The 72,089-nt window shown below is 41.6% G+C and overlaps 1 long non-coding RNA gene across 3 annotated transcripts; it reads left to right on the top strand.

Annotated features, from left to right (window-relative positions):
* The first annotated feature begins 30,784 nt into the window (after positions 1 to 30,784).
* Positions 30,785 to 55,422, top strand: LOC149982866 (uncharacterized). Of its 3 annotated transcripts, none has more exons than XR_016496951.1 (3): positions 30,785 to 31,068; positions 48,151 to 48,333; positions 48,436 to 55,422. It is a non-coding gene; the product is annotated as an uncharacterized LOC149982866 (long non-coding RNA). The 3 variants fall into 3 exon arrangements; XR_016496952.1 differs by lacking the exon at positions 30,785 to 31,068 and adding an exon at positions 47,089 to 47,375; XR_016496950.1 differs by lacking the exon at positions 30,785 to 31,068 and adding an exon at positions 47,382 to 47,731 and having other exon boundaries at positions 48,436 to 48,604.
* Positions 55,423 to 72,089: the final 16,667 nt, after the last annotated feature.

Here is a 72,089-nt window from a genome sequence, read left to right as displayed (position 1 = left end):
CTCTATTGGCACGTGAGAGCGATAAATTATAAATGTAATCAAAACTGTGGCCCCTACAAACTTATTCAGTTTGAAAGGTAGCATGTCTAATGGCCACTTTATGTAGTATTGCTCGTATCTGACGCTGAGATATTGAGCTAGGTCAAGGCAAAAAGATAGCATTAAGAAAAACTAATGACCCTGTTCAAAATCCGGTATGTGGGTCACGGTAACAGCCGGACGGTCATGACGAGAGGCAGGGAGTGTGTTGTGTACCTCAAATCAAGGTGATTTGCAAATGTCATCAACATTGGTGATATACTGCCTTAGATATGATGGTAGGGAAATTTTAATTTAACATTGAGCTTCAAACAATATCTACTACTGTCCCGCCGATAAGCAGTCAATGGTAAAAGATGCTTATCTCAATACAATACGTTATTTATCCTCTTGCTCTTTTGCACCCCAGTATCTCTACATGCAAATCACCATCTATCACTCTAGTGTTACTGCTAAATTGTTATTATTTCGCTTCTATGGCCTATTTATTGCCTTACCCCTCTACACTTCTACATTTTGCACATACTGTACATACAGTTAGGTTGGAGTCATTAAAACTTGTTTTTCAACCACTCCACAAATGTCTTGTTAACAAACTATAGTTTTGGCAAGTCGGTTAGGATATCTACTTTGTTCATGAAACAAGTAATTTTTCCAATTACAGACAGCTTATTTCCCTGTATCACAATTCCAGTGGGTCAGAAGTTTACATACACTAAGTTGACTGTGCCTTTAAACAGCTTGAAAAATTCCAGAAAATGATGTCATGGCTTTAGAAGCTTCTGATAGGCAAATTGACATAATTTGAGACAATTGGAGGTGTACCTGTGGATGTATTTCAAGGCCTCCCTTCAAACTCAGTGCCTATTTGCTTGACATCATGGGAAAATCAAAAGAAATCAGCCAAGACCTCCACAAATTATAGACCTCCACAAGTCTGGCTCATCCTTGGGAGCAATTTCCAAATGACCGAAGGTACCACGTTCATCTGTACAAACAATAGTATGCAAGTATAAACAGCAAGGGACCACACAGCCATCATACCACTCAGGAAGGTGAAACGTTCTGTCTCCTAGAGACAAATGTACTTTGGTTGGAAAAATGCAAATCAAGCCCAGAACAGCAAAGGACCCTGTGAAGATGCTGGAGGAAACAAAAGGATACAAAATAATCTATATCCACAGTAAAACGAGTCCTATATCGACATAACCTGAAAGGCCGCTCAGCAAGGAGGAAGCCTCTGCTCCCAAACCGCCATTAAAAAAAAGCCAAACTACGGTTTGCAACTGCACATGGGGACAAAGATCGTACTTTTTGGAGAAATGTCCTCTGGTCTGATGAAACAAAAATAGAACTGTTTGGCCATGATGACCATCGTTATCATTGGAGGAAAAAGGGGGAGGCTTGCAAGCCGAAGAACACCATCCCAACCATGAAGCACAGGGGTGGCAGCATCATGTTGTGGGGATGCCTTGCTGCAGGAGGGATTGGTGCACTCCACAAGTACCTCATGGCTTCATGAGGTAGGAAAATTATGTGGATATATTGAAGCAACATCTCAAGACATCAGGAAGTTAAAGCTTGGTCACAAATCGGTCTTCCAAATGGACAATGACCCCATGCATACTTTAAGGACAAGAAAGTCAAGGTATAGGAGTGGCCATCACAAAGCCCTGACCTCAATCCTATAGAAAATGTGTGGGTAGAACTGAAAAAGCGTGTGCGAGCAAGGAGGCCTACAAACCTGACTCAGTTACACCAGCTCTGTCAGGAGGAATGGGCAAAAATTCAGCCAACTTATTGTGGGAAGCTTGTGGTAGGCTACCCAAAACTTTTGACCCAAGTTAAACAATTTAAAGGAAATGCTACCAAACACTAATTGAGTGTATGTAAACTCCTGACCCGCAGGGAATGTGATGAAATAAATAAAAGCTCAAATAAATAATTTTCTCTACTATTATTCTGACATTTCACATTCTTAAAATAAAGTGGTGATCCTAACTAACCTAAGACAGGGAATTTTTTAATGTCATGAATTGTGAAAAAGTGAGTTTAAATGTATTCTGCTAAGGTGTATGTAAACTTCCGACTTCAACTGTCGTTTTTCTATTGTCTTGACTGTACCTTTGTTTGTGTAACTCTGTTGTTATTTTTGTTACTTTGCTTTATCTTGGCCAGGTCGTAGTTGTTAATGAGAACTTGTTCTCAACTGGCCTACCTGGTTAAGTAAAAATTAAATACAAAAATATACATTGCATTCCATGGGAAAATATGAGTGTCACAGGCTTGACGCTTATGTCAATATATTGCCTTCAATTGAAAAAGTTGTGTTAATACATTGCACTCAATGGTAAACGATGAGTGCCACAGGCTTGAAGCTTATGTCAATACATTTCCTGTCAATGGGAAAAGAAGAGTCTCAGCCAATTGACGCTTACGCCAGTACATTCAGTCAATGGGAATAGATTAGACTGACAACAAACATCTCTCTCTCCTCCCTCCTTCTCTTTGCCACACACTTTCTCCACACATTCTCTTTATCCCCCCTCCTCTCTCTCCCCCCCTTCTTTCGCCCCCTCCACCCTCTCTCCTTCCCTATACTCATTGCTGGGTGAGAAAATGGGGTGGAGGGAGAGAAAGAAGGGGGAGAGTGAGGGAAGAGGGAGAGGTTGAAGGGGGGAGGGGAGAGGGAGTCAGAGAGGTGGGAGAGGGGAGAGAGAGCGGAGGGAAATAGGAGGGTGAAAGACATGAGAGAGAGGGAGAGAGGTGGAACGGGTGAAGGGATGAAAGCAGGGAGAGCAAGAGAGCTGAGGGGACATAAAGAGGAGGTAGAGAGAAAGAGACACAGGTAGGCAAAAATAAGTAGAGGGAGATCGAGAGAAGAGAGACGGGGAGAGGAGTAGCGAGAGAGACATGTTTGTCTGTGAGTCATCTTTCCATCTTTTCCCATTGACTGCAATGTATTAACATAAGCTTCAAGTCGTTGAAGCTCATCTTTTCCCATTATCAGAGTCAGCTGGGTGCATTGCCATTTGACATAAGCTTCAATTATATGATGCTTAACTTTTTTGCGAAAGTATGACAGGATGACATTTTCCTGTGATATCATGTTGTGATTATAGAGGATCACTGTCTCTACACAGGGTGTTTTGGCCTATATTACTTTTCATTAGTACAAAGCTTTAATTCCCAATGCCTGTCCAGCCACTTGTCTCTGAACCACAGTAAGAATTCCAGGGTCAATAGAAATTACTTTGTTTCCATACATGATGGCAACAATCTGAGTATCATTGGACAATGTACACTTGGCCAATTCGGCAAGAAATGAAGGGTATACATTTGTTCTCTATCCGACAATGTCCGGTTAATGTAAAGCAATACAAAGTACAAGGTAATTTCCAATTTTGTATCATTATTTGTGTTAAATTGGTCTAAACACCTGGCTGTTCATTTAGTAACACTAGTTATGTAAATCAGTGTTTTACTGCCTTCACCCTCATCTCATAAGAAGAGGAAACGCAGGCTGAATTTTGTAGGTTTAAAAGAGCCTTTAAGGCCACATGAAAAACACTAGTGGTTAGAGTGTTGGACTGGTAACTGGAAGGTTGCAAGTTCAAACCCATGAGCTGACAAGGTTCAAATCTGTCGTTCTGCCCCTAAAAAGGCAGTTAACCCACTGTTCCTAGGCCGTCATTGAAATAAGAATTTGTTCTTAACTGACTTGCCTAGTTAAATAAAGGTTAAATAAAATAAAATGGCGGTTCTGGCCCTGGCTCCAAACCCTCTGTCACACAGGCACTACCTTAAACAGGAACCCATGTCCTGTAGTCAAAAGTACTGCACTATATATGGAATAGGTTGCCCATGGGACTCAAACAGGGAACAACTCAAACACCGTAAGTGTTGTAAGCAGATGAACAGTACAGTAGTACGCAGTACAATGCATGTGTGTAACAGGGCATCATAGCATATAGTACAGAGGTGGTTGCTGTATTCTTTCACTATAAAGCACTTGCTTTCATACTGTGTAAACTTGTGCGGTTTGAGTGTACTGCCTAAGCACGCTATTACAATGATGGAGCTCAATGTATTATTTATAAGGTGACTCCCCAGATGTAAAGTGCCCACATTGGATATGAAAAGCTATATGTTTCCTGAAAATGGGCTTTGTACTGAAAATGTATCCATCCATGGGTGGTAAGAGGTATACAGACCAATTTCTGTACGGATTAGCTCTCCCTTCTCACTCATCCACTGATTGTACACAATATTAAGAACAAGTGACATCAATAAGGGATCATACAGTAGCTTTCACCTGGATTCACCTGGTCAGTCTATGTCATGGAAAGTGTTGTTAATGTTTTGTACACTCTAGATCACCTGTACTCCACACACAGAGAAGCGTACAAAGCTCTCCCTCACCCTCCATTTGGTAAATCCGACCACAACTCTATCCTCCTGATTCCTGCTTACAAGCAAAAAATTAAAGCAGGAAGCACCAGTGACTCGATCTATAAAAAAAAATGGTCAGATGAAGCAGATGCTAAACTACAGGACTGTTTTGCTATCACAGACTGGAACATGTTCCGGGATTCTTCCGATGACATTGATATAAGTGCATTGAGGACGTCGTCCCCATAGTGACTGTACGTACATACCCCAACCAGAAGCCATGGATTACAGGCAACATTCGCACTGAGCTAAAGGATAGAGCTGCCGCTTTCAAGGTGCGGGACTCTAACCCGGAAGCTTACAAGAAATCCCTATGCCCTGTGACGAACCATCAAACAGGCTAGTGTCAATACAGGGCTAAGATTAAATCATACTACACCGACTCCGACGCTCGTCGGATGTGGCAGGGCTTGCAAACTATTACAGACTACAAAGGGGAGCACAGCCGGGAGCTGCCCAGTGACATAAGCCTACCAGACGAGCTAAATCACTTCTATGCTCGCTTCGAGGCAAGCAGCACTGAGGCATACATGAGAAGATCGGCTGTTCCGGATGACTCTGTGATCACGCTCTCCGTAGCCGACGTGAGTAAGACGTTTAAACAGGTCAACATACACAAGGCTGAGGGGCCAGACGGATTACCAGGACCTGTGCTCCGGGCATGTGCTGACCAACTGGCAGGTATCTTCACTGACAGTTTCAACATGTCCCTGATTGAGTCTGTAATACCAACATGCTTCAAGCAGACCATCCAAGTCCCTGTGCCCAATAACACAAAAGGCAATCTGCCAAAATGACTACAGACCCGTGCTTTGAAAGACTGGTAATGGCTCACATCAACACCATTATCCCAGAAATCATAGACCCAATCCAATTTGCATACCGCCCAAACAGATTCACAGATGATGTAATCTCTATTGCACTCCACACTGCCCTTTCCCACCTGGACAAAGGAACACCTATGTGAGAATGCTATTCATTGACTACAGTTCAGCGTTCAACACCATAGTACCCTCAAAGCTCATCGCTAAGGAACCTGGGACTAAACACCTCCCTCTGCAAATGGATCCTAGACTTCCTGACGGGTCACCCCCAGGTGGTGAGGGTAGGTAGCAACACATCTGCCACACTGATCCTCAACACTGACGCTCCCCAGGGGTACGTGCTCAGTCCCCTCCTGTACTCCCTGTTCACCCACGACTGCATGGCCAGGCACAAGTCCAACACCATCATTAATGTTTGCAGATGACACAACAGTGGTAGGCCTGATCACTGATAACGACGAGACAGCCTATAGGGAGGAGGTCCGAGACCTGGTCGGGTGGTGCCAGAATAACAACCTATCCCTCAACGTAACCAAGACTAAGGAGATTGTGGACTACAGGAAAAAGAGCACCGAGCACGTCCCCATTCTCATCGACAGGGCTGTAGTGGAGCAGGTTGAGAGCTTCAAATTCCTTGGTGTCCACATCAACAACAAATTAGAATGGTCAAAACACACCAAGACAGTCGTGAGGAGGGCACGACAAAGCCTATTCCCCCTCAGGAAACTAAACAGATTTAGCATGGGTCCTGAGATCCTCAAAAGATTCTACAGCTGCAACATCAAGAGCATCCTTCCCGGTTGCATCACTGCCTGGTACGGCAATTGCTCAGCCTCTGACCGCAAGGCACTTCAGAGGGTAGCACGTACGACCCAATACGTCACTGGGGAAAAGCTGCCTGCCATCCAGGACCTCTACACCAGGCGGTCAGAAGAAGGCCCTAAAAATTGTCAAAGACCCCAGCCACCCCAGTCAGAGACTGTTCTCTCTACTACCGCATGGCAAGCGGTACCAGAGTGCCAAGTCTAAGACAAAAACAATTTGCATTGTGTGTCCCCCCCAACCCCTCTTCTACACTGCTGCTACTCTCTGTTTATCTTATATGCATAGTCACTTTAACCATACATCCATGTATATACTACCTCAATTGGACCGACCAACCAGTGCTCCCGCACATTGGCTAACTGGGCTATCTGCATTGTGTCCCACCTCCCGGCAAACCCTCCTTTTACAAAATATAGGCATAGTCACTTTAACCATACCTACATACTACCTTAATAAGCCTGACTAACCGGTGCCTGTATATAGCCTTGCTACTCTTATTTTCAAATGTATTTTTACTGTTTTATTTCTTTACTTACCTACACACACACACACACATACCTTATTTTCACACTATTGGTTAGAGCCTGTAAGTAAGCATTTCACCTGTTGTATTCGGCGCATGTGACGAACTTTCATTTGATTTGACTCACACATACTGTATAAAGTAATCACATCTTTCATGTGTTCCAAATACCACCCCTTTCCCTTTAAAGTACACTACTTTTGATCAGAGCCCTATGGACTACATTATTAATTATGTCGGGAATAGGGTGCAAAGAGGCTCAAATGCACTGATATGTGAACCTCGCCTCAAAGCTTTCAATATTTGTAATTTCCCTCAGTCGGTCTTGGCTTCTGTATTGTCTCTGTTTCAAATGCACAATCAGTTTTACATTCTGGTCTCTCCTTTCTCCTGCCTGTTCTCTTTTCATGACACACTCAAATGATCTTTCGAGCAGGTTGGGATCAAATGTCAGACTCGCACTGTTCGCCGCCTTGCCGTTACCTTTTGTAGCTGCACTATGATCTACTGTATATGCAGAGCTATTAGCAACCATTACCACACTAATCCAATCTGCCCCTTTATCACAGATAGAAAGACTAATTACATCTTTCTTTTATCGGTAGAATACAAAGCAATTTTAAGGGGCATTATCTTCTTTATGGTTAATCAGCAGGCAGGATTTATAATGGATGAAATGCCTTGCATGGCACATTTATCGGATAGCTACCTATGGATAAATCTGCTTAATTTCCTCGCAGATTAAAGTTAATATTTTTGGACCATAATAGTGTATCCCACTCACTTTCTCAAATGATTTGTCACAGCATTCATACCGGAGGCATCCTAATGGCTGTGAATACTCTGCTATGCGCTACAAATCAAGAGTGGCTCTACCCTCTTTTAAAGATCTTTCTCTATCTCTCTAAAGATCCTCCTTTCTCTTTCCTTCCCTCCCTGTCCCTTTGCTGCAAGACGATCAAGACATTTTATAGTGGGGTGTCACCATCTGGGAAATCACATATAGCAGCTGAAAGGCTCTTAAATCATCTTCAAGCTGACATGGTGTAAAATGCCTCATTAATGGCTTAATGAATCACAATATACAGCCCTTGCCATCCCTCTATCTGGGGCAGGGCTATATGTGGATGTCACTTTTATTGATCTGGCTGCTGCGTTTTGATATACGGGCACAATCTAATTGCACTCAGTGAAGGTTTTTATGGTGTTTGCTGGGAGAGGCATTTATTAGGGGGTGCTTGGGTCGCCGGTTGGTCATGTCACTTTCAGGAGGTCTCAGGCTTGAAAGTGTACCTCCATCCTTAAATTATGGCAGGAGAGGGAGAATGGAGGAGGAGCGAGAATAAAATAAGCAGTATCTATAGGTTTAGCTCTGGCCACCAAAACAACATAACTAACAAATATGCAGTACAGTGTGGTATGGATACATTGAGTTAAAGCTAGCAGACACATTATTTTCAGATAAAAAATTTATCTTAATCAACATTTTATTTTGTAGAATTGTTAGCGGAAACTTATCTTACTTAGCCTATACTGAGGAATATCAATTCCTTCTGAAGACAAAACATAAATAAGTAAAATATAAGTTATAGTACGCCTGTAATCTACAACTATTGGAAAGAACCATCCATGTTATTAATGATGTAAAACGCTATACACCCTAGGACTTAAGTCCTTTTGGATGCTACTATAAAGGGGCACAAGACACAAAGTGGTGATTATGAGGTTCTGGGGAAATATGGCCTTTCTGGTTCCTCTTCCTTCATGTCTGCTGTCACTCACTCGTTCTATCCGCGGTAACAGTAGACTGTAATGGCTTTTACTTATATTATATCCTTTACACTTTACTACCACAGCTCAGGGAGTTGTGGCAGAAATGTATTGAAAAGGAATTAGACAACCTACTTTAGTTACAGGATTTGTTTGTCATCAACCGCATAATGTTTATGTTATAGCTCTGGGTTATGGGAGGGTTTCCCCCATACACACACATGCAAGCAAACACACAAACAAACACTGGAAGCCAATAAGTTGGACCCTAATCCGTGGCTTTCCCATCTGACCCGATATGCATAAATAAATGTTCAGTTCCAAATAGACCAGAGGACTATCAGACCCGTTCTGAAACAGGCCGGTGGAAAAACGGACCCAAACAGACCTGTGCAAGGTTGGACCGGAGAGACCCATACTGATCTGAGAGTAGAAAAAGAAATTGAAAGATTCATCAGGGCATTGCATGTATATAGGCCTAGACGTTCACTGTATGATATTCATATTTAAAGAATAAATATAAAAAAAGAGAAGCTAGGTGCCATGTTCCAGACACCAGCATGCGTTCTTTATTCTTGTCAGGCTACCACTACACACATTGGAGTAAAGGAGGAGGCTAATTTGTACATTTTCTATCAGAATATTGTTATAAAGATAAACATTAGATTAAAGGAGTAACTTTGGTTGGCCTAAAAAAAAAATCTTCCTCACCTCAAGTTCAACTGTCGGAGTCAGTTGGAGCTCCATGTGAACTGCTATAACAGGCCTGCAGTAGCTAAGCTTAATAATAGCCATACCACTCCAAACCTTCACAAAAGTTTGTTAATAATTATTAGGGCACTGTCAAAATTTAAGTCAAGTCATTGTTTTTGGGGAAAATAACAGGTTGTGGCATTATTGTGGCATTAAATTAAGTTTTGCGTTTTGACCTCTTTGGATTTTCTTATTCATGATTTGAGTGTGAGGAGCCCTATAAATCAAATGTTATTTGTCACATGCTCCGAATACAACAGGTGACCTTACAGTGAAACGCTTACTTACAAGCCCTTAACCAACAATGCTGTTAAGAGAAATACAAAAAAATACAAAAAAGTAACAGGGGGTACCGGTACAGAGTCAATGCTCGGGGGCACCAATTAGGTAATACGTACACGTAGGAAGAGTTATTAAAGTGACTATGCATAGATAATAACAGAGTAGCAGCAGCGTAAAAGAGGGAGGCAATGGAAATAGTCTGGGTAGCCATTTGATTAGATGTTCAGGAGTCGTATGGCTTTGGGGTAGAAGCTGTTTAGAAGCCTCTTGGACCTAAACATGGCGGTACGGTACCGCTTGCCGTGCGGTAGCAGAGAGAACAGTCTATGACTAGGGTGGCTGGAGTCTTTGACAATTTTTAGGACCTTCCTCCGACACCGCCTGGTGTAGAGGTCCTGGATTGCAGGAAGCTAGGCTCCAGTAATCTACAGGGCCGTACGCACTACCCTCTGTAGTGCCTTGCAGTCAGAGGCCAAACAGTTGCCATACCAGCCGGTGATGCAACCCATCAGGATGCTCTCGATGGTGTAGCTGAAAAACCTTTTGAAAATCTTTTCAGTCTCCTGAGGGGGATTAGTTTTGTTGTGCCCTCTTCACGACTGTCTTGGTGTCCTTGGACCATGTAGTTTGTTGGTGATGTAGACACAAAGGGAGTTGAAGCTCTCAACCTGCTCCACAACAGCCCCGTCAATGAGAATGGGGGGCATGGTCGCTCCTCCTTTTCCTGTAGTCCAATCATCTCCTTTGTCTTGATCACGTTGAGGGAGCGGTTGTCCTGGCACCACACGGCCAGGTCTCTGACCTCCTCCCTATATGCTGTCTCGTTGTTGGTGATCAGGCCAACCACTGTTGTGTCATCAGCAAACTTAATGATGGTGTTGGAGTCGTGCCTGACAGTGCAGTCATGAGTGAACAGGAGGGGACTGAGCACGCACCCCTGAGGGGCCCACATGTTGAGGATCAGCGTGGCGGATGTGTTGCTACCTACCTTTACCCTTACCACCTGGGGGCAGCCCTTCAGGAAGTCCAGGATCCAGTTGCAGACCGAGGCGTTTAGCCCCACGGTCCTTAGCTTCGTGATGAGCTTTAAGGGCAGTATGGTGTTAAATTCTGAGCTGAAGTCAATGATTAGCAGTTTCCCCATAGGTATTCATTTTTTCCAGGTGGGAAAGGGCAGTGTGGAGTGCAATAGAGATTTCATCATCTGGGGGATTAGGATTTCTGGGATAATTGTGTTGATTTGAGCCGTGACCAGCATTTCAAAGCACTTCATTGCTATGGGTCAGTAGTCATTTAGGCAGGTTACCTTAGTGTTCTTGGGCACAGGGACTATAGTGGTCTCCTTTAAATATGTTGGTATTACAGACTCGGACAGGGATGGTTGAAAATGTCAGTCAAGACACTTGCTAGTTGGTCAGTGCATGCTCGGACTACACATCTTGGTAATCCATGTCAACATTGACCTGTTTAAAGGTCTTACTCACATCGGCTGTGGAGAGCGCGATCACACAGTCGTCCGGAACAGCTGATGCTCTCATGCATGTTTCGGTGTTACTTGCCTCGAAGCCAGCATAGAAGTAATTTAGCTCGTCTGGTAGGCTCGTGTCACTGGGCAGCTCTCGGCTGTGCTAACCTTTTGTAGTCTGTAATAGTTTGCAAGCTCTGCCACATCCAACGAGCGTCGGAGCTGGTGTAGTACGATTCGATCTTAGTCCTTTATTGATGCTTTGCCTGTTTGATGGTTTGTCGAAGGGCAGAGCGGGATTTCTTATAAGCTTCCGGGTTAGAGTCTCGCTCCTTGCAAGCGGCAGCTCAGTGCTGATGTTGCCTGTAATCCATGGCTTCTGGTTGGGGTATGTACGTACGACGTCATTGATGTACTTATTGATGAAGACAGTGATTGATGTGGTGTACTTCTCAATGTCATCGGAAGAATCAAATCAAATGTATTTATATAGCCCTTCTTACATCAGCTGATATCTCAAAGTGCTGTGCAGAAACCCAGCCTAAAACCCCAAACAGCAAGCAATGCAGGTGTAGAAGCACGGTGGCTTGGAAAAACTCCCTAGAAAGGCCAAAACTCAGGAAGAAACCAAGAGAGGAACCAGGCTGTGAGGGGTGGCCAATCCTCTTCTGGCAGTGCCGGGTGGAGATTATAACAGAACATGGCCAAGATGTTCAAATGTTCATAAATGACCAGCATGGTCAAATAATAATAATCACAGGAGTTGTCAAATGTGCAGCAAGTCAGCACCACAGGAGTAAATGTCAGTTCGCTTTTCATAGCCGATCATTAAGAGTATCTCTACCGCTCCTCTAGAGAGTTGAAAACAGCAGGTCTGGGACAGGTAGCACGTCCGGTGAACAGGTCAGGATAACATAGGCAGAACAGTTGAAACTGGAGCAGCAGCACGGCCAGGTGGACTGGGGACAGCAATGAGTCATCATGCCAGATTGTCCTGAGGCATGGTCCTAGGGCTCAGGTCATCCGAGAGAGAGAGAATTAGAGAGAGGATACTTAAATTCACACAGGACACCGGATAAGACAGGAGAAGTACTCCAGTTATAACAGACTGACCCTAGCCACTGCAGCATAAATACTGGAGGCTGAGACAGGAGAGGTCAGGAGACACTGTATATACAGTATCCTTACAAACAGGAAGGATATAACCTCACCCACTTTGCCAAAGTACAGCCCCCACACCATTAGAGGGATATCTTCAACCACCAAATTACCAACCTGAGACCAGGCTGAGTATAGCCCACAAAGAGCTCTGCCACGGCACAACCCAAGGGGGGTGCGCCAACCCAGACAGGAAGATCACGTCAGTGACTCAACCCACTCAAGTGACGCACCCCTCCTAAGAACGGCATGGAAGAGCACCAGTAAGCCAGTGACTCAGCCCCTGTAATAGGGTTAGAGGCAGAGAATCCCAGTGGAGAGAGGTGAACCGTGCAGGCAGAGTCAGCACTTTGCTCCAGAGCCTTTCCGTTCACCTTTGCACTCCTGGGCCAGACTACACTCAATCATATGACCCACTGAAGAGATGCGTCTTCAGTAAAGACTTAGATGTTGAGACAGAGTCTGCGTATCTCAGATGGGTAGTCAGACCATTCCATAAAAATTGAGTGCTATAGGAGAAATCCCTGCCTCCAGCTGTTTGCTTAGAAATTCTAGGGACAATTAGGAGGCCTGAGTCTTGTGATCATAGCGTACGTGTAGGTATGTACGGCAGGACCAAATCAGAGAGATAGGTAGGAGAAAGCCCATGTAATGCTTTGTCAGTTAGCAGTAAAACCTTGAAATCAGCCCTTGCCTTGACAGGAAGCTAGTGTAGGGAGGCTAGCACTGGAGTAATATGATCAAATTTTGGGGTTCTAGTCAGGATTCTAGCAGCCATGTTTAGCACTAACTGAAGTTTATTTAGGGCTTTATCCGGGTAGCCGGAAAGTAGAGCATTGCAGAGTTCTAACCTAGAAGTAACAAAGCATGGATACATTTTTCTGCATCATTCTTGGACAGAAAGTTTGATTTTTGCAATGTTACGTAGATGGAAACAAGCTGTCCTTGAAACAGTTTTGATTAGTTCGTCAAAGAGATCAGGGTCCAGAATAACATAGAGGGCCTTCACAGTTTTATTTGAGACGACTGTACAACCATCAAGATTAATTGTCAGATTCAACAGAAGATCTCTTTGTTTCTTGGGACCTAGAACAAGCATCTCTGTTTTGTCCGAGTTTAAAGGTAGAAAGTTTGCAGCCATCCACTTCCTTACGTCTGAAACACAAGCTTATAGCGAGGGCAATATTGGGGCTTTATCATGTTTCATTGAAATGTACAGCTGTGTGCCATCCGCATAACAGTGAAAATTAACATTGTTTTCGAATGACATCCCCAAGAGGTAAAATATATAGTGAAAACAGTGGTCCTAAAACGTAACCTTGAGGAACGCCAACATTTACAGTTGATTTGTCAGATGACAAGCCATTCACAGAAACAAACTGATATCTTTCCGACAGATAAGATCTAAACCAGGCCAGAACTTGTCCGTGTAGACCAATTTGGGTTTCCAATCTCTCCAAAAGAATGTGGTGATCGATGGTATCACAATCATCCCGAAACATGTTCCAGTCTGTGCTACCAAAACAGTCATTTAGCTTAGCATCTGCTTCATCTGACCACTTTTTTATTGACCGAGTCACTGATGCTTCCTGCTTTAAATTTTAACTTGTAAGCATGAATCAGGAGGATAGAGTTGTCAGATTTGCCAAATGGAGGGAGGGAGCTTTGTACTCATGTGTGTAGTAAAGGTGGTTTAGAGTTTTTTCCCCTCTGGCAGCACGTTTAAACTGTAATATCTTATGTTTCAACGAGTCGTGGCTGAATGACTATATGAATAACATGCACCTGGCGGGTTGTACACTCTATCGGCAGGATAGAACAGCAGCTTCTGGTAAGACAACGGGTCATGGTATATGTACAGCGCCTTGCGAAAGTATTCGGCCCCCTTGAACTTTGCGACCTTTTGCCACATTTCAGGCTTCAAACATAAAGATATAAAACTGTATTTTTTTGTGAAGAATCAACAACAAGTGGGACACAATCATGAAGTGGAACGACATTTATTGGATATTTCAAACTTTTTTAACAAATCAAAAACTGAAAAATTGGGCGTGCAAAATTATTCAGCCCCTACTTCAGTGCAGCAAACTCTCTCCAGAAGTTCAGTGAGGATCTCTGAATGATCCAATGTTGACCTAAAAGACTAATGATGATAAATACAATCCAACCGTGTGTAATCAAGTCTCCGTATAAATGCACCTCCATAGGACAACAATCAGTCGTATATTGCACAAATCTGGCCTTTATGGAAGAGTGGCAAGAAGAAAGCCATTTCTTAAAGATATCCATAAAAAGTGTCGTTTAAAGTTTGCCACAAGCCACCTGGGAGACACACCAAACATGTGGAAGAAGGTGCTCTGGTCAGATGAAACCAAAATTGAACTTTTTGGCAACAATGCAAAACGTTATGTTTGGTGTAAAAGCAACACAGCTCATCACCCTGAACACACCATCACCACTGTCAAACATGGTGGTGGCAGCATCATGGTTTGGGCCTGCTTTTCTCCAGCAGGGACAGGGAAGATGGTTAAAATTGATGGGAAGATGGATGGAGCCAAATACAGGACCATTCTGGAAGAAAACCTGATGGAGTCTGCAAAAGACCTGAGACTGGGACGGAGATTTGTCTTCCAACAAGACAATGATCCAAAACATAAAGCAAAATCTACAATGGAATGGTTCAAAAATAAACATATTAGAATGAGTGTTAGAATGGCCAAGTCAAAGTCCAGACCTGAATCCAATCGAGAATCTGTGGAAAGAACTGAAAACTGCTGTTCACAAATGCTCTCCATCCAACCTCACTGAGCTCGAGCTGTTTTGCAAGGAGGAATGGGAAAAAATGTCAGTCTCTCGATGTGCAAAACTGATAGAGACATACCCAAGCGACTTACAGCTGTAATCGCAGCAAAAGGTGGCGCTACAAAGTATTAACTTAAGGGGGCTGAATAATTTTGCACGCCCAATTTTTCAGTTTTTGATTTGTTAAAAAAGTTTGAAATATCCAATAAATGTCGTTCCACTTCATGATTGTGTCCCACTTGTTGTTGATTCTTCACAAAAAAATACAGTTTTATATCTTTATGTTTGAAGCCTGAAATGTGGCAAAAGGTCGCAAAGTTCAAGGGGGCCGAATACTTTCGCAAGGCACTGTATATTGGTAAACAACAGCTGGTGCCCGATATCTATGGAAGTCTAGAGGATTTGTTTGCCAGGGTATCTCATGATAAGCTGTAGATCACACTATCTACCTATATTCTTCATGGCTGTCTATTTACCACCACAAAATGATGCTGGTGCTAAGACCGCACTCAATGAGCTGTATACGGCCATAAGCAAACAGGAAAATGCTCATCTATAGGTGGCGCTCCTAGTGGCTGGGGACTTTAACTTCTTGATGCTACCCATCCCTGTAGTGGGATCATTTTCGTCAGCAACTGCTGAAAAGCATATCGCAACAGTCAAATAATATTACTAACAAATATTCATATTCATGAAATCACAAGTGCAATATTGCGAAACACAGCTTAGCCTTTTATTAATCACCCTGTCTTCTCAGATTTTGAAATGGTGCTTTACAGCGAACGCAATCCAAGCGTTTGTGTAAATTATCGATAGCCTAGCATAGCATTATGTACACTTAGCATCAGGAAGCTTGGTCACGAAAATCAGAAAAGCAATCAAATTAACCGTTTACCTTTGATCTTTGGATGTTTTCACTCATAAGACTCTCAGTTACACAGCAAATGTTCCTTTTGTTCCATAAAGATTATTTTTATACCCAAAATACCGACGTTTGTTTGTCGCGTTATGCTCAGAAATCCACAGGAAAGAGCGGTCACCACAACGCAGACGTATATTCCAAATAATATCTATATAATGTCCACAGAAACATGTCAAACGTTTTTTATAATCAATCTTCAGGTAGTTTTTAAAATATATATTCGATAATATCAACTGAGTGTGTAGCTTTTTCCATAACAGCCGGAGTAACAACGGCCGCTTTACTCAATTGCGCACCAACTCACTCTGAGAGCCCCCACCTCTCCACTTACGCAATGTGATCCTTCACACAAATTTTTCAAAATAAAAGCCTGAAACTATGTCTAAAGACTGACACCTTAGGGAAGCCACAGAAAAAGGAATCTGGTTGATATCCCTTTAAATAGAGTCTAGACATGCGTAGGAACAGAAGGGTTTCAAAATAATTGGCACTTCCTGATTGGATTTTTCCAATTGAGTTTTGCCTGCAATATCAGTTCTGTTATACTCACAGACAATATTTTGACAGTTTTGGAAACTTTAGAGTGTTTTCTACCCTATTCTGTCAATTATATGCATATTCTTGCATCTGGTCCTGAGAAATTGGCCATTTATTTTCGGAACGTTATTTTTCCAAACATAAATAGTGCCCCCTAGCTTCAAGAGGTGAATTAACATGCTGGTAGAAATCAGGTAAACGGATTTAAGTTTCCCTGCATTAACCTCTTAGTGATCCCTAAGCGTGAATCCCGCTCGAATCCCGTTAGCGGGATTGATTTGACAACATCCAGTGAAATTGTATTTATTTTAATGTATCTTCTTGTTATTAATCCAACCGCTGTGGCAGATTTCAAAAAGGCTTTACGGAGAAAGCAAACCATGCGATTATCTGAGGACAGCGCCCTGTATACAAACACATTAAAATAATTTTTCAATCAGGCAGGTGCGACACAAGTCAGAAATTGCCATATAATAAATGCCTTAGCTTTGAAGATCTTCTTTTTGCAATCTCAAATTTCTGTGACACAAGGAATGGTCGTTTTGTTCGATAAATTCCTTCTTTATATCCCCAAAATGTAAATTTATTTGGTGCGTTTCATTCAGAAATACACCGGTTCCAACATGACTACAAAGTATCTAATAAGTTACCTGTAAACTTGGTCAAAACATTTCAAACAACGTTCCTAATCCAACCTCAGGTATCCTAAAATGTTAATATGTTAATAAACTATAAAATTTAAGACAGAATAAACTGTTTCTAATACCGGATAAAAACAATGTGAAGCTCACTCCAGTTCACACGCAACAAAAGAGTGACACCTACAAAGAACAGCCCTACTTCTCCATTTCTCAAAAGAAAAAACATTGAACAATTTCTAAAGACTGACATCTAATGGAAGCCATAGGAACTGCAATCTGGGCCCTAATAAATCAGGTCTCCGATAGAAACAAATTGGAAAACACAGTGACCTCAAATGTTTTTCCCTGGATGGATTGTGCTTGGGGTTTCGCCAGCCAAATCAGTTATGTTATACTCACAGACATTATGCTAACAGTTGTAGAAACTACAGAGTGTTTTCTACCCAAATCTACTAATTATATGCATATCCTAGCTTCTGGGCCTGAGTTGCAGTCAGTTTACTTTGGGCACGCTTTTCATCCGGACGTGAAAATACTGCCCCCTATCCCAGAGAGGTTTTAATGTCCCGTGTGTAGGATATGCGTGCTTGTCGTTCATCCACTTTATTATCTAGCAATTGTATGTTGGCCAATAGTACCGATGGCAAAGGCAGATAAGCCACTCGTTGCTGGCACCCCGATCTCCTTTCGCAATACCCCTGTCTCTTTCTCCTGCGAATGACAGGGATGAGGGCCTGTTCAGGTGTCTGGAGTAAATCCCTCTTGTCTGACTCATTAATGAAAAATTATTTGTCCAGTTCAAGGTGAGTAAACGTTGTTCTGATGTCGAGAAGCTCTTTTCAGTCGTAAGAGACGGAAGCAACATTATGTACAATATAAGTTACAAACAATGCAAAAAAACAAACAAAATAGCACGGTTGGTTAAAACTGGAGCCATCCCTTCCGGCGCAATCTTCTATAGTAAGCATATCGGTAATTCTATTGTGGCAAACATACCAGTTGGAACTTAAATTGGCCAAAGAAAATGACTCAGCAAAATGAAACAAAACACTTGTTTCATATTTAAATAACCCCCTCACAAAAGTTTTGAACAGGCTAGGCCTACCCAAAAATGGATAGCAATAGGCTAATGATATTTATTTTACAACAGACCTACTTTTAAAGGTGTATTAAACTAAATACGGAGCACAAAATAAAAAAGATAACTCAATTATAGTGCTGCACAAGTACAGTGCGGCAAACAACAATTTAGCCAACGGTTTAGATTTTTAAATAGGCCTACAATAATAATAAATAAGATAACTTGAATAGCAAGTTGCACACTCTCCAACATTTTCCTCATCTTTGTCCACTTCAGTATTAGAACTTGGACATTCCCCTTCTTGCCTTCTTTTCACTATACTCATTGTCCTCTAACTTTTATTTTACTTCAAGGAAAAATACCTCCGTCTTCGCAATCAACAGTAGCATTAGCCAAGGTTTCTTTCACTCGCTCACCCTCTCTCTCCTCAGCAGCAGTCGCGTGTGAGGGGAATTGCCAGAACCAGTTTGAGCTGGACATAGCTATCAGTTTTATTGCAGTTGGCTGACAGAGATAACAAGCTAATGCAGGTCTCATCACCTCACACATTAAAATTAACAGAGGACGTGTCCAGTCGGTAAATCAATTTGAATTGCACATACCCAAGACCCGAAGCAATTATATCAGACTCACACAGATCCAAGACTAAAGTCAGAATTTAGCACCCGTACCCACTCGGTCCTGGGTCGGATCTCAGAATTCTGTGTTTGTTGGACCTGTGAAGACCTTTAACACAGTCGCCATAAATTAGACCAGAGATTTTTCAAAAGGTGTCTTGCAAACTGCAATGGAAGCACTGAGCGCCTTGGAATTGGGTCAAAGACAAGGTAAAACTCTTGGAGAGCAAAAATGTCAATATTTCTCATCTCTAAAATCATATTGCATATGTATTTCAGAGCATTCCTTGCAGATTCATTGTTCCTTCCCTGCAAATTTGAAGAAGAATAAGGAAGCAAAGCAGCAATGCGGCAAATTTGGAAGGCTTCCAGTCACTGGCTACATCCCAAATGACACACTATTCCCTATTTAGTGCCCTACTTTTGACCAGGCCCATAGTGCCTGAAGGTGGCATTTATGTTTTATGACAAGTGTGCATACTTCCTGGAACCCACTAACAAGATGCTAAAACCTCCTCCTTACTCATTGAAATGTGTACACACTGACATCACATTAATTGGCCTCCAACTCGGTTTCTGCATCACTTAGCAGAGGGCAGACAGTGGGCGTATAATACCAGCCGCCCTCACAATCTTGACCGTGGCCGTCTGAGGAACTGGTTTAAATTGAGCTGTATGCCGTTTAGCGGCGGTTTAACAGACACATACAATTTTGTTTTGAAAATATATGATTACATTGTATTTCTATTGTGAATTCATTGACAGGCTAGCTATATCATAGTTTGACCACATCAGTGCATTTGTAACGACAATAATCCATATAAAGTAGAGTAGATTAAAGGCATGAGTTGAAAGTGAAACTTTTGTTGAAAAACTATAAAAGACATAATGGGAAATCGAATGAGAGATGGCTGATCTTGCTCTATTGGAATATTTAGCACATTTCGCAGAGTGCGTTTCTAAAAGACAGGTGGAACTTTCTTTGGCCGAAGGTACAGATTGGCTCATCAGATATTGTTTCTCACAGCCCTCGACGAGCCAGTGCTTTGAATGCAATCATCAGCAAAACAAACAGTATCACACAATTTCCATACACCATCACACAACATTTTGAAGTCAAGAGGGGTTTCTTTGCCATTATACCATGAATTGGTTCCCAAATATAAAATGGAGCAATAGACGGCACCCACATTGACATAAAATATGTGAACAGAAAAGGTGTCCACTCTTTATGTGCAGGTGATGTGTGACGCGCAAAGGATGCTGCTGAATGTGGTGGCAAGGTGAAACACACAACTTGTTCATTCTGCAGAACAGCAATAGTGGCCTATACACCTACAGGAGGGAGCTGTTGAAGATGGATGGCTTATTGGTGAGTGTTACCTACTCATTTGAAGTATATTTGCAATTGCTAAAGCAACTTGAATTGGCCTAATTTTGTAGCAATGTTTTTATTTTTACTGGTCAAGCCACAACTGAGCGAGACAAAAAACATTTTGGTTGTACTCAATCTCTGACACAAGCACGCATTTCAGTTTTTCAACTTCTTTTGGTTGCGCCGTTGTATGTCATGGTATGGTGTTGTATATTCCCAACGGGCTTTAAAGAGATGATTTTGAACATGTATTGTTAATTAAATTAGGGGCGTTTCAAAATGTAAATAGCCAAAGTAATGCACAAGCACTGGGGCTGAGAACAATTGGTATTTATTAATGTTTATTTCCTACCGGTGTCCATATGACGCTCGTGGGATTGTTTGATAAATCACACTTTTTATATTCATACCAACATTCTAAATTTCATTCATAAGTAGTATTTTAGAATAGTTTCTAAACAATATTGATACAGTGGCTTGCAAAAGTATTCACCCACCCTGGGCATTTTTCCTATTTTGCCCATTCTTCAAGGCAAAACTGCTCCTTCAAGTTGGATGGGTTCCGCTGGTGTACAGCAATCTTTAAGTCATGCCACAGATTCTCAATTGGATTGAGATCTGGGCTTTGATTAGGCCATTCCAAGGCAATTAAATGTTTCCCCTTAAACCACTCGAGTGTTGATTTAGCAGTATGCTTAGGGTCATTGTCCTGCTGGAAGGAGAACTTCCATCCCAGTCTCAAATCTCTAGAAGACTGAAACAGAAACTGTCCATCATTCCTTCAATTCTGACCAGTTTCCCAGTCCCTTAATGATAAAAATCATCCCCACAGCCTGATGCCGCCACCACTCTTCACTGTGTGGATAGTGTTCTTGGTGTGATGAGAGGTGTTGGGTTGCGCCAGACATAGCATTTTTATTGATGACCAAAAATCTCAATTTCAGTCTCATCTGACCAGAGTACCTTCTTCCATATGTTTGGGGAGTCTCCCACATTCCATTTGGCAAACACCAAACATGTTTGCTTATTGTTTTCTTTAAGCAATGGCTTTTTCCTGGCCACTCTTCTGTAAAGCCCAGCTCTGTGGAGTGTACGGCTTAAAGTGGTCCTATGGACAGATACTCCAATCTCCGCTGTGGAGCTTTGCAGCTCCTTCAGGGTTATCTTTGGTCTCTTTGTTGCCTCTCTGATTAAATGTCCACCTTGCCTCGTCCATGTGTTTTGGTGGGCGGCCCACTCTTGGCAGGTTTGTTGTGGTGCCATATTCTTTCTGTTTTTTAATAAATGGATTTAATGGTGCTCCATGCGATGTTCAAAGTTTCTGATATTTTTGTATAATCGACCAGCACAAAAACATCCTGTGGCGGACTGCACTAGCATCGAATAGTCCCAGCGATATGCAACTTTTCAGGGAAGTTAGGAACCAATACATACATTCAGTCAGGAAAGCAAAGGCTAGCTTTTTCAAACAGAAATGTAAATGCTGCAGCTCTAACTCCAAAAAGTTTTGGGACACTGTAAAGTCCATGGGGAATAAGAGCACCTCTCAGCTGCCCACTGCACTGAGGCTAGGTAACACTGCCACCACCGATAAATCCATAATAATCGAGAATTTCAAGAAGCATTTCTCTACGGCCGGCCATGCTTTCCTCCTGGCTACCCCGGCCAACAGCCCCCCCCCCCCCCCCCCCTGCAGCTACTTGCCCAAGCCTCTCCAGCTTCTCCTTCACCCAAATCAAGATAGCAGATGTTCTGGAAGAGCTGCAAAACCTGGACCCGTACAAATCAGCTGGGCTAGACAATCTGGACCCTCTCTTTCTTAAACTATCCACTGCCATTGTTGCAACCCCTATTACCAGTCTGTTCAACCTCTCTTTCGTATCGTCCGAGATCCCTAGAGATTGGAAAGCTGCCGCGGTCATCCCCCTCGTCAAAGGGGGTGACACACTAGACCCAAACTGTAAAAGACCTATATCCATCCTGCCCTGCCTTTCTAAAGTCTTCGAAAGCCAAGTTAATAAACAGATCACTGACCATTTCGAATCCCACCGTACCTTCTCCGCTGTGCAATGCGGTATTCGAGCTGGTCATGGGTGTACCTCAGCCACGCTCAAGGTACTAAACAATATCATAACCTCCATTGACAAAAGACAACACTGTGCAGCCGTCTTCATCGACCTAGCCAAGGCTTTCGACTCTGTCAATCACCGTATTCTTATCGGCAGACTCAACAGCCTTGGTTTCTCAAATGACTGGTTCACCAACTACTTCTCAGACAGTTCAGTGTGTCAAATCGGAGGGCCTGTTGTCCGGACCTCTGGCAGTTTCTATGGGGGCACCACAGGGTTCAATTCTCGGGCCGACTCTTTTCTCTGTATATATCAATGATGTCGCTCTTGCTGCGGGTGATTCCTTGATCCACCTCTATGCAGACGACACCATTCTGCATACATATGGCCCTTCTTTGGACATTGTTAACTAACCTCCAAACAAGCTTCAATGCCATATAACACTCCTTCTGTGGCCTCCAACTGCTCTTAAACGCTAGTAAAATCAAATGCATGCTTTTCAACCGTTCGCCGCCGGCACCCACCCGCCCGACTAGTCTGGACAGTTGTCCACATATTCTAACTCTCCTTCCAGACTTATATTTAACATCTCCAATCCAAAATTAAATCTAGAATCGGCTTTCTATTTCACAAACAAAGCCTCCTTCACTCACGCGGCCAAACGTATCCTCGTAAAACTGACTATCCTACCTATCATCGACTTCGGCGATGTCATTTACAAAATAGCTTCCAACACAACACTCTACTGCAAATTGGATACAGTCTATCACAGTGCCATCCATTTTGTTACCAAATCCCCTTATACCACCCACCACTGCGACCTGTGTGCTCTAGTCGGCTGGCCCTCGCTACATATTCGTCGCCAGGTCCTCTATAAGTCTATGCTTCATAAAGCTCCGTCTTATCTCAGCTCACTGGTCATGATAAAAACACCCACATAGCACATGCTCCAGCAGGTATATATCACTGATCATCCCCAAAGCCAACACTTAATTTGGCCGCCTTTCCTTTCAGTTCTCTGCTGCCAGTGACTGGAACGATTTGCAAAAATCGCTGAAGCTGGAGACATATTTCTCTCACTAACTTTAAACATCAGCTATCTGATCGCAGCAGCTGTACATAGCCCATCTGTAAATAGCCCACCCAATCTACTTACCTCATCCTCATATTGTTTTTAATGTACTTTTCTGCTTTTTTGCAGACCAGTATTTCTACTTGCACATCAACATCTGCTCATCTCTCACTCCAGTGTTAATTTGCAAAATTTTAATTACTTCGCTACTATGGCCAATTTATTGCCTTACCTCCTCACGCCATTTGCACACACTGTATTTAGACTTTCTTTTTTTCTATTGTGTTGACCCTATGCTTGTTTATTCCATGTGTAACTCTGTGTTGTTGTTTGTGTCGCACCGCTTTGCTTTATCTTGGCCAGGTCGCATTTGTAAATGAGAACTTGTTCTCAACTAGCTTACCTGGTTAAATAAAGGTGAAAAAATACAAATGTAAAAAGTATCCTTCCCTGATCTGTATTTCTCCACAACTTTGTCCCTGACCTGTTTGGAGAGCTCCTTGGTCTTTGTAGTGCCGCTTGCTTAGTGGTGTTGGGGCCTTTCAGAACAGGTGTATAGACAGTGGGGAGAATTAGTATTTGATACACTGGCAATTTTGCAGGTTTTCCTACTTACAAAGCATGTAGAGGTCTGTATTTTTTTAAATCATATGTACACTTCAACTGTGAGAGACGGAATCTAAAACAAAAATCCAGAAAATCACATTGTATGATTTCTAAGTAATTTATTGGCATTTTATTGCATGGCATAAGTATTTGATCACCTACCAACCAGTAAGAATTCCGGCTCTCACAGACCTGTTAGTTTTTCTTTTAGAAGCCCCCCTGTTCTCCACTCATTACCTGTATTCACTGCACCTGTTTGAACTCGTTACCTGTATAAAAGACCTGTCCACACACTCAATCAAACAGACTCCAACCTCTCCACAATGGCCAAGACCAGAGAGTGTAAGGACATCAGGGGTAAAATTGTAGACCTTCACAAGTCCTGGGATGGGCTACAGGACAATAGGCAAGCAGCTTGGTGAGAAGGCAAAAACTGCTGGTGCAATTATTAGAAAATAGAAGAAGTTCAAGATGACGGTCAATCACCCTCGGTCTGGGGCTCCATGCAAGATCTCACCTCGTGGGGCATCAATGATCATGAGGAAGGTGATGGATCAGCCAAGAACTACACGGTAGGACCTGGTCAATGACCTGAAGAAAGCTGGGACCACAGTCTCAAAGAAAACCATTAGTAACACACTATACCGTCATGGATTAAAATCCTGCGGCGCAGGAGGGGGACTTTGTAGACACATTAACCAGGATTAAGTGGCACGGCAATTTGTGACTATTGTGTTTCTGGTAATCAGTGGCTGTAATGGAGGGGGAGTGGTTTCAACTCTTTTCTGAGTATTCAGTGCATTCGGAAAGTATTCAGACCCTTTCCCTTTTTCCACAGTTACAGTCTTATTCTAAAATTGATTATAAAATTCTCTCATTAATCTACACACAATACCCCATAATGACAAAGCCAAAACAGGTTTTTGAAATGTTTGCAAATGTATAAAAAATAAAAACAGATACCTTATTCACATAAGTATTCAGACGGAAGACTCAAAATTTAGCTCAGGTGTATCCTGTTTCCATTGATCATCCTTGACATTTTTCTAAAACATGATTGGAGTCCACCTTTGATAAATTCAATTGATTGCACATGATTTGGAAAGGCACACACCTGTCTACATAAGCTCCCACAGTTGACAGTGCATGTCAGAGCAAAAACCAAGCCATGAGGTTGAAGGAATTGTCCGTAGAGCTCCGAGACAGGATTGTGGCGAGGGGGAGCGTGCAAAAAATCTCTCTGCAGCATTGAAGGTCACCAAGAACAGTGGCCTCCATTTTTAAATTGAAGAAGTTTGGAACCACCAAGACTCTTCCTAGAGCTGCCCCCCGGCCAAACTGAGCAATCAGGGAAGAAGTGCCTTGGTCATGGAGGTGATCAAGAACCCAATGGTCACACTGACAGAGCTCCAGAATTCTTCTGTGGAGATAGGAGAACCTTCCAGAAGGACAACGATCTCTGCAGCATTCCACTAATCAGGCCTTCATGGTGGAGTGACCAGACGGAAGCCACTCCTCAGTAAAAGGCACATGACAGCCCGCTTGGAGTTTGCCAAAAGGCACCTAAAAATGAGAAACAAGATTCTCTGTTCTGATGAAACCAAGATTGGCTTGAATGCCAAGTGTCACGTCTGGAGGAAATCTGGCACCATCCTTGCATGGTGGTAGCAGCATCCTGCTGTGTGGATGTTTTTCAGAGGAGAAAACTACAGAGAGATCCTTGATGAAAATCTGCTCCAGATCGCTCAGGATCTCAGACTGAGGCAAAGGTTTGAGTAATTACTTAGGTAGAATAATGCCCTTTTCAGATAGTCATTATAACCATGACATTTGCATGATCATTATAAACCAGTTCAAGACTAATATCACTTTCTGAATGCATTGCATTGCATTTCTACAGCATATGTCTGAGTGTGGCTGTGAACCTTTTGCATTACATTTCACTCCACACCGTTTAAAGAAAATATTATTTTCAGAACCGCAAACACTTCCCAGTTAATGCTCATCTCACTGCCAGCTTGTGTTTGAGTCACTGTCACAATGTAGCATAAATACATCCAGTACAGTTAGAGTTAAACATCTATTTTGTCAATAACGAGGCTTCAAAACTAATCGTTAGGACGACAGCTGCGATCCATCCGTTCTCGTCTTGTCGTCATCACTGGCATGCCTGTATAGCTTCCTCTCTCTAGTAACATGGTCTTATCAATGTAATCTAGATCATGTATGGTGTCGTAGCAGAATCAGAATTAGTTAGTTAGGTAACATTGATAAATACGATTTTTATCTACTTTCAAAAATATGCTTATGTGGAAAAAGTAACTTGGGGCCCAGAGAGGGGGGAGGTCAGGATTGTCTTCATATGTGAGGGTAACTGTTAAACCATGTGAAGGGCTCCACAATCTCTGTACACCAGTCACTCTCTACTTTTCCCATTGGGGGGAGGAGTATGGCAGTGTCTGGAACCATTGTATGTCCCCTCTGATGTCGAAACTTATCTTGATTTAGTATATGACCTAGAGGCTCACTACTCTCCTTGAGTTTATCCAGGAGGATTGTATTTGAGATGGAAGTATCTAGAGTTGACAATTGATATATGCCATTGGATGAGGTACCAAGAACGAGAAGTAGAACCTTGTCTTAGAGAGCAAACTGAATGATAATTTATAGCTAATGCTGTCTGGCTATGGGTTACTCCTCTCTCAAGTAAAAGTCTTCCTTTGTGCAGTTTTCCTAGACCTGTGGTTCGTCATTGTGAGTTGAGAGTGGTGGATCTTTGCTATAAAATATATCAGTTGCCATTATGTTGACACTCTCAGAATTCATTTATAGACACTGAATTTATCTGAGAGTCAAAGGGCTATGGTGAAGCTCATATTATTAAAATATGAAGTTTAAAGTATAACTCTGACTTGTGTGTGGTTTGTAAACTCTCCTTTCACTTTGTAATACAGGAAATTAGCACGACATTGGCAAACCAAGTGTTAAGCTATATAGGCTACCTAAACTAAGGCATTGTTATGAAGAAAACATTTTGAAGGTAACAAGCTCCAGGGTAACAAGCCCCAGACAAGACTGTGGCTGCTCTTTCTCTTTCTCTCTGCAAACACTGTCCCCTTTCTATATCTACATGAACACAAATACGGAAGTGTTTTAATGTCTAAGCATGCTAGATGTTGGCAAAATACCTTTCTCCCTGCACGGTTATAGATAAATACATTTTAAAAAGCTGTAGATTAGGACCAGCACGGTGTGTGTCTGTGTCCTCATCTAGCAGCAGACAGATGAAACGTTGATGGAGTGACAGCAAACTCATAATTTTTTCCCCCTGGCCTCGCTTGTTAGATACTGAGCACATCGATAGCTTGACAGCAAACGTCCTTGCCATTTGATTGATCATAGTAGTTGGCTAACAGGAGGAAGCAGCAATCTAAATGATAAGACTGAAACATGCAAGGAGGTAATTGGGTGAATGAAGCGAAGAGTGGACAGAGAACTACAGATATGCTTTATCCAATCAGAACAGCAGACCAGTCTGGCTGTTTTTTAAGTTCTGATACTGAGACGCGCTATCTGTTGCTGATCATCCTTCTCCCAAGCCATCCTATAATAATGTGGCCACATATGCTCCCAGCAGGCCCAGTTATTCAGGAAAGCTTTTTAACATGCACTCTGCCGCCTCTGCATTGTGATTGGCTATTCCTCTCGCACCTAGAACCTAACGATTCAATATAGCCTAAATATTTAAAATTTTACTTTTTAAATATATTACCTTTTATGTGTGGCATTAACACAACCAGTCAATGTTTTACTCTGATTAGGCTACTTCAAAAATATATTGTAGGCTACCTGCCTACGTTTGTCCCAAATATAATTTTAGCATCCAAACTGTGCAGATTGTGGTGTTGAAATCGCAAACCATGATGTTGAAGCGCACGAAGTTGCTATGCTTTGCTTATTGGCTGTGGTGCATTTTCACAGATACCTGTTGGTGGAAAATTTGTAGTATATATTTTACATAATTATTATAGTATCAAATGTTGAAAATGCTTTACACCTAACTGATCAAACAAGAGGCAACTACCCAGCTACAAGCAAAGACTCAAAAGGTAAGTTTGTAAAAATATACGTTTGAACTTTCTGTATAAGTATAGCTTCTATTATTGATAGTTCATGAAAGAAAAGTTGTTCCTACATAACAACCATGCATCACTCATTATATCAGTACTTAGTAGCTACAACTAAGCCAACATATGGAATTGTTTTAAGATGGTCATAACATGGATCATTCAGCTATTTGATTTAAAATCGTAGGACCCCTTTAGCTATCCCGAAAAAATATAAATACAAAAGATTTGATAAAAGTAGAATAATCAATCATGCGGAATAAGGTTTTGAAGTGTTTGTCCCATATCTAGGAGGTATAAGAAATCTCAGGAAATTATATACAGTGCCTTGCGAAAGTATTCGGCCCCCTTGAACTTTGCGACCTTTTGCCACATTTCAGGCTTCAAACATAAAGATATAAAACTGTATTTTTTTGTGAAGAATCAACAACAAGTGGGACACAATCATGAAGTGGAACGACATTTATTGGATATTTCAAACTTTTTTAACAAATCAAAAACTGAAAAATTGGGCGTGCAAAATTATTCAGCCCCCTTAAGTTAATACTTTGTAGCGCCACCTTTTGCTGCGATTACAGCTGTAAGTCGCTTGGGGTATGTCTCTATCAGTTTTGCACATCGAGAGACTGAAATTTTTTCCCATTCCTCCTTGCAAAACAGCTCGAGCTCAGTGAGGTTGGATGGAGAGCATTTGTGAACAGCAGTTTTCAGTTCTTTCCACAGATTCTCGATTGGATTCAGGTCTGGACTTTGACTTGGCCATTCTAACACCTGGATATGTTTGGATGATTGTCTTGTTGGAAGACAAATCTCCGTCCCAGTCTCAGGTCTTTTGCAGACTCCATCAGGAGTCCACCATTCTTCCAGAATGGTCCTGTATTTGGCTCCATCCATCTTCCCATCAATTTTAACCATCTTCCCTGTCCCTGCTGGAGAAAAGCAGGCCCAAACCATGATGCTGCCACCACCATGTTTGACAGTGGAGATGGTGTGTTCAGGGTGTTGCTTTTACGCCAAACATAACGTTTTGCATTGTTGCCAAAAAGTTCAATTTTGGTTTCATCTGACCAGAGCACCTTTTTCCACATGTTTGGTGTGTCTCCCAGGTGGCTTGTGGCAAACTTTAAACGACACTTTTTATGGATATCTTTAAGAAATGGCTTTCTTCTTGCCACTCTTCCATAAAGGCCAGATTTGTGCAATATATGACTGATTGTTGTCCTATGGACAGAGTCTCCCACCTCAGCTGTAGATCTCTGCAGTTCATCCAGAGTGATCATGGGCCTCTTGGCTGCATCTCTGATCAGTCTTCTCCTTGTATGAGCTGAAAGTTTAGAGGGACGGCCAGGTCTTGGTAGATTTGCAGTGGTCTGATACTCCTTCCATTTCAATATTATCGCTTGCACAGTGCTCCTTGGGATGTTTAAAGCTTGGGAAATCTTTTTGTATCCAAATCCGGCTTTAAACTTCTTCACAACAGTATCTCGGACCTGCCTGGTGTGTTCCTTGTTCTTCATGATGCTCTCTGCGCTTTTAACGGACCTCTGAGACTATCACAGTGCAGGTGCATTTATACGGAGACTTGATTACACACAGGTAGATTGTGTTTATCATCATTAGTCATTTAGGTCAACATTGGATCATTCAGAGATCCTCACTGAACTTCTGGAGAGAGTTTGCTGCACTGAAAGTAAAGGGGCTGAATAATTTTGCACGCCCAATTTTTCAGTTTTTGATTTGTTAAAAAAGTTTGAAATATCCAATATATGTCGTTCTACTTCATGATTGTGTCCCACTTGTTGTTGATTCTTCACAAAAAAATACAGTTTTATATCTTTATGTTTGAAGCCTGAAATGTGGCAAAAGGCCGCAAAGTTCAAGGGGGCCGAATACTTTCGCAAGGCACTGTATATGCACTACCTGTCAAAGGTTTTAGAACACCTACTCATTCAAAGGTTTTTCTTTATTTTTTACAATGTAGAATAATAGTGAAGACATCAAAACTATGAAATAACACATATGGAATCATGTTGTAACCAAAAAAGTGTTAAACAAATCAAAATATATTTTATATATGAGATTCTTCAAATAGCCACCCTTTGCATTGATGACAGCTTTGCACACACTTGGCATTGTTGGTGGCTGACTAAATACTTTTTTGCCACACTGTATCTGGCTAAAACTGAAGGATTTTGATTATGTTTCTTAGATTGACTCACGGGTGAGTCAAAAGGCTCTTATTTGTGATTTATATCATTTAATTGCAATTTTGTTTCATTAAGGGACATGTGCAGCTGTGAGGAGTAGGGTTTATGCTCCAGAACTTCTTGGGGTTAGACCCAAAGAGAACTGCTCCTTAAAGTAACTAACTTTGGCCTTCCGGATAGCCTGAGTGCACTTATTTCTGTTATGGATGATGCGAATTTTCGCAGCTTTTTGTTAAAAATCGCGCAACATTTCAAAGTCCTGCTACTCATGCCAGGAATATAGTATATGCATATGATAAGTATGTGTGGATAGAAAACACTCTGAAGTTTCTAAAACTGGTCAAATCGGGTCTGTGGCTATAACAGAACGTGTTTAGGAGTAAAAATCCCTGGTAAAACTGTTTACCAAAAACAAAAACAAAAATATTCGTCCGCCATTCAATGTATTGTTAAAGGCGACCTAAAATGAATGAGGACCCACTGTAAACGCCTACAGCTTCCACACGATGTCGCCATTGCTGTCATTTTCAGATTAATTTATCCTTGGTTACAACACGAATAAGCCCCTCCTTTCTTGAGGCGCACCACAGTATGTTGTGAAACTGAAAAATTGGACGATGATTTCCAGACTTGCTGCTATCGAATACAGATCGCCCCGTGATCAATTTGATACATCATTAACGTTTATTAATACCTAAAGTTGGTTTAGAAAAGTCATTTGAAGTGATTTGTAAAAGTTTATAGGCGACTTTTGTAATTTTAAAAAGTGACGTTGCGTCTTGTAAATGGGCTTTTTGCAGCATCAGACTGGCCTTCAGCAAATTACATTTTGGGTATACAATGACGGATTTAATCGGGAAAAATACCCAATTGTGATGTTTATGGGACATATAGGAGTGCCAACAAAGAAGCTCGTCCAAGGTAATGAATGTTTTATATTTTATTTCTGCGTTTTGGGTAGCGCCGGCTACTGCAAAATCTGTTGTTTACGTGTCGTGCTGGTATTTTGGGGGGTGCATGCTATCAGATAATAGCTTCTCATGCTTTCGCCGAAAAGCATTTTACAAATCTGACTTGGTGGCTAGATTCAAAACGAGTGTAGCTTTAATTCAGTACCTTGCATGTGTATTTTTATGAAAGTTTGAGATTTATTGAGTACTATACTCGAGTACTATAGGTGGCGCTCTGAAATTTCCGCTGAGCTGTCCCTGTGCAGGGACCACCTCCATAACAAGTTAACCTGAATGATAGCTAGTCAGCCTGAATATGCGTGTGCCGAGCCTTTTTTACAAATACAATTCTTGAGGTGGAGTAACTCTGATAGATCATGGTCGAACCATGGGCTGAGCCTGTTTTTAATTCTAATTTTCTGTATGGGGGGGGGGGGGGTGTTTAACAATATCACTGAAAATATTTTTTAAAAAGGTCCAAGCGTCTTCGACAGAGGGGATCAAGCTGATTCTATACCATTTTACAGACTGTGGAGCTAGAGGAGTTAGAGCCCTGTCTATGTTCATAGATAAGATGTGAGCACCCCTCCAGCTAGGATGGAGTCCGTCACTCATCAGCAGGCCAGGCTTGGTCCTGTTTGTGGGTGAGTCCCTGAAAGAGGGCCAATTATCTTTTGGGAGGGGCAGAAAACAGTTTTCAACCAGCGATTGAGTTGTGAGACTCTGATGTAGAGCTCATCACTCCCCCTAACTTGGAGGGGGCCAGAGACAATTACTCGATGCTGACATCTTGATCTTGATCTTGATGATTTACACGCTGAAGCTATGTTGCGCTTGGTGAGGACATGGATAACAATATCCCTATACTCTCTTCACTCGCCAGTTTTAGCCTTAGCCAGTACCATCTTCAGATTAGCCTTAACGTTGGTAGCCCTGGCCCCTGGTAAACAGTGTATGTTCGCTGGATGATTCTTTTTAAGTCTAATACTGCGGGTAATGGAGTCGCCAATGACTAGGGTTTTCAATTTGTCAGAGCTAATGGTGGTAGGCTTCGGCGTCTCAGACCCCGTAACGGGTGGAGGAGAGACCAGAGAAGGCTCGGCCTCTGACTCCGAGTCGTTGCTTAATGAGGGAAACTGGTTGAAAGTTTCTGTCGACTGAATGAGCGACACCGGTTGAGCATTCCTACAGCATTTCCTTCCAGAAGCCATGAGAAAATTGTCCGACTGCAGAGACTGTGCGAGGAGATTTATGCTATTATCTGTACTAATGCAGCTTTACTTTACACATGAATGCCGTGATGGTACCTTAAGAGAGGAGAGGAGGGCAGCAGCCAGTGACCAGCTGACTTTGCAACAATTAAAATTGATGCTAGCTGTCGGGTGTGTCACGGCCTCACCATTTGCCCCATCCTATCATAGAACAAACAGGCTATGGATATAGGACCTACTGGACACAATGTCAACCCATAGCTGACTTACATTCTACTGCCTGAACACACTACAGTACTGCGAATTATCCTGCTTAATTAGAGTGTAAATTGTGACTGGCCCTGTGAAATCAGTGGGTTGTAGCTCTGAAGCCATTCATAAATTACACATACAGTGCCTTGCGAAAGTATTCGGCCCCCTTGAACTTTGCGGCCTTTTGCCACATTTCAGGCTTCAAACATAAAGATATAAAACTGTATTTTTTTGTGAAGAATCAACAACAAGTGGGACACAATCATGAAGTAGAATGACATATATTGGATATTTCAAACTTTTTTAACAAATCAAAAACTGAAAAATTGGGCGTGCAAAATTATTCAGCCCCTTTACTTTCAGTGCAGCAAACTCTCTCCAGAAGTTCAGTGAGGATCTCTGAATGATCCAATGTTGACCTAAATGACTAATGATGATAAATACAATCCACCTGTGTGTAATCAAGTCTCCGTATAAATGCACCTGCACTGTGATAGTCTCAGAGGTCCCCCGGGACAGGAACAATCACCCAGAAACACACAGTGACACCCAGGCTACCTAAGTATGATTCTCAATCAGAGACAACCAATGACACCTGCCTCTGATTGAGAACCATACTAGGCCGAAACATAGAAAAGCCCCAAAACATAGAAAAACAAACAGACTGCCCACCCAACTCACGCCCTGACCATACTAAATAAATACAAAACAACGGAAATCAAGGTGACATCATCAAAACTAGATGTGGAAATTACGTCTGTGCCCAGTGGGATGTTTCCTCCTCATGTTGACATTATGATGGCCAGAGACAATACAACAATTGTACTTATACATATAGGGTCCTTTTTCTGATCCTTTTTCATGACTCCCAGGAGTAAAATGTTTTATGGGTTTTATAGTAATGACATGTTATTTAACTGTAAAAATGCATTACCTTTTAATGTTTCATGAAATCAACCAGTAATGTTTTCATCTGATTGTAAAACAAATAATTTCAAAAAGTAGTTTGTCTACTCCAAAGAAAGTCCAGCATCCGAACAGTGCACTCCGCACCCGCCATTTGAATGAAAAGGGAAATCTATTACAAGCACCATAAGTGCAATGACATTCAGCCTACAAAGTGGCATGTATTCATGGGTGTCAAGGGAAGCCTGGCTTCCCCCAAAATTGTAACAATAAAAAAATTATACACTACCGTTCAAAAGTTTGGGGTCACTTAGAAATGTCCTTGCTTTTGAAAGCTGCCAGTTGAGGACTTGTGGCACTCTAATGTACTTGTCTTCTTGCTCAGTCGTGCACCGGGGCCTCAAACTCCTCTTTCTATTCTAGTTAGAGCCAGTTTGCGCTGTTCTGTGAAGGGAGTAGTACACAGCGCTGTACGAGATCTTCAGTTTCTTGGCAATTTCTCCCATGGAACAGCCTTCATTTCTCAGAACAAGAATAAACTGTTGAGTTTCATGAGAAAGGTCTTTTTTTCTGGCCATTTTGAGCCTGTAATCAAACCTACAAATGCTGATGCTCCAGATACTCAACTAGCCTAAAGAAGGACAGTTTTACTATTTCTTTAATCAGCACAAGAGTTTTCAGTTGTGCTAACATAATTGCAAAAGATTTCTAATGATCAATTATACTTTTAAAATGATAAACTTGGATTAGCTAACACAATGTGCCATTGGAACACAGGAGTGATGGTTGCTGATAATGGGCCTCCGCACATCTATGTAGATATTCCATTAAAAATCATCCGTTTCCAGCTACAATAGTCATTTACAACATTAACAATGTCTACACCGTATTTCTGACGACTTCGATGTTATTTTAATGGACAATTTTTGTTGTGCTTTTTTTCAAAAACAAGGACATTTCTAAATGACCCCAAACTTTTGAATGGTAGTGTACATTTTTTTTCTCATTCTTGTCTATCCGTGTTCCATCATTTCCCTTCCATTCGCAAGAGGCTAAATCTATTGTCTTTCACCCGAGAAAGCATCAGTGATGCAAACAGCGCCCTTCTGTCTTAGTATCTGTAGCCCATGTATATGATACTGTCTGGCCAAAAGGAATATGGTGTACACATATTAAGACATTATGGGGTAGGAGATAGGTAGAAAGAGCAGTGGAAGAGTGCCAGGCAAACCATTAGTGAGTAATGAGAGAGGTACTATACAGTGCCTTTAGAAAGTAGTCACACCCATTGAATTTTTACACATTTTGAAGTTTTACAGCCTGAATTAAAAAATCATTACATTTAGATTTTGTGTCACTGGCCTACACACACTGAATGAAAAGGACCACTGAATGAAAAGGACGTGGTGAGTGTACATATTATTTTATATGATGCCGACAAAAACAATAAACAACCGTCCGGTACAGCAAGCTACCTGCACTCCAGGACACATAGAGCACCGAATGTCACAGGAAGGCAAAAAAGATCATCAAGTACAAAAACCACCCGAAACATTGCCTGTTCACCCCGCTATCATCCAGAAGGCGAGGTCAGTACAGGTGCATCAAAGCTGGGCCCGAGAGAATGAAAAACCGTTTCTATCTCAAGGCTATCAGACTGTTACATAGCCATGACTAGAACATTGGAGGCTGCTGCCTATATACAGTGGGGAGAACAAGGTATTTGATACACTGCCGATTTTTGCAGGTTTTCCTACTTACCAAGCATGTTGAGGTCTAATTTTCATCATAGGTACACTTCAACTGTGAGAGACGGAATTTAAAACAAATATACAGAAAATCACATTGTATGATTTTTAAGTCATTTGCATTTTATTGCATGATATAAGTATTTGATACATCAGAAAAGCAGAACTTAAAATTTGGTACAGAAACCTTTGTTTGCAATTACAAAGATCATACGTTTCCTGTGGTTCTTGACCAGGTTTGCACACACTGCAGCAGGGATTTTGGCCCACTCCTCCATACAGACCTTCTCCAGATCCTTCAGGTTTCGGGGCTGTCGCTGGGCAATACGGACTTTCAGCTCCCTCCAAAGATGTTCTATTGGGTTCAGGTCAGGAGACTGGCTAGGCCACTCCAGGACCTTGAGGTGCTTCTTACAGAGCCACTTCTTAGTTGCCTGGGCTGTGTATTTTGGGTCGTTGTCATGCTGGAAGACCCAGCCATAACCTATCTTCAATGCTCTTACTGAGGGAAGGAGGTTGTTGGCCAAGATCTCGTGATACATGGCCTCATCCATCCTCCCCTCAATACGGTGCAGTCGTCCTGTCCCCTTTGCAGAAAAGCATCCCCAAATAATTATATTTCCACCTCCATGCTTCACGGTTGGGATGGTGTTCTTGAGGTTGTACACGGCGAGTGGAGTTTAGACCAAAAAGCTCTATTTTTGTCTCATCAGACCACACAACCTTCTCCCATTCCTCCTCTGGATCATCCAGATGGTCATTGGCACACTTCAGACAGGCCTGGACATGCGCTGGCTTGAGCAGGGGGACCTTGCGTGCGCTGCAGGATTTTAATCCATGACGGCGTAGTGTGTTACTAATGGTTTTCTTTGAGACTGTGGTCCCAGCTCTCTTCAGGTCATTGACCAGGTCTTGCCATGTAGTTCTGGGCTGATCCTTCACCTTCCTCATGATCATTGATACCCCACGAGGTGAGATCTTGCATGGAGCCCCAGACCGAGGGTGATTGACCGTCATCTTGAACTTCTTCCATTTTCTAATAATTGTGCCAACAGTTATTGCCTTCTCACCAAGCTGCTTGCCTATTGTCCTGTAGCCCATCCCAATTGTAGCCCTGATGTCCTTAGACCGCTCTCTGGTCTTGGTGGAGAGGTTGTTGTCTGAGTGTGTGGACAGGTTGGAGTCTGTTTGAGTGTGTGGATAGGTGTCTTTTATACAGCTAACGAGTTCAAACAGGTGCAGTTAATACAGGTAATGAGTGAAGAACAGGAGGGTTTCTTAAAGAAAAACTAACAGGTCTGTGAGAGCCGGAATTCTTACTGGTTGGTAGGTGATCAAATACTTATGTCATGCAAATGAATTACTTAAAAATCATACAATGTGATTTTCTGGATTTTTGTTTTAGATTCAGTCTCTCACAGTTGAAGTGTGCCGATGATAAAAATTACAGACCTCTACATGATTTGTAAGTAGGAAACACTGCCGATTTTGCAGGTTATCAAAAACTTGTTCTCCCCATTGTACATAGTGTTACGTCTGCTTCCAACTCACACCCTCAAACACATAGATCCCCTGAACGTAGCTCCCTCTCCAGATCCCAATCACATAAATTCTAATCACCTGTTCACACACCTGTATGTCATTATCACATACTATTTAGTTCAATTCTTTGCACCCCATCACTCTAAGGTATTGTTTTGTGACACGTCTTTCAGAGCTCTGTTTTACCCTTGATTTTCTCCTCCCGTGTATAATAGTTTTTGCCTGTCTCACTAACGACGCCTTTTGCCTATTCCCTGCCTGTACTTTGGCTTGTCGGATTTCCTGTTATCTACCGGAATATGTTACTAGCCTTTTCCCTGTCTGTACTGTTACCCTTTTGGGACTCCCTGTGTATGTCCTTCTGCCTGCCCCTGGACCCAACTACCTGCCTCCGCCTGTGGTCATTTGCAATAAACACCTGCTGGAAGCCAGCTCTATAACTCCCTTCGTGTTCAATACACAGACTTGAAATCACTGGCTACTTTAATAATGGAACACTAGTCACTTTAATAGATTACATATTTCGCATTACTCATCTCATATGTATACACTGTTATCTATTATTTTCTGATGTATCTTAGTTTATTACACCTTGACTGTCACGTCTGCTCCCGCCCCCGCTCTCTGGCGCTCTAGGTTGCCAGACCTACGCACACCTGTCTCCATCAGACTCACCTGGACTCCATCACATCATTGATTGCTTCCCCTCCTTTTATCTAACACTTCCTCAGTTTCATTCCCGTGTTTGCATTGATGTTGTTTTGTTTCTCTTGTCCAGACGCTGTTCTTGTTTAGTTTCTTGTCTATTTATTATTAAATCCTCACCCTGTTTTTGCTTCCCGTCGCCCAGTGTCTGTAGTCACATAACCGTTACAGAATGCAGACACCACAATTGGAAGCATCAGGGAGTTTTTATTTAATAAAAAAATGCTCTTGTTGACCTCGGGTCCGGATGCTGCTGCCAAAGCAACCGGGGATGCCTCATCTGGTTCGTCAGGCTCCCATGCCTCAGCTGGCTCAGTTGGCTCGGCGGGCTCCCATGCCATGCCTCGGCCGGCTCGTCGGGCTCCAGCGCCTCGGCCGGCCCATCAGGCTCGCCCAGGTAGGACACCAGGTGGCACCCTTAGAGAGGGGGTACTGTCACGTCTGCTCCCACTCCCCCTTTCTGGTGCTCGAGATCGCCATGCTGCTCATTATCACGCACACCTGTCACCATCATTAGGAGCAGCAGTGCTTCATCGTACTCACCAGGACTCCATCACGTCATTGATTGCCTTCCCTATATCTGTCACTTCCTCTGATTCATTCCCGTGTCTGCATTGATGTTGTTTTGTTTCTCTTGTCCAGACTCTGTTCTTGTTTAGTTTCTTGTCTATTTATTATTAAATCCTCACCCTGTACTTGCTTCCTGTCTCCCAGCGTCTGTAGCCACAGAACCGTTACACTGACATTGCTCGTCCATATACAGTGGGGCAAAAAATGATTTAGTCAGCCGCCAATTGTGCAAGTTCTCCCACTTAAAAAGATGAGAGGCCTGTAATTTTCTTCATAGGTACACTTCAACCATGACAGACAAAATGATATTTTTTTTCTCCAGAAAATCACATTGTAGGACTTTTAATAAATTTATTTGCAAATTGTGGTGGAAAATAAGTATTTGGTCACCTACAAACAAGCAAGATTTTTGGCTCTCACAGACCTGTAACTTCTTCTTTAAGAGGCTCCTCAGTCCTCCACTCGTTACCTGTATTAATGGCACCTGTTTGAACTTGTTATCAGTATAAAAGACACCTGTCCACAACCTCAAACAGTCACACCCAAACTCCACATGGCCAAGACCAAAGAGCTGTCAAAGGACACCAGAAACAAAATTGTAGACCTACACCAGGCTGGGAAGACTGAATCTGCAATAGGTAAGCAGCTTGGTTTGAAGAAATCAACTGTGGGAGCAATTATAAGGAAATGGAAGACATACAAGACCACTGATAATCTCCCTCGATCTGGGGCTCCATGCAAGATCTCACCCCGTGGGGTCAAAATGATCACAAGAATGGTGAGCAAAAATTTCAGAACCACGCGAGCTGGGACCAAAGTAACAAAGCCTACCATCATTAACACACTACGCCGCCAGGGACTCAAATCCTGCAGTGCCAGACGTGTCCCCCTGCTTAAGCCAGTACATGTCCAGGCCCGTCTGAAGTTTGCTAGAGAGCATTTGGATGATCCAGAAGAAGATTGGGAGAATGTCATATGGTCAGATGAAACCAAAATATAACTTTTTGGTAAAAACTCAACTCGTCGTGTTTGGAGGACAAAGAATGCTGAGTTGCATCCAAAGAACACCATACCTACTGTGAAGCATGGGGGTGGAAACGTCATGCTCTGGGGCTGTTTTTCTGCAAAGGGACCAGGACGACTGATCCGTGTAAAGGAAAGAATGAATGGGGCCATGTATCGTGAGATTTTGAGTGAAAGCCTCCTTCCATCAGCAAGGGCATTGAAGATGAAACGTGGCTGCGTCTTTCAGCATGACAATGATCCCAAACACACCGCCCGGGCAACGAAGGAGTTGCTTCGTAAGAAGCATTTCAAGGTCCTGGAGTGGCCTAGCCAGTCTCCAGATCTCAACCCCATAGAACATCTTTGGAGGGAGTTGAAAGTCCGTGTTGCCCAGCAACAGCCCCAAAACATCACTGCTCTAGAGGAGATCTGCATGGAGGAATTGGCCAAAATACCATCAACAGTGAGTTGATGGTACCTTGTGAAGACTTACAGAAAACATTTGACCTCTGTCATTGCCAACAAAGGGTATATAACAAAGTATTGAGAAACTTTTGTTATTGACCAAATACTTATTTTCCACCATAATTTGCAAATAAATTAATTAAAAATCCTACAATGTGATTTTTTCTGTCATAGTTGAAGTGGACCTATGATGAAAATTACAAGCCTCTCTCATCTTTTTAAGTGGGAGAACTTGCACTGTGGCTGACTAAATACTTTTTTGCCCCACTGTATGTGTTTATTGAGGGTATTGTTGTGAAATTGATAGATATTACTTGTTAGATATTACTGCACTGTTGGAGCTAGAAACACAAGCAATTCGCTACACCCGCAATAACATCTGCTAAACACGTTTTTGTGACCAATAATATTTGATTTGATTATTCAGCCATTGATACTGATTGAAAATGAACAAACAAATGGCTTTGTTTTCCTTATTAACAAAGTCATAAAACAATTGAATAAACCACCTTTGGGCTATGATCACAAATATGCGTCTAGGGTCAAAATGTCTCTATGCCTCATAGGCCTACTTTTAGACTGGATTATACAGCTACAGTAAAAGAGGATAGCACAACCACCAATTCAATGCTCTTATTTATTTACTGCAATTTTACCATGCAATGTTCAATAACAGTCCATACAGTCTCTCAAACATCAACTATAGCCTCAGTGGATGAAGCTGAGGCTTCAAACCAAACTGAAGTAAGAGAGGAGGAGGAAGTGGGTTGAGAGGGGAAGGGGACAGGAGAGAAAAGGAGAGCAGAAGGAGTGGGAAGAGAGGGCTAGGAGGAGGAGAGTATGTGAAAGGGGACGGGGGAAGGCTGAGGGGGAGGGAGGGATGCTGAGTGAGTCTTTTCTCTCTCCCCCTGCTTGGGAGGCAGAAGTTCCCACCTAATGACTATGTGGTGAGTGTTCTCCTGGAGTCGTGACTCGTTTGTTTTATTATTCCCTGGATTATTCTCCTCCATCCCTCTATGCTGCTGTGGCTTATCTAAGGCTGAGATAACAGGACGTGTGTGTGTGTTGCAGCATAGCATTCGTCTAGCTGTCACTAGCCCCCTGTCAAAGCAGCTAATTGGATCCAGTATTTGACCCAGCATCCCTTGAATGAACAGATCATTGTGAAAAAAATAGAATGAAAGCGATACTGTGTCAAATACTGGATCCAATTAACTGCTTTTTAAATGCTTTAAAAGCTTCGATAGCATTCAAAATGTGTTATTCAGGCTATCAAATCATTTCTATATGAGTATCATGGTACTTTCACAATACCCATCACATAAACAAGTATTTTATAATGTATAAAATCAAATATTGTACTAGTGTTGTAGCTCAAGATGAATACATTCACTTTACAGCCACGTGTTACAAACACCTTTGTTAACGTCCCTGTGATGAGCCAATAGTTCCTGACTTTCCATTATAAATCTATATTAAAATATTTTAGCAGTCTGTCATTGAGACAAGTTTTCTTTTTCCAGTTCTGAGAGAGAGAGAGAGCGAGCGAGAGAGAGAGATCCAGGTATCTGAGAGGTGCAAACTAGATCACTGAGCAAGAACAGCCAATTAACAGGAAGAAGATAAAAGCCCATCATTTATAATTGAAGCTACGGAGGAATCCTGTCATCCCTCATTATTATACATTTGCCAGCAGTGAGAAGCTAAGGTTGAAGCTAAGTGATGATAGCCTTGCCTGCTTTCATGTGGGTATCAAACCACCTTTAAATAATATAGGCATCACTTTTGAGGGTAAAAGTAAAAAGCTGTTCCCTGTGTGTGGTTCCCTGCATGATATTTATTTTACAAAGAAATATATATAATTTTCCTGTTTTTAGCTGTTTTGCAGTTGAGGGGCATGTATGTAGTAAACACTACAGAGTCTGGAATGCATTGTTTGCCGGCGGTGCTGCTGGTGCCATGCTGCGGAGTGACGTAACAGGTGGTGTGTCAACATCTCCCAGAAAGATGATCAATACTATTCTCAAACACACTGATGGCTGATTAGTGTGTGTTCCGTGCATGTGTGTGTGTGTGCATGTGTGCCTGCATGCTTGTGGCTGCTTAGTCCTGGCAAGCAGCACCCCACTGGCATAGCCCTGGTCACTTGTTTTCTCCCAGCTATTATTACAGTCAGCATCACTCTATCAAGGGAAATATAGTATTATTTCTAAAAATACTGTATACTGTATATTTCAGGATGTTGTGTATCCCCGGAAATAATCAGAATTAATGTCAAAAGTTTTGGAAACAGCTTGCCCAAAACAAATGTTCTCTTGGCACAATTTATGGGGTAAGTTGAGCCGCAGGACAGGGTAAGTTAAGCCCCTTACAAATGTCTGTACTGAATGATAAAAAAACAAAAACATGTTTGTCTTAATTTTCCAAACACAACTCAACACAATCAATCACTTGTCTTTTAATAATTTAAATATTTAGTTTTAACACTTTTAACATGGGCCCAGCGATAATTCCTTGCATTACACCTGGGGGAAAAAAACACAATTTCTCAACCATTGGCTCAACTTACCCCAAGACAAACATTTTGACTATATTAGCCCACACATATGAGGTTTAGGACCTAACTTTTGTTTAGAACAAACTTCAGATACAAGCATCATGAAACCTCCAACACCAATTCATTTCATTTGGTGAGTCCGCTTTTTGGACCTACAGTGCCTTCAGAAAGTATGCATAACGCTTGACTTATTCCACATTTTATTGTGTTACAGCCTGAGTTCAAAATGGATTAAATATATATTTTTTGTCTCACCCAATACTGGTTTTAGAAGTCTTTGCAAATGTACTGAAAATTAAATACAGTAATATCTAATTTACATAAGTATTCACACCCCTGAGTGAATACTTTGTAGAATTACCTTTGGCGGCGATTACAGCTCTGAGTCTTTCTGAGTAAGTATCTAAGAGCTTGCACACCTGGATTGTACAGAATTTGTCAAGCTCTGTCAACTTGGTTGTTGATCATGGTTGTTGGTCATTGACAGCCATTTTCAAGTTAATTGAAATTCAATTTTGAAGTTGTGCTCAATGTTCCAGGCCACACAGGAACATTCAGTGTCATCTTGGTAAGCAACTCCAGTGTATAGTCGGCCTTGTGTTTTAGGTTTTTGTCCTGCTGAAAGGTGAATTTGTCTCCAGGTATCTGTTGAAAAGCAGACTAAACCAGGTTGTCCTCTAGGATTTGCCTGTGCTTAGCTATTCTGTTCTATTCTTAGCTATTCTATTCTGTTTATTTTTTATTTATTTTTTTACTCCCTAGTCCTTGTTGATGACAAGCATATAATAACATGATGCAGCCACCACCATACTTGAAAATATGAAGAGTTGTCACGCTCGTTGAAATGAGTAGACCAAGGTGCAGCGTGCGTATAGTTGCACATAATTTCAATAAACCGAAACAAACCAACCAACCAACTGAAACGTGAAGCTACTGTTGTGCACTCAGGCAACTAAATATCGGCAAGATCCCACAAACACAAATGAGGAAATGGCTACCTAAATATGAAGTCCCCACTCCGCTCGCAGATCCAACGTCTTCCTCCATGGTGGCTCTGGTGTGGGGATCGTCGTCGTTGGAGGTTCCGGACTGTGAAACGTTGTTGGAGGTTCCAGACCGTGAAACGTCGTTGGAGGTTCCGGACCGTGAAACGTCGTTGGAGGTTCCGGACTGTGAAACGTTGTTGGAGGTTCCGGACCGTGAAACGTTGTTGGAGGTTCCGGACCGTGAAACATCGTTGGAGGTTACGGACTGTGAAACGTCACCGGAGGTTCCGGACTGGGAACTGCCCGCCCCGGGAAGCTCTGGACTGTGGAGGCGCACTGGAGGCCTGATGCGTGGTGCCGGCATTGGTGGTACCGGGCTGGTGACACGCACCTCAGGGCGAGTGCGGGGAAGAGGAACAGGAAGGACCTGACTGGGAAAGCGCACTTTAGGGAGAGTGCGAGGAGTTGTCACAGGACACACTGGGTTGTGAAGGTACACTGGAGACCTGGTGTGTATAGCCGGCATCAATTGTTCCAGAACTTTAACACGTTTCAGGACGAGTAGGGGGAGCTGACTCAGGTGGTGCCAAACTGACAACACATTCCTTTATTCCAAATCCGTGCGTCCTCCACCAACCGCCCCAACCAACATAGAGAATAAACAGCTTACTATGGTCAGGCGTGACAAGAGTGGTACTCAGTGATGTGTTGGATTTACCCCAAACATAATGCTTTGTATTCAGGACACGAAGTTAATTTCTTTGCCAATTTATTTTGGAGTATTACTTTAGTATTACTTTATAACAAATAGGATGCATGTTTTGGAATATTTTTATTCTGTACAAGCTTCCTTATTTTCACTAGGTGCCCTTCTTTGTGAGGCATTTGTGTTTCAGTTTGTGTTTGAAATTCACTGCCAACTGAGGGACCTTACAGATAATTGTATGTGGGGTAAAGAGATGAGTTAGTCATAAATAAAATAATGTTAAACCATATTATTGCACATAGAGTCCATGCAACTTATTACTTGTTAAGCAGATTTACTCCTGAACTTATTTTTGCTTACCTTAACAAAAGAGTGGGAATACTTACTGACACAAGATATTTCAGCATTTTATTTTTAATTTGTAGACATTTCTAAAAACATGATTCCACTTTGACATTATAATGTATTGTCTGTAGGCCAGTGACACAATCTAAATTTAATGTATTTTAACTTCAGGCTGTAACACAACAAAATTAGCAAAAAGTCAAGGGGGGGGGGGGGGTGAATACTTTGAGGGCACTTGCTTACCCATTTTTCTATGTGGTTTCTTCCTTCAGACTCAATGAAATTTTGACCTTCTTAAATATTTGGTCAAAGAATTCATTTTTTGTATGTTTTGCTAGAAACAAGGGTGGCTCAACTTCTTGGGTCAACTTACCACACTCTCCATTACACTAGTGCTATAAAAGAATATGAAGTAGTTTTCCGATGTTCTGTATCAGAATGTACTTGATAACAAAATACATTTTTATTTAACTCTGCAATCCCACAGTTAGACATAGACATTTATTTTCGTGTCGACGCTGGATACAGTATATTACAGCTTTTTGTTAGAAATAGACCTGTTCCTGCATATCCTTTTTTGAATTACCAATGGTCTTGTTGAAGCTTAACTTCACATGGCATAAGCAAACAGATGCTCACTATATCAGTCCCAGGGTCCTGAGCTTGGTGATGAGTTTATAGGGGACTATGGTGATGAATGCTGAGCTGTAGTAAATGAAAGCATTCTTTTTTTATTTATTTGAACTTTATTTAACTAGGCAAGTCAGCTAAGAACAAATTATTATTTACAATGATGGCCTACCAAAAGGCAAAAGGCCTCCTGTGGGGACGGAGGCTGGGATTATAAATAAATAAAATATAAATATAGGACAAAACACGCATCATGAAAAGAGATTCAACACAATACTACATACAGAGAGACCTATGACAACAATATAGCAAGGCAGCAACACAACATGGTACAAACATTATTGGGCACGGACAACAGCACAGAGGGCAAGAAGCTCTCAATCTCTCCAAAAACTCTTGTCCAGTCCATTTAGTAGTCAGATTTTAGTCTCATCTTGTTTTAGTCAACTGAAATGAAAAATAATTTTTGTTTAGTTAGTTTTTTCTGGGTCTCTTTAATTAGTTATAGTTTTGTCAATTGCCACAGAAAAATAGATGTTTGATGAATATTTTAGTCACTATTTTTGTTGATGAAATTAACACGGTTGCATCATAAAACTGCCTACATTGTTCTCATTCTAGAATGCCTTAAATCTTGTCATAGGTAAATAATCATTCTGCTTCTGAGGTCACATATTCAACACTTAATGGGACTTTTCATTACATAGCTCTATTAGTTAAACATACAGTTACACCATAATTATTCATATATCATACTGAATAATATACAGCTGTACAATAGGCCTATTATAAAGACTCTTAGAAAAAAAGGGTTCCAAAAGGGTTCTTTGGCTGTCCCCATAGGAAAACCCCATAGGGTTTAAGATAGAACCCTTTTGGGTTTCATGTAGAACCCTGTGGAAATGGTCCTACATGGAACCCAAAAGGGTTCTACCTGGAACAGAAAGTGTTCTACCTGGAAAGAGTTATTCAGAGGGTTCTCCTATGGGGACAGTAGAAGAACCATTTTAGGTTCTATATAGCACCTTTTTTTCTAAGAGTGTATACTGACTGGAATTCAAATGAGGCCTCATCAAGCTACGTATTATTATCACACCTCCCTTCCCGGTGTGTAGCTAGGCCTAATCTGCTTAACCAACACTTTTTCCATTGGATGATGTAGTGTGTTCTCCCTGATGACCACCCCAGGGAGTTCAGGGGGTAATTACGAGAGGTGCTTCACTAATTCAGCTGCTCATTAAGCCAATTAACCAGTACTGGGGAGCATTATGTAAGCAGCATGAAACTGCTCGGCTATTGATTCCTGCCCACTCCTCATCTTTGTGGCTAGCCTTTAAAGCCTTAGCTAGCGTTACCGCGCGGTCCCATGGGACCATCTCAGTAGACAAATCAAAGACACTTGTTTAGATGCTTTCACACCAAGGCTAGGTGTTTTTTAAGAGATTGCAGCTGCTATACTGCCAAAGGCTGAGCTGGGTTTAGTTGATTCAATCTGTTGATCTGTATTTATTGCATGGTCACTTGGAAGATTAGCCTCCAATATAAATTAGCTGTATAAAGGGTCCCTTTGGAAGGCTGTGGAAAAGAGCAGATTGAATCAAGTATTACATTCAGAAACAGTGGGGGGATATAACACTCTCTCTCTCTCTCTCTCTTTCCTACCTCTCTCTCTGGAAGCGGTCGGGGGGACTAAAGACAAGGAAATGAGTGCCTTTTTGGGACACAGAGGTGGAAATACAACGCAATTTTAGGCTTTTGAACCTCAATTATTTTTGTGGATCATAGTGTTGATATGCTGCCTAGTGCCACCTCACTACTTTCCAGAGTTGGTGAAGAGTCCAGCTGGGTGATTTGAGGACCAGAGGCTGAGGCGATTGGAATGTCGCTGTGTATGGTCTGAGCAATGCCTTACACTCCTTACATTCCTCCAAAGCTGTGGGTCTCAAATTAATAAATGTCATACATTTTTCTCTGCAAGGATTACTCCTCTGAAATAAATGGATATTCTTCTGTCAGACAGCCAAAACACTTACACATTGATCAGGATACTAAAAATACCATTTGTAAAACGTGGACAAAGGGATCAAGGTCAGAATGACTGATGGATTAATGCCTATTAAACTGGTATTGAATTTGGTACTGAACATTAAATTGCATGTGGCTTTTCCCTGAACTGGGGACATTATGCCCATGTTATATTTCAATGATGGAGGGTTCAACTAATGTCGGGGGTACACTACACGACTTTCAAAATCCTCACATCGCTGAGCCTCTCATTAAACGATTAATTATGTATACATTTAAATTAGAACCATCTATTTTAATACTATTATGTTATAGTGTGAAATGTATGGGCTGTTAATGGTTAAGCTGTTACTGAAAATGTAAGCAAAACGAATTAATTGTCTGTACCTCGCGGGAAGTTTAAGGGAGAGGGAGGGGGTATCTTTTCTGACAGATAAGAATGGTCCTTGATGTACCATTTGTGGAGGAGAAGATATCTTTTAGACAGATTGGAATGTCTGGGTTATGAGGGGAGTAGAAGTCATCTCTGGACCTAAAAACACTGGGCTATTGTGGGAATCGGAGAGAGTGTTGGAAACTGATGATGTCATTTTCAGTTTATAACCTGTGGAAATATGTGTATGTGGTTAGTACTCTCTTGAATTAAACGCTGTTACCTGGCTTTTAAGACTGGTCTCGATCTACTTCATGCATAATTAATGAACTTACAACTCATTAATGAAATAGAAAGAGTGCGAATTTGGTTTTGTCTACAAAACATATAGGAATTTAGAATTCCACTAACAATTGGTCCTTCGATCCCGGATCTAAATACCCCTCCCTGTTATCTGGAGGTAGTACGCTGAAAATCGTGCACGGACGAGTTTTTGACTCGTTTTACTAAAGACCTGACCTCTGAATTGAGGTTAAAATTCAGGCCTGCGTATTATCACAGGGAGGGTGACAGATTCAAACGAACAATGCTTTCCCAGCTGGCAGCAGGTAAAGTAGCCTTTATTCTCGATTCTGGGGGGATTTGAGTTCTTTAATTGATGTTCTGAAATTTTCAGAATTCATCAATAATGGGAGCTTTGCTATTCCCACAGGGTTTGTATGACCATCGTACACTGGGTTTTGTATAACCGATATACACTGAAGCAGGTTCGAAAATAACCTGTGGTAATGTGCACTACCGTAAATAAACTAAACTTAATCATGAGAGGCACACCCGCCCGAGATTAAGACGGGATATTAAATAGGTACTGGGGGATAGGACGGTGATGTTGTACAAATACTGGGCGTGGTGAGACGGCAAGAATGCGCAAAATAACTGGATTGGTCATTTGAATTGTGGCAGTATTGATCATCTGTCACGAATCCCGCTTCCTGAGTCTGTGTTTGCCTGTGTTTCTGTCCTGGAGTGTGTTTCCGGTGTCCTGGAACGCACCCTGTCTGGTTGCCGGGCGAATTAGCTTGTTGGGAGATCGATGTTCACCCGCACCTGTATCCCATCAGTAATCTGCACACCTGTCCTGATCATCACCTCTCCCCTTCAAAAGCTCTGACCTGACATCCATTCCCTGCTGGATCGTTAGCCATGAACAGTATGTTGTGCCAGAGTATCAGCCTCAAGTTGGATAGAATTTGTTTTGTTGTTTGTTACGTATTGCTTGCCTTGAACTTACCTCTGTTTGTTCTGTCTTCAGTTACTCACCCGGATCATTTACCCCATTCCCACCTGATCGTCAGAGGATTCCGCTTCCCCATTGGATCCACCTATTTACTCCCATCAACTCACCACCGCTACCCGCTACACCACCTGGATATATCTACCCATTCACATTCACTTGTAAATAAATACTCACCTTCTTCCTACTCTCCTTGTCCTGTCTGCTTCTGGGTTCGATATTGAAGAATCGTGACATCATCGTTCCGATTCAACTAATACTACGGAAATATCCAAATAAGGAGGAGAGGGAACTTAAATCTAAAGAAATTAGATAAAAGCCAAATCTATAGACAGGATAGTTCCATGCGAGAGGGGAGTCTAACAATTAGTGGCGTGAGATAACGATTATTAGCGTTCTTTAAAAGCCCTCTGACACAACCGAAAAATAAGATATTAACTAGGGCTTTACAAACCCTGGGCTTATAGTTGTAAGGTAAGATCTAATATCTGATTCAAAAGTCAAAGCTATTGATAAGATTTCCATAAAAGAGACACACAAATAGTCAGACAGAAAAGGAAGGATTGTTTAGAAATTCCTCAAAAGAAGTGTCGGAAACTAGCGGGAGATTACCGTAATAGTAGAACAAAGAGAATGGAAGGGAGGCGTCCAAAATCTGACTCAGACAAAGAACCTGAATGGAAGCTGATATTACGAATAGGAAGGGTTTTAAATTAGCACGATTTTCTGGGAATTCCTGGTGTCGAAGTTTTGCGACTACGGACAATTATAATAATAATGTATTGAGATGGGAGTCGTATTTAAATAAATGTATCATAGAAGAGAAAGTCACCTAAAGTTAAATGTAGGGAATAATGGAGAGATACGATACAATTTCGGGCTATCCGGACGTTATAGCTATTTATGAATCGACTGACATATGATAAGTTTAGCACAAAACACGGTACGTTTAAATGTTAGAGTATGGTAAGTTGAGAAGTTGGGTTGGTTTTACTTTGATGATTAGAATTTAAAACTGAACGCAATCTGAATAGGGAATATATATATTTTACAGAGGCAGGCAGATGTGTGATGACGTTGCACGTTTAACAACATCGTTTCCTCAAATTTAAACCCAGAAAAGGGGTTGTGGCATTTAGAGGAAAAATGCGTGCATTATAGCTTAGAGTTACTTTTCAAAAGCGGCCAGAAGTTCCAGATACATTTCATTTAAAAAAGGAGAAGTATCGTAAAGATGCACACAGCTTGCAACGGAAGTGCCAAGCACTAAATGGGCTATATAGTGCAACGCTTTGGACTATAAAATAGGTAAGAATAGTTTAATCGTAAAAAGTTGTGATTGTTTTTCCGAGTATTGATTTTTGGTTAGGGTAATTTGAACAAAAAGTAACGTATTCTAAAAATTATCTGTTTTCCGTTCTCATTGCGGGGAACAAATAAAATGTCTTATCTTAAAGGGACAGTGCACGGTAATCACAGTGGTTTGAGTGTATGACAGTGGAAAAAATATTGTGGGACGACAATTTAAAGATAGAAAAAATAAGTTACATGATACATCAAGAGATTTAAAACAAAACGATATGTGAAGGGATTATCAGAATTATTGGGTGTCGTTGTAGTAGTAAAAGTTTGGGTTAAGGGGATTTCCCTGTTCCCAGTGACAAGGTATTTTAAGGGTGTACACTCACATATGGGGTGGTAAATTTATAATTCAGGATTTGAACAGATATGATAAATTAGGGTTGGTTAATCGAACAAGAATTATTTACAATTCATTTAAAGTCGCTACGAATTGGCAGGTTGAGCGCTTGATGATGACGTCACTAGCGAGGCACTTTTGTCGCCAGGGACTGCGGATAACGGAGCAAATTGTGTGACTGTTAGTGTGGGTATCGAGGTTTCTAGGAACTTTTCAGAAGTTGATATAAATTACAAAATACATTTTTTAACAGTAATTTGAGAGTTGCCAGGATAGTCAGGAAAGATGCTGAAAATGATCAGCTGATACCTAGGTAGGCATCAAGGGTTGAGGCGTTGGTTTGGGTTGAACCATGTTAGAGAGGGAGAGACTGGATGTATGATTCGTAAAACATCGTGGTAATGGATTCCATGGTTGGGATTCCAGGGTTGATTGTTTACGTAACACCAGTGAATTTGAGCACTTTCAATTGTATGGAACCATTTTAGGGTATTTAAAGTTGAAAAGCAACCTCTACAGAAAAACATAACGGCATATGTTTCGGGAAATTAGCTAAGTTGAATTTGGTTATTCAAGCTTTTCCCCTGATACGTAGACATCCATAACAGGGGCAAATGTTTTTTTTCTTCTTGAGGAACTAACAGATGTAAACGTGAATCTCTGAGTAAATTTGCCATCTGAAGCATTATAGTAGTGAGTTTCCGTATAGTTAGTTTTTTGCTGGTAAAAGTGTTTTGTTTATTTGTTTACTGGTTATGGTCAATTTTAGGGTTTGATTTAACTTAGTTAAACATTGGTTTCTGGCGTGTTTAAGTAGGTTCTTTACTCCGGGACGGATGGAGGTTATCTAAAATAAGTCAATTAAAGTAGCCATGGGAGAAAGCGAATGCATATTTATTAAATATCGGGGATTAAATTACGGATTTCTTACACTGAGAAATGTATCGGGTTAATTGGGATTCCTGGGATTATAACCTGGGGGAGAGAGCAGCCATGAACGACCAAATTGAAAAAGGTCTGCAAATATATACACATAAAACAATTGTTAGAATTATTTGTTTTAGTGCAAAGGTATTTTAAAGAGGCACGCTCACATATGGAACCTTATGAGTTTTTATTTTATGGGTTTTAATTACACAGGTGACTATTTCTATTTGAAGGATAAAGGGTTCTTTGTGTCTAATATGACCTTTTGACCTTATCGTGACTGTCTTCTGAGGTCTGATCAGCCTCGGGGGAGAGTCATTTGTATAATGAATGTGGTCATATTGAGTTACTAGTTTTAAGGTAAATTCATTAGAAATGAAGCAGTTTTGGTTGGGGGTTAAAATTGTTTGAACCGCAAATGAGAAAGTGGTTCAGGATTCTGTTTTACAACATTAGCTGTGAAAGTTTTTGAATGGGCTATTAATGATTTGGTATTGTAACAGAGAAAAAGTCATATTTATCATTGAGAATAAATAGGGAATAGATTAAGCCAACAGGGCAGGGAATTACATAGAAAGATAAATTACTGTAGATAAGGTATTCCACACTTTGCAACACATATTAAATTCTTGTTATTGTCAGATAGAATACTGAGGGTCCCTGAAGGAGAGGGCTTGTTAGTGTAGGAAGGATTGTGATATGATTAGCATTTGTTTTTGAATTTGTTTGATTATTATAAGTTTTTAAATAGTATTACATTTAACAGGAATATAGGACATCTGTGATGATTTAGGATTATTGTTAGGATTAAGATAGATTGATTAAGGAAATGTAAGGACTTTAGAGAAAAGCCGCTCATAGACATGTTTTTTCAAAAAATCAATGATTTTAGATAAAGCCAAACAGTGAGACATGTAGTTCAAATTTGGAAACATGAGAAACAGAGCTACAGACAGATAGGGGAAAAGGCAGACAGAAGAGTCCTCCCCCGCACTGCAGAGACCTTGAAGGTTGGAGAGCAGAGAGGAGAAGTTTTAGAAGGGGAGCCAGGACAGGCAAAGATAACAGTTACTGAAGTGAGACAAAAGGGAGAGTTGGACATGTGGAAAATGAAAGGGGCGCTCATACATGATAATGTCAGAACAGAAGGATAATATACTAATCTTACCTAAGTCATTATTTAAAGTAGGTAAGGTTGTTACCTGGGCAGAGCCAGGTAACAAAGGGGGGATGTAAATGGTGTTCTAGAATAGGATGTGACCTACGGGATAATTAACTATTTAATTCTACTACTACTATTAATTATTTTTTTTAGCTAATAAACAGAACAAATGAGAAACTGTTTGTTTAACCAAACCTGTATGTCCAAGATTTTATGCACTACAGGTGAACTACAGGTGAAGTCACTCAATCCAGTCCCAGAGGCTTGTTGGGGGGACCATACCAAGGACTCCTGGTGACAGCTAGCTGAAAGAGCTACCCGGATTCATATCGCACTGCGGGAGGGTAAGGCACATGGACACTGTCGAACAATAACAGAGAGGAGAGGAGAACTGGAATTAACAGAATTCTGGGGGCCATCTCTCGAATGAAAAATACCTTACCTGTCCTTTCCTCACTGTTGTTGTTCATAGAAGTGAAGATGTGTCTGGCTCTTGCTAAGCGATGTGTTCTAGGGGAGAGGGTGGGGCTTCACATGGAAGCTGTTCGTCTGAGCTGTCTTATCGTGGGTGACATATTCCTGATACAGCACGTCCTACTCGAGTATGCGGAGAGTGGTAATTTGACCCATGGTTTAGACGATGAGGATTTTGTTCCAAAATAAGCATAAGAGATCCCTAGATCTGGGTAGACAGGAAGTTAGAGTAGAGGTTGGGAAGGATCTCTCAATGGAGTTTTATGTAGACCAAAATGAAGACTCTAACTACAGGACAGTCTAGGACTCTGAGCCATTATGGCATACATCGGTGCAGGTTCCCATATTGATCGTGGACACAGGTCATAGCTCATTGGGAGAGAGGGCTATATGAATCCACTCACCCAGTACGGAAGAAGGTAGAGTAGAGTGGCATAAAGATACGCTTAACCCTTTAAACAGAAATGAAGGAGGATCTAGGGTTCTAGTATGGAGATGACCAGGTCTTGGTCGACACCCTAGTACGGTTCTGGGTAGAGGAGTTTGGGTCGGTATGGTAAAGCTGTTCATGAAAGCAGGAATACCAGATAATGACAGTTGTATTGATTTGCACTATTTATATCCCCAGGTTCCCCTTAAATCAAGACTTCCTCCCTTTACAGTGACCGGAGGAGATTATTACCGTTTGGCCCGGTACAGTACTCTTGAGAAATGATGTCAGGGCGAGGTTTTACCAACAGATTGGACAGGATTATGCTCCATTGTAATGCCTTTGGCACTCATTCAACACCAAGACATGAAGTATAGCCAAATGGGAGAAAAGAGCTATTCCATCCGGGTCTCTTATTGACTAAGTACACATTGATAACATTGGGGTTCCAAGGGGGGTGCCAGATGAGTCAAAGCAAGAAATCAGATCCTAGCAGGATTAGAGTTAAGAGTTAAGCATTTCCGGGGCTCTACTCTCACAAGAACGTGGACTGGATTAATTATATTTATGATAATCAACAGCGCTTTAACAGGTATACCAGAGGTGTTATTAAAGGTTTTGTAGAACAGACTGAAGCAACCAGCTGGAAGGCCTGACAGAATAGAATTGCATTAGATATGTTAATGGCTGAAAAGGGAGGATAATCAGGGCGTGATAATCAGGACCATGTTTGTGCTTACATCCCAAATGACACAGCTCCGGACTAATCAGTGCCCGAAGCCTCAGCTGGTTGGACCACCCTGGCTCACGGGTTGGCAGAAACTCTGGGGTGGATACTTCTCTGACTAAATTGGGTTGACAGTGTGTGTGAAAGATGGAAAAATGTTATGATTACTGTGTTATGGGCTACCTTCACCTGTGTGACTGTGTTAGTTTTGTACGGACGTGGTTGATTGCGTGTATGTATGAAAGTTATTATTTCCAGGACTCTGGAGTAATCTATGACAATAGATGGTGCGGTGTGGGACGATTCCAGGTTCTGAACCGTGGAGGACTGAATGACTAACTACAGGACAAGTGGACAAATCTGGATCTTTCATCATTGGGGAATGTATGTTTGATGAGACTAGTGTTGAGGATAGAATTAGATTGTACTTTGTTTCAATATTAGACTTTTTTTAATAAAGATTAACGAAAATCCTGATATGAACAGTTATCATTTTGATGTAGGCCTGAGAAACAGTTATGGCGAAAGCAAGTGTTGGGTTATGTTTAGGTGATGTTTTGATGACAAGAAATATCTCTAATAAATATAGAAATGGGCTTTTCAATATTAAAATATAACTACAATGTGTGTTTGGATGTATAATATTTAATCAAAGGGTGGATATGTTAAGGGAATTTTTATCAATGATGACTAATTATTTATGTATACATTTCAATCAGGACTGACTAGTCCAAATGCTATAATGTACTGTACATATGAATTGTCTCTCTTGCTCTCATTCTCAATTGTATATAATGTAGTCAGGAGTTTAGTAACAATGAAGGTCTGTTCCTTAGTTCATTTATTTGTACAATCTCCAGGTGGCAGGGACGGACTATCTCCAGACTGTCTAGAATGCTGATTTATAGTGACTGACCTTGGCTTTAGGAGAGGAGGAAAGGCTCGAGAACTATAAGGCCTCTCTATTGGTGTCATGAAAGAGATAGAACATTTAGAAAACGCTGACGTCAGGTTAGATTTGATTAATGATGGGTGAAGAGTCAGATAAACATTTATAATAAGGTTAGTTATAAGTTTGTTTCATATTTTTATTTTTTATGTTTGATAAAATTAGATGTAGATTTGAATGTATAATATTTGATCAAAGGGAGGATTGTTGGAGGAAATTATGGTTGAAATGATTAATTATGTATACATTTAAATTAGAACCATCTATTTTAATACTATTATGTTATGGTGTGAAATGTATGGGCTCTTGGTTAAGCTGTTACTGAAAATGTAAGCAAAACAAATTAATTGTCTGTACCTCGCGGGAAGTTTAAGGGAGAGGGAGGGGGTATCTTTTCTGACAGATAAGAATGGTCCTTGATGTACCATTTGTGGAGGAGAAGATATCTTTTAGACAGATTGGAATGTCTGGGTTATGAGGGGAGTAGAAGACATCTCTGGACCTAAAAACACTGGGCTATTGTGGGAATCGGAGAGAGTGTGGGAAACTGATGATGTCATTTTCAGTTTATAACCTGTGGAAATATGTGTATGTGGTTAGTACTCTCTTGAATTAAACGCTGTTACCTGGCTTTTAAGACTGGTCTCGATCTACTTCATGCATAATTCATGAACTTACAACTCATTAATGAAATAGAAAGAGTGCGAATTTGGTTTTGTCTACAAAACATATAGGAATTTAGAATTCCACTAACATGTGTGTATGTGATTTGATCGTTAACGTAGCTAGAACGAGCTGTGGCTCAAAGTAGCTTTTTTTTTCAGTCCGAAATTCACGATTGCCATTTTGAATTGAATAACATTGTTTGTGAACTTCAGAGCTGTAATGATTTGACACTTTGGTTTTGGTTAAAGGCAAGTACAAACGCATACTAGTAGTAGTCATCGCTCCTGCTCGAGTCTAAACATTCTGGGTGATGCGAAACTGTCATTCTTCTATGGTGAGCTCTCATTGGCTATTGCTGATCACCGTTCTCAAAACTTGTTGTTGCACATCTTACACTACAAGAGCATTGCAGGTTTTGTGGTAATAAAATCAAACATGTTTTAAAATACGGGATCGGTAGCCCTCAGATTAAGTCTCTGACCCGCTCACATTAAACGAGCATCGGTGACGGCCATGCGCCCCGAGTAGGCAACGACATTGGGATTTTGTCTCTGCCCTCAAAAACTTGTCTGGGAGCCAAATCGGGTCCAAAATCGTGTAGAGTACACCCTGCTTAAAGTGTAATCAATTCCTCTTGCAGATTCTTTGCAGAGCAAAACATAATGTTCCCTCATTTCACCCAAGGGCTTTGCGGTATCTCGTCCCATGAGTAAAATCAAATGTTTAATAATAAGTGAACCTGATTTGGTGTGTTGGATTCTAGATTGAAATACACTTATTCATGTTACCATACTAGAATTTCTTTATTACTTCACGTTTCATGTATGTACATTTTGCGGTCAATGGAGGGTGGATAAGTACTAGATGTATGTAGGCAGGAAATATACATTCTGTCAAACATGTTATTGTTAAATCTCATGGATCTTATGGAGGTAGGCAAAAGGCAACAGTCTGGTTTCAGTCTCTAATAAGGTAGGACAGCAGTGGAGTGGGGAGGAGTGAGGAATTCTGTCCGAGGTCAGGTCAGATGAAGTGAGAAGGAACAGTCCTATTACACACACATATATACATGCCCACAAAGTTTCTAGCAGGAGGCGGGGCCATGACGACAAGAGTGAGAGGAACCAATTAAGTTCCTAACTAGCAACAGAGATGTATTGGCTCTTTATACATTAGGTGGGTCTAATCCTGAATGCTGATTGGTTAAAAGCTCATTCCATTCGTTACCACCAGCTAAATCTATTACTTTAAAATGCCTATTTACTCTGTTACATTTGACTGCACAATCCACTGTCTCATCAGCTCAGCCAGGCAAATTATAAACTTGATCTCCACTATTAAAGGCATCTAGACATTATCTCACATTTATTTTAGACTAACATTTAGTTTTCAGTAGAAGAAATTTGCATAAAGCTTGCTGTCTGTCTATCCAACATTTGCAACATTGTTTCAATATTCAAATACGATCTCCAGCTGTCCCATAGTAATGAACACACGTTCTGTAGGGGTCGGGAGTCGGGATGAGACAGACAGGCCGGCAGCGTTTCTCAGCCAGTCAAAATCATGAATCAGCTGGCATCATTTTAATAGATGATAGATAGATTTAATAGATTTAATATAAAAATAAATGTCAATTGAAAAAAGGTAAAACGAAACAAAGTGCAGCTAGTTTGCAGTGATTGTGTTAGCTGCGTTGTTGGCTAGCTCCTCTGAACCACAGTGTCCTGACAAGAGAGCACATTTTCTATGCCAGGCGAAATTGCACCTCATTAGCTCATTGTTATGGATGTATCCAAATGAATGTCACTAGAAAACAGCTTAAACAAATGCAAATGCAGCTACTGTTGTTATTCTTTTTGACGTTTGATGTGACTGTAAGTTAGCCGTAGTTGGCTAGCTAGCAAGCAAGGGATAAGAACGTTGCCAGCCAGAATGGCAATTTAACATTTAGAACAAACAACTGAGTCGCGTCCATATATACAGAACAAAAATACTGAAAAACTGGGTCGCGTATCTGGAAACCGAACCGATAGAACGAACGACCAGCCGGCTTGGGTAGCAACTCTAGAATTGTGTCGGGACTATATATTGTGGAAGGATGAAATAGTATGAATAAATTAATAAAAATAATGTTTTTAATGAAAATATGTCAATCATTATTTGAATATGTTGAATATGTTTTTACATTGTAAAAATGTGATAATGCCCTCGAAGTCAGTCGTATATATTGGCATGGTTTAACAACACCTGAGCCAATATATCCTCCAAACACTAGCTTCAAGGGTATTATCACTTAAATAGATGTCCAAGGAGTTGACTCCTCCTAGTAGGAGGGTATAAATATATGTGTTTGTGTGAACATGTATGTCTTTGCAGCTGTTTGTCTTTGCAGCTGTTTGACCCAGTGGGTGAATAAACTTGGTTTAAGCTTTTACTAGTTGTTCGTGAGTTTTTACTCCGTCAAAAGAGGTGCATGAGCTCATACCCAGTGGTCGTTATCTTTAATCTTTTGTCGGGCATCGAAAATAATGAAATAAGAGAAACGAATGTAGCAACATAATTTAAGGCCTGTGTCCTAGAAGGGAGGGGCTGGATAAATGATCTGTGTTTATGTGCCCCTCTTACGGCACTTCAACACCGTATAGCCCTATAGCACTGCAGGTGAATTTACAACATGTGCCAGAGAACGTAATGCTATTTCAATAGGCTAATATATTCAGCTGTTAAGGCCAGAGTGTGGCTCAAACATGCAGACGGTCTGGCCTTGGTGATATTTGATAGTTTGGTGAGAATGTATGCGACACATTCAGTTTACTTTAGGAAGAGAACCCAAATAAAATGTTGACTTAACACATCAATGTTTAAGTTGAAAGCAATACTGGCTATGAAATACAATACTTATTTCAGAATATATGCCACACAATTCCTTCAAACCTTAGTTGAAAATAGCAACTCCCCTAAGTATTTCACCACAGCAATGTTTGGGCCAGAAGTTGAAAATCCAATGTGATACTTCTGCTGACACAAATTCCCCTATTGATGGTCTTATAGCCAGCCTTCTCCCCATTTATTTATGAAGCCAACTTCATAATGTACTTTAAGGTGACAGTGTCCTCAGTGTTGTGTTGCTGTAGATAAATGCATTAGTTTATCATGTACTTATGGTCAGCAGACAAGCCTAAGCAATGTGCCAGATGTCAGGAACAGCTGCTGTACTTAGAAAGATGGCCGATCTAACTGATACTGAGGTCTTGATGTGACGGACCAACGCCCGATGCTCTGTATTACGGTAGATTATAATATTTATTGTATAACACCCTCATCTCTAAGGCATCGAGTAATCGGCATCAAATTCTGATAAGCTGATGTCCCTGTTTAAGCTGATAAGAAGTCTGCTGTTTGAATTATGTCATATGTTTTGAGCCTTTAGGATGAGGTTGCTTTTGGGCCATTAAAAACTGAAAAGTCTCCACCATCAGTCATCAACTCATATGACGCAATCGGATTTCTAGGAGGGGTTGGAGAGTAATTGATAGTCTATGTCTGGAAACATCCGTTCAAAATTATACTAAGAATTAGGTTGAAATGCGTGTGGTTGTGTTGAACACGGTAGGCCAATGTTTACTAAAGGCTATCAGTGGTGTGGGTCGGAACAGTGTAGGTGTTTGTCAATTTTATGTGATGGGAATTTGGCAGATTCATGAAAATAAACCAAACTGGGCACAGTTCAAGCTTTGGATTTTGCCCTGCTTTTGGTGTTAAATTGAAAAAATAAAAAAAAAAAATAAAATTACAAAAAACAAATCAAATTAAATTGTATTGGTGGCATACACCGCAGGAGGTTGGTGGCACCCTAATTGGGGAGGACGGGCTTGTGGTAATAGCTGGAGCGGAATGGTTTCCCTGAGTTTGATGCCATTCCATTCTCTCCATTCCAGCCATTATTATGAACAGTCCTCACCTCTGCAGCCTCCACTGACATACTCATATTTAGCAGATGTTATTGCGGGTGTAGCGAAATGACTGTGTTCTTAGCTCCAACAGTGCATTAATATCTAACAATTCACAACAATGTACATGAATCTAAAAGTAAAAAAATGGAATTAAGAAATATATAAATATTAAGACAAGCAATGTCAGATTCCAGCGTATATATAGTGGGGCAAAAAAGTATTTAGTCAGCCACTAATTGTGCAAGTTCTCCCACATAAAAGATGAGAGAGGCCTGTAATTTTCATCATAGGTACACTTCAACTATGACAGACAAAATGAGAAAAACAATTCCAGAAAATCACATTGTAGGATTTTTAATGAATTTATTTGCAAATTATGGTGAAAAATATGTATTTGGTCACCTACAAAAAAAAACGTTTTTTACTTTTAAATACCCGTTTATATTTTTCCCTTGCTCGACTATTTTCATTCAACTTTTTCATCAAGGACGCTTTATCTGGACACGGTTCTACACGACCTCCACCAGCCAAAGCTAAGGAGTAACATTAACATTATGCCGTATTAATGCAGTCGCTGTAACATACTGGAGAACGATCGCCATATGACGAAGATAGCTGTGCTGCGAGCCCAGATTCAGACACAATCGTTAGGCAAGGGTAATGTAAGTGTAGGAAAGGATGAAACCGCGACTGTGCCACCAATAAGTACAGATAGTAGCATAAGTCCCATCACACAGTCCCCGCAGCCGGACAATCTTCTCATGGCTTCTGGAAGGAAATGCCGTAGGAATGCTCAACTGGTGTCGCTCATTCAGCCAACAGAAATGTTCAACCTGTTCTCCCCATTAAGCAGCGAGTCAGAGTCCGGGTCTTCTCTGGTCTCTCCTCCACCCGTTACGGCTTCAGAGCTACAACCCACTGATTTCACAGGGCCAGTCTCACTTTACACTTTAATCAAGCAGGATAATTCGCAGTACTGTAGTGTGTTCAGGCAGTAGAATGTAATGGGGTCAGCTATGGGTTGACATTGTGTCCAGTAGGCCCTATATCCATAGCATGTTTGTTCTATGATAGGATAGGGCTAATGGGGAGGCCGTGACACACCCGACAGCTAGCATCAATGTTAATTGTTGCAAAGTCAGCTGGTCACTGGCTGCTACCCTCCTCTCCTCTCTTAAGGTACCATCACGGCATACATGTGTAAAGTAAAGCTGCATTAGTACAGATAGTAGCATAAATCTCCTCGCACAGTCTCCGCAGTCGGACAATTTTCTCATGGCTTCTGGAAGAAAATGCTGTAGGAATGCCCAACTGGTGTCACTCATTCAGCCGACAAACTTTCAACAAGTTTTCCTCATTAAGCAACGAGTCGGCCGAGCCTTCCACCTGTTACGGGGAATGAGACGCCGAAGCCTACCACCATTAGCTCTGACAAATTAAAAACCCTAGTCATTGGCGACTCCATTACCCACAGTATTAGACTTAAAAAGAATCATCCAGCGATCATACGCTGTTTACCAGGGGGCAGGGCTACCAACGTTAAGGCTAATCTGAAGATGGTGCTGGCTTAGGCTAAAACTGACGAGTGAAGAGAGTATAGGGATATTGTTATTCACGTCGGCACTAACGATGTTAGGATGAAACAGTCAGAGGTTACCAAGCGCAACATAGCTTCAGCGTGTAAATCAGATAGATCAGATGTGTCGGCATCGAGTAATTGTCTCTGGCCCCCTCCCAGTTAGGGGAGTGATGAGCTCTACATCAGTCTCACAACTCAATCGTTGGTTGAAACTGTTTTCTGCCACTCCCAAAATATAGAATTTCTAGATAATTGGCTCTCTTTCTGGGACTCATCCACAAACAGGACCAAACCTGGCCTGCGCAAGGAATGACGGACTCCATCCAGGCTGGAGGGGTGCTCTCATCTTATCTATGAACATAGACAGGGCTCTAACTCCTCTATCTCCACAATGAGATAGGCAGCAAGCTGTTAGACACAGCTTAGTTGAGTCTGCCACTAGCACAGTCAGTGTAGGCAGCTCAGCTGTCCCCATTGAGACCGGGTCTGTGCCTCAATCTAGGTTGGGCAAAACTAAACATGGCAGTGTTCACCTTAGCAATCTCACTGGAATAAAGACTTGCTTTCCTGTCATTATTGAAAGAGATTGTGATATCTCACATCTCAAAATAGGGCTACTTAATGTCAGATCCCTCACTCACTCACTCATCCCTCACTCACCGCTACGGAGCCGCAGTCAAACGACCACCCCTCATCACTGTCAAACGCTCCCTAAAACACTTCTGTGAGCAGGCCTTTCTAATCGACCTGGCCCGGGTATCCTGGAAGGACATTGACCTCATCCCGTCAGTTGAGGATGCCTGGTCTTTCTTTAAAAGTAACTTCCTCACCATTTTAGATAAGCATGCTCCGTTCAAAAAATGCAGAACTAAGAACAGATATAGCCCCTGGTTCACTCCAGACCTGACTGCCCTCGACCAGCACAAAAACATCCTGTGGCGGACTGCGCTAACATCGAATAGTCCCCGCGATATGCAACTGTTCAGGGAAGTCAGGAACCAATACACACAGTCAGTCAGGAAAGCTAAAGCCAACTTCTTCAGGCAGAAGTTTGCATCCTGTAGCTCCAACTCCAAAAAGTTCTGGGACACTGTGAAGTCCATGGAGAACAAGAGCACCTCCTCCCAGCTGCCCACTGCACTGAGACTAGGTAACATGGTCACCACCGATAAATCCATGATTATCGAAAACTTCAACAAGCATTTCTCAACGGCTGGCCATGCCTTCCGCCTGGCTACTCCAACCTCGGACAACAGCCCCCCCCCCCCCGCAGCTACTCGCCCAAGCCTCTCCAGGTTCTCCTTTACCCAAATCCAGATAGCAGATGTCCTGAAAGAGCTGCAAAACCTGGACCCGTACAAATCAGCTGGGCTGGACAATCTGGACCCTCTATTCCTGAAACTATCCGCCGCCATTGTCGCAACCCCTATTACCAGCCTGTTCAACCTCTCTTTCATATCGTCTGAGATCCCCAAGGATTGGAAAGCTGCCGCAGTCATCCCCCTCTTCAAAGGGGGCGACACCCTGGACCCAAACTGTTACAGACCTATATCCATCCTGCCCTGCCTATCTAAGGTCTTCGAAAGCCAAGTCAACAAACAGGTCACTGACCATCTTGAATCCCACCGTACCTTCTCCGCTGTGCAATCTGGTTTCCGAGCCGGTCACGGGTGTACCTCAGCCACGCTCAAGGTACTAAACGATATCATAACCGCCATCGATAAAAGACAGTACTGTGCAGCCGTCTTCATAGACCTTGCCAAGGCTTTCGACTCTGTCAATCACCGTATTCTTATCGGCAGACTCAGTAGCCTCGGTTTTTCGGATGACTGCCTTGCCTGGTTCACCAATTACTTTGCAGACAGAGTTCAGTGTGTCAAATCGGAGGGCATGCTGTCCGGTCCTCTGGCAGTCTCTATGGGGGTGCCACAGGGTTCAATTCTCGGGCCGACTCTTTTCTCTGTATATATCAATGATGTTTCTCATGCTGCGGGCGATTCCCTGATCCACCTCTACGCAGACGACACCATTCTATATACTTCCGGCCCGTCCTTGGACACTGTGCTATCTAACCTCCAAACGAGCTTCAATGCCATACAGCACTCCTTCCGTGGCCTCCAACTGCTCTTAAACGCTAGTAAAACCAAATGCATGCTTTTCAACCGTTCGCTGCCTGCACCCGCACGCCTGACCAGCATCACCACCCTGGATGGTTCCGACCTTGAATATGTGGACATCTATAAGTACCTAGGTGTCTGGCTAGACTCTAAACTCTCCTTCCAGACCCATATCAAACATCTCCAATCGAAAATCAAATCAAGAGTCGGCTTTCTATTCCGCAACAAAGCCTCCTTCACTCACGCCGCCAAACTTACCCTAGTAAAACTGACTATCCTACCGATCCTCGACTTCGGCGACGTCATCTACAAAATTGCTTCCAACACTCTACTCAGCAAACTGGATGCAGTTTATCACAGTGCCATCCGTTTTGTCACTAAAGCACCTTATACCACCCACCACTGCGACTTGTATGCTCTAGTCGGCTGGCCCTCGCTACATATTCGTCGCCAGACCCACTGGCTCCAGGTCATCTACAAGTCCATGCTAGGTAAAGCTCCGCCTTATCTCAGTTCACTGGTTACGATGGCAACACCCATCCGTAGCACGCGCTCCAGCAGGTGTATCTCACTGATCATCCCTAAAGCCAACACCTCATTTGGCCGCCTTTCGTTCCAGTTCTCTGCTGCCTGTGACTGGAACGAATTGCAAAAATCGCTGAAGTTGGAGACTTTTATCTCCCTCACCAACTTCAAACATCTGCTATCTGAGCAGCTAACCGATCGCTGCAGCTGTACATAGTCTATTGGTAAATAGCCCACCCATTTTCACCTACCTCATCCCCATACTGTTTTTATTTATTTATTTTTATTTTTCTGCTCTTTTGCACACCAATATCTCTACCTGTACATAACCATCTGATCATTTATCACTCCAGTGTTAATCTGCATAATTGTAATTATTTGCCTACCTCATGCCTTTTGCACACAATGTATATATAGACTCCCCTTTTTTTCTAGTGTGTTATTGACTTGTTAATTGTTTACTCCATGTGTAACTCTGTGTTGTCTGTTCACACTGCTATGCCTTATCTTGGCCAGGTCGCAGTTGCAAATGAGAACTTGTTCTCAACTAGCCTACCTGGTTAAATAAAGGTGAAATAAAATAAAAAAACTGATCATAATCTTGATGTGATTGGCCTGACTGAAACACATCTTAAACCTGATGAATTTACTGTGTTAAATGAGACCTCACCTCATGGTTACAAAGGTGGTGTTGCTAACATTTAAGATAGCAAATTTCAAATGACAAAAAAAAAAGACTTTGTTTTCGTCTTTTGTGCTTCTAGTCATGAAATCTATGCAGCCTAATCAATCACTTTGTATAGCTACTGGTTAAAGGCCTCCTGGGACGTATACAGCATTCCTCACTGAGTTCCCTGAATTACTATCGAACCTGTCGTCATGGCAGATAATATTCACATTTTTGGTAACTTCAATATTCACATGGAAAAGTCCACAGACCCACTCCAAAAGACTTTCGGAGCCATCATCGACTGTGGGTTTTGTCCAACATGTCTCTGGACCTAGTCTTGTCCCGTGGAATAAATATTGTGGATCTTAATGTTTTTACTCATAATCCTGGACTATTGGACCACCATTTTATTACGTTTGCAATAGCAACAAGTAATCTGCTCAGAACCCAAAAAAGGAACATCAAAAGACATGCTATAAATTCTCGTTCAACCCAAAGATTCCTAGATGCCCTTCCAGACTCCCTCCACCTACCCAAGGACGTCAGAGTACAAAAATCGGTTAACCACCTAACTGAGGAACTATATTTAACCTTGCGTACTGTATTACCCTAGATGCATTCGCACCCCTAAAAACAAAAAACATTTGTCATAAGAAACTAACTCCCTGGTATACAGAAAATACCCGAGCCCTGAAGCAAGCTTTCAGAAAATTGAAACGGAAATGGCGCCACACCAAACTGGAAGTCTTCCGACTACTTTGGAAAGACAATAACGTGCAGGATCGAAGAGCTGCTGCTCGATCATCCTATCTTTTCAACTTAATTGAGGAGAAAAAGAACAATCCAAAATGTATTTTTGATACTGACGCAAGCTAACTAGAAAATAGCATTCCCCAAGAGAGGATGGCTTTCACTTCAGAAGTGATAAATCCATGAACTGTTTTGACGAAAAGATCATGATCATTAGAAAGCAAATTACGGACTCCTCTTTACATCTGCGTATTTCTCCCAAGCTCAGTTGTCCTGAGTCTGCACAACACTGCCAGGACCTAGGATCAAGGGAGACATTCAAGGATTTAATACTATATATTTTGACACATTGATGAAAATAGTCTTAGCCTCTAAAACTTCAAGCTGCATCCTGGACCCTATTCCAACTAATCTACGGAAAGAGCTGCTTCCTGTGCTTGGCCCTCCAAGGTTGAATATAATAAACAGCTACCTATCTACCGTGTGTGTACCAAACTCACTAAAAGTTGCAGTAATAAAGCCTCTCCTGAAAAAGCCAAACCTTGACCCAGAAAATATTTTTAAAACTATCGACCTATATCGAATGTTCCACTCCTCTCAAAAAATGTAAAAAGCTGTTGCGCAGCAACTCATTGCCTTCCTGAAGACAAACAATGTATACAAAAGGATTCAGTCTAGTTTTAGGCCCTATCCTAGCTGTCACTCCCTGGCCTTTGTATTTTGTGTTTTCTTTATTATTTTGGTCAGGCCAGGGTGTGACATGGGTATTTATGTGGTGTGTTTTGTCTAGGGGTTTTTTGTAGGTTATGGGATTGTGGTTTATTGAAGTAGTCTAGGTAAGTCTATGGTTGCCTACAGTGGTTCTCAATCAGATGCAGGTGTTTATCGTTGTCTCTGATTGGGAACCATATTTATGCAGCCATATTCTTTGAGTGTTTCGTGGGTGATTGTTCCTGTCTCTGTGTTTGGTGCACCAGATAGGGCTGTGTCGTTTTTTTCCACGGTTATTGTTTTTGTATATTGTTCGTATTTTCATCTTTATTAAAGATGTTTATAAATAACAACGCTGCATTTTGGTCCTCCTCTCCTTCTACGGAAGAAAACCGTAACACTAGCACTGCACTCGTAAAGGTGGTAAATTACCTTTTAATGGCGTCAGACCAAGGCTCTGCATCTATCCTCGTGCTCCTAGACCTTAGTGCAGCTTTTGATTTCATCGATCACCACATTGTTTTGGAGAGATTGTATACCGAAATTGGTCTACATGAACAAGTTCTGGCCTGGTTTAGACCTTATCGGTCGGAAAGATATCCGTTTGTCTCTGTGGATGGTTTGTCTTCTGACAAATCAACTGTAAATTTTGGAGTTCCTCAAGGCTCCGTTTTAAGACCACTATTGTTTTCACTATATATTTTAGCTCTTGGTGATGTCATTCAGAAACATAATGTTAACTTTCACTGCTATGTGGACGATACGAAGCTGTACGTTTCAATGAAACATGGTGAAGCCCCAAAATCGCCCTCCCTGGAAGCCTGTGTTTCAGACACAAGGAAGTGGATGGGAGCAAATGTTTTACTTTTAATCTCAGACAAAACAGAGATGCTAGTTCTAGGTCAAAAAGATATCTTTTGTTGGATCTGACAATTAATCTTGATGGTTTTACAACCATCTCAAATAAAACTATGAAGGACCTCGGCATTACTCTGGACCCTGATCTCTCTTTTGACGAACATATCAAGACTGTTTCAATGACAGCTTTTTTCCATCTTCGTAACATTGTAAAAATCAGAAACTTTCTGTTAAAAAATGATGCAGAAAAATGAATCCATGCTATTGTCTAGATTAGACTACTGCAATGCTCTACTTTCTGGCTACCTGGATAAAGCACTAAATAAACTTCAGTATGTGCTAAACACGGCTGCTAGAATCTTGACTCGAACCAAACATTTGTATCATATCATGCTAGCCTCTCTAAACTGGCTTCCTGTTAAGGCTAGGGATAATTTCAAGGTTTTACGGCTAACATACAAAGCATTACATGGGCTTGATCCTACCTATCTTTATGATTTGTTTCTGCCGTACATACCTACACGTACCCTACAGTCACAAGACACAGGCCTCCTTACTGTCCCTATAATTTCTAAGCAAACAGCTGGAGGCAGGGCTTTGAGCTCCATTTTTATGGAATGGTCTGCTCATCCAAGTGAGAGACATAGACTCGGTCTCGACCTTTAAGCCTTTATTGAAGACTCATCCCTTCAGTAGGTCCTATGATTGAGTGTAGTCTGGCCAAGGGGTGTGAAGGTGAACGGAAAGGCACTGGAGCGACGAACCACCCTTGCTGTCTCTGATTGGCCTGTTCCCCTCTCTCCACTGGGAATCTCTGCCTTGATCTCTGAATGATCTTCCTGTCCGGGTTGGTGCCCCCGCCGGGTTTGTGTCGTGAGGGAGGTCTTCGTGGGCTATACTCAGCCTTGTCTCAGGATAGTAAGTTGGTGGCTGAAGATATCCCTCTAGTGGTGTGGAGGCTGTGCTTTGGCAAAGTGGGTGGTGTTATATCCTGCCTTTATGGCCCTGTCCGAGGGTATCATCGGACAGGGACACAGTGTCTTAGCCTCCTGTATTTACGCTGCAATAGTTTATTTGTCGGGGGGCTAGGGTCAGTCTGTTATATCTGGAGTGTTTCATGTCTTTTCCAGTGTCTGTGTGAATTTATTTATGCTCCCTCTAAATTCTCTGTCTAACCTTTTCTCTCTCTCTCTCTCTTCTCTCAGTGCACCTGAGCCCTAGGATCATGCCTCAGGACTACCTGGCCTGATGACTCCTTGCTGTCCCCAGTCCACCTGGTCATGCTCCTGCTCCAGTTTGAACTATTCTGCCTGCGGCTATGGAACCCTGATCTGTTCACTGGATGTGCTACCTTGTCCCAGACCTGATATTTTGGACTCTCTCTCTACCGCACCTGCTGTCTCTAACTCTGAATGATTGGCTATGAAAAGCCAAATGACATTTACTCCTGATGTGTTGACCTGTTGCACCCTCTTAAACCATTCTGATTATTATTATCTGACCCTGCTGGTCATCTATGAACGTTTGGGCATCGTGGCCATGTTCTGTTATAATCTCCACCGGCACAGCCAGAAGAGCACTGACCACCCTCTCGAGGTTTATTCCTAGGTTCTGGCCTTTCTAGGGAGTTTTTCCTAGCCACCATGCTTCTACATCTGCATTGCTTGCTGTTTGGGTTTTTAGGGTGGGTTTGTCTACAGCACTTTGTGACATCGTACATTTATTGATTCATTGATTGATTAGAATAATACTGTAACGTAACAAAATGTGGAAAAAGAGAATGGGTCTAAATACTTTCCGAATGCACTGTATATCCTCACTAGGTTATGTGGGACGCTAATGCCAAGAGTGTGCAAAGCTGTCATCAAGGCAAAGGGTGGCTACTTTGAAGAATCTCAAATATAAAATATATTTTGATTTGTTTAAAACTTTTTTGGTCACTACATGATTCCATATGTGTTATTCATAGTGTTGATGCCTTCACTATTATTCTACAATGTAGAAAATAGTACAAATAAAGAAAAACCCTTGATTGAGCAGGTGTTCTAAAACTTTTGACTGGTACTGAATGGAGTGTTTAGCTCCTCTTCAACAAAAATGTGAAAAGTTCTTATGAAAGTATCACTGCCATAATCATAAAATGAAAACAATTATTTTTCACTATCAGACCTCATTGCAAAATTCCCAACAAACTATAAGCAGTGAGCACTAACTTCAAAGTGATTAGAAATTGGGTCATATTTGTCAGGCTGAAATTTTCTCTAACATAAAAATGTATTTAAACTTGAGTGCTGCTGACAAGAAAATCTTCAGACGAAGAAAAAAACAAATGAAAGAAAATTATTGTGCCCCATGAACCACTTGGGCTGTTGTAAAATCATTGCTCTAATCTTGTGTTGTGTCTTTTGGGGGCCTCTGTGCCCAGCCTCCCTCCTTTGTTCAGTAAACATTCAGGCAGAGGTCTGATAGAAGTTAATCCAGAAGAGAGTTTGAGAATAAAATCCGCTTGGAGCTTCTGCTTCCCGAAAACACTTTTGGGATTCTTCAGTGTTGGTTGACCCAATTGTAGAAGAAAAACAATAAATAGGTTAATTTGAATGAAGTCTTCAATGTGGTAATAAATAGCATAATGCAACAGATAATATGAATGTTTCCCATTCATCAAAAATATTTAGTATCTTATAACATAGAAGGAGAGTGGGGTATGTTGAGCCATTTTTGACATTCAGCATCACTACATCAAGGGAAACATAGCATTCTTTCTTGCAAAGATATCTACATATATTTCAGGATGTTGTGTATCCCTGGAAATAATCAATTCATGTAAACATAACATAGCTTGTCCAAAAACGTGGCATTTTGGCACAACTTACCATGGGTATGAGGTAAATTGAGCATAGGAACAGGGTAAGCATAGGGACACATTTCTAACGCTTTGTACTTATAAAAAATACTTTTAACAAAGGCTCAGCCCCTTGTGTAACCTCATATCCAATTGATAATGCCTTGCATAACACCTGGGAAGAAAACACTTCAATTGTGGCCTAGAGGGGGACGAACCCTACTGAGGAAGGCATTTTTCATCATTTCAACTTGACTAATCACACATGTGTAGTGTATTCAAAATACCTTGCATAAAATGGACTAAATGTAATCCTCATATGTATGGTGTATATTGTTTAGCCATTGGCTCAAATTAACCAACAATTTTCCCCAAAGCAACAATTTTGACTCTATTAGCCCACACAGCTACAAGGACGCACTTTCATGCTATGTTTAGGACTTCATATTGCAGCTTACAGAGACCACAACTGATGTATAAAGCAGTCTTAAAAATATCTAATTTGGTTAGATACAAGCATTTTGGACCTAACTTGCTAATATGTGGTTTCTTCCTTCATAGACTTCAAATGTTGACCTCTTCCTAAATATTTGGTCACATGATAAAATAAAAACAAAGGTAACTTGGCTGAAACAGGAGGGCATCATTTGACTTTGTTGAGATTGTGCAGTCAGTGAACCTGTTCCTGTTCAGTGTGTCTGTAATCTTCATCCAGGCTGACAGGAAGCACTATCCCAGATGATGCACATGACATCACTGTCAAATATTTGTCTCTCTCACTCTCTTACTGCTACATTTTCCATTTGAGGGTAAAAAGACGTAGCATATTCCATTCTTCTCCATCCCTGGTGGTGTATTAGGAGAAAACATTGAGAAGCCTGTAAGATCTTCAGAAGTTGGTAAACAGTGACAATTCCAGAAAAAATGACTGTAATTGACTCGGCCTAGCAGTTCTGACAACAATGATGGAGCCACAATGCAGTATATTGTACTGATAATTTCTATAGATAAGGGAACAAGGGAAGTCATGTTTCATCCTTGAATTACAGTATACTGAGAAAAGAACTGGGTATATACCCAGAGAATAATTGATGGTGTGCACACGCCTAGAGAGAGTGATCGTATAAAAAAATACGGTATATCCAACAAAACCACAAAATAGGGGGATAATCAGTGGGTATTTTTTATCAATGTAATTTTTATCATAGGTACACTTCAACTGTGAGAGACGGAATCTAAAAAATCCAGAAAATCACATTGTAAAATGTTTAAGTAATTAATTTGCATTTTATTGCATGACATAAGAATTTGATCACCCTACAAATCGGTAAGAATTCCGGCTCTCACAGACCTGTTAGTTTTTCTTTAAGAAACTCTCCTGTTCTCCACTCATTATCTGTATTAACTGCACCTGTTTGAACTCGTTACCTGTATAAAAGACACCTGTCCACACACTCAATCAAACCGACTCCAACCTCTCCACAATGGCCAAGACCAGAGAGCTGTGTAAGGACATCAGGGCTAAAATTGTAGACCTGCACAAGGCTGGGATGGGCTACAGGACAATAGGCAAGCAGCTTGGTGAGAAGGCAACAACTGTTGGCGCCATCATTATAAAATGGAAGAAGTTCAAGATGACGGTCAAATCACCCTCGGTCTGGGGCTCCATGCAAGATCTCACCTCGTGGGGCATCAATGATCATGAGGAAGGTGAGGGATCAGCCCAGAACTACACGGCAGGACCTGGTCAATGACCTGAAGAGAGCTGGGACCACAGTCTCAAAGAAAACCATTAGTAACACACTACGCCGTCTTGGATTAAAATCCTGCAGCGCACGCAAGGTCCCCCTGCTCAAGCCAGCGCATGTCCAGGCCCGTCAGAAGTTTGCCAATGACCATCTGGATGATCCAGAGCAGGAATGGGAGAAGGTCATGTGGTCTGATGAGACAACAATAGAGCTTTTTGGTCTAAACTCCACTCGCCGTGTTTGGAGGAAGAAGAAGGATGAGTACAACCCCAAGAACACCATCCCAACCGTGAAGCATGGAGGTGGAAACATCATTCTTTGGGGATGCTTTTCTGCAAAGGGGACAGGACGACTGCACCGTATTGAGGGGAGGATGGATGGGGCCATGTATCGCGAGATCTTGGCCAACAGCCTCTTTCCCTCAGTAAGAGCATTGAAGATGGGTCGTGACTGGGTCTTCCAGCATGACAACGACCCGAAACACACAGCTAAGGAGTGGCTCCGTAAGAATTATCTCAAGGTCCTGGAGTGGCCTAGCCAGTCTCCAGACCTGAACCCAATAGAAAGTCTTTGGAAGGAGCTGAAAGTCCGTATTGCCCAGCGACAGCCCCGAAACCTGAAGGATCTGGAGAAGGTCTGTATGGAGGAGTGGGCCAAAATCCCTGCTGCAGTGTGTGCAAACCTGGTCAAGAACTACAGGAAACGTATTATCTCTGTAATTGCAAACAATGGTTTCTGTACCAAATTTTAAGTTCTGCTTTTCTGATATATCAAATAGTTATGTCATGCAATAAAATGCAAATTAATTACTTAAAAATCATACAATGTGATTTTCTGGATTTTTGTTTTAGATTCCGTCTCTCACAGTTGAAGTGTACCTATGAT

Source organism: Oncorhynchus mykiss, chromosome 6, assembly GCF_057628025.1.
Source record: "Oncorhynchus mykiss isolate SJ-2025 chromosome 6, ASM5762802v1, whole genome shotgun sequence".
Classification (NCBI taxonomy): domain Eukaryota; kingdom Metazoa; phylum Chordata; class Actinopteri; order Salmoniformes; family Salmonidae; genus Oncorhynchus; species Oncorhynchus mykiss.
The sequence above is the reverse complement of the archived record's forward strand: the minus strand, read 5'-3'. Positions and strand labels throughout refer to the sequence as shown.